Here is a 60,948-nt window from a genome sequence, read left to right as displayed (position 1 = left end):
ATTTAGCACTAATAGAATAGGTTTGTAGGTGTAAATGAATTTTCCACTGTTCAAGTTTGTGTATGAGCTTTTCACTCACTAAACTCGTAAATCTAGTCAGGACTATTTCGGAAACGTTTAGCTAAATTAACTAGCACATTTGTACACAGTGATGAAGGTACGTTGTCATGGAAACAAACACAGATTATTACAGTCGACACACGTTAGATTAACAGGCTCGATTATTTCTTTAAAACCGCTGAAGCTTGTAATTGGTTGTTGTTGTTTTTTAACTGTGACGTCAGAATTGACGCCGAATATGATTGTTTACCTACCTTCATCGTATACCAGTTTTAAAAGGTTGTATCGAACGTTAGGTTACGATTCTTTTCAAAGCGGAAGTGCGGATGGGAAACTCGTCAGTTAAGAAGGAACAGCACTTTTGGAAATCCATCTTGAGGCTGTGATCTTCAGTTAATATCAATATGATGGCACATATGTTAAAGAAGAAATTTGTGTCTGTACTGTGGCTCATGGGAGTTTTCATGGTTTATAATACTATTATACTAGGTACGTCTATTATATATTTTTATTTGGTATATGTAATTTATTTTGTGAGACGTCATGTTGTATTAACAAAATAAAATGTTTATTTAGGCATTCAGTTCGCAATTTAAGGGTCTCATGTTCGAATCCCCCTCACACCGAACATGCTCGCCCTTTTAGCCAAGGATGCGTTATTATGTTACGGTCAATCCCATTATTCGTTGGTAAAAGAGTAGCTCAAGAGCTACTGGTGGGTGGTGATGACTAGTTGCCTTCCATCTTGTCTTACACCGCTAAATTAGGGACGGCTAGCGCAGACAGCTTTGCTCGAAATTCAAAACAAACAATAATTTATCTACATAATTTCAAGAACAACCGTTTTTGAACATATTTCATATAATAAAACTTCATGGCCTAAACATCTTTGAATATTGAATAGGTAGCCAGACCATAAAAATTTTGAAGATAAACCATCAAAAGTAAATTATTTTTTCGAATTATTTACCGGTTGATAGTTGATGATAAAAAAAGCGTCGTTGAAAAGTCGTCCTATTATACCGTCATGCGCAAAACATAACGGTAATATAAAGTTGAAGCTAGAAGTTACGTAAAATTGTTTTTAACCATGTTAAAACCATGTTTCTGAGATAAACTGTAAAATATTGCCGCTAAGAGTTTAAATGCACTAAAATAGTTTAATTTCATTTACATCAAAACAACATTTGATAGTTTCCGATCATGATCTTACATAACAACATTTGACAGTTTCCGATCATGATCTCACATAACAACATTTGACAGTTTCCGATCATAACCTTACATAACAACATTTGACAGCTTCCAATCATGATCTTACATAACAACATTTGACAGTTTCCGATCATGATCTTACATAACAACATTTGACAGTTTCCGATCATGATCTCACATAACAACATTTGACAGTTTCCGATCATGATCTTACATTAAACGTCTGTTAAAATGAATCCCTTCAAGTTATTTCTATTATTTCTTTATTATTCTAAACTCATGAAAGGTTTTAAATAACATTTTGTGTATATTGTTATAAGAACTTCAAATACCGCTGTTCATTTACTGTTTTAAGTTCATAAACGGTTTTAAATAACTTTTTGTATACCTTGTGACGCTCCCCGCTAGTACAGCGGTTTGCCTCCGGATTTATAATGATAAATTCAGGGATTCGATTCCCCTCGGTGGGCTAAGTAGATAGCCCGATGTGGCTTTTTTATAAGAAAAAACACACAAACACATATATTGTGATATTGATACAACTGTTCATTTATTATTTTAAGTTTATGAACGGTTGTAGGTAACTTATTGTGTATATTGTTATATTGATACAACTGTTCATTTATTATTTTAAGCTTATGAACGGTTGTAGGTAACTTATTGTGTATATTGTCATATCGATACAACTGTTCATTTATTATTTTAAGCTTATGAACGGTTGTAGGTAACTCATTGTGTATATTGTTATACTGATACAACTGTTCATTTATTATTTTAAGCTTATGAACGGTTGTAGGTAACTTATTGTGCATATTGTTATAAGAAGTTCAGAGTTAAAGTAAAGACACGTGCTCAATGGTAAAAAACGAACAAAATAGCCGTGCACGTACCAAGATGATATGAAGGACGTTAACGCTAAAACATAGAAAAACTGGGGAAAAAACAACAACAGAGTAATAAGAGTTGTTTAGAATGTTAACAGAGCAATAAGAGTTGTTTAGAATGTTAACAGAGTAATAAGAGTTGTTTAGAATGTTAACAGAGTAATAAGGGTTGTTTAGAATGTTTTAAAAATCATTAAAATTATAGTTAGACATTTTAATAATTTCTAGTCATAACAATAACGTACTTCGGTTTTAGTCAAAAATTGAAATTATGTTTGTTTTTTAAATATGAAAGAATGGGTATAAACAAAAGTTTTAGGTTTAACTGCAACAGAGGTTTTGCAGTATATTTCCTGTTGACTTCTACTTAAATCTGATACAAAGAATGAATAGTTGTCATTCAGCATACATTACTTTGGAAACTACAGTGACTATTAAATGAAAAATGTAAAATTAAGAATATTTATTCAGGATAAAAGTTAATTATTTAGACAAAAGTTTATTCCTGAGATTCTCTTAAGAATGTGATTACAAAAAGCTTTGAAAGTCAAATACTCTATTCAAATCTGTAATCCAAAGATATTTGCTTCACAAAATTAAACTCAAATTATCCAGTTGCTTCTGGTGGGCTTTAACTCTTGGTTTTTATTCAGTTATCGTAATGAAAGATGAATTATATTGTTCTTCCGCTTTTATGTTATTCTCAGTTTTCCACGTGGTTATGAAAATGTTCTAATAATTTTGACATCTTATAAGGTAAATACTTTTGACTTTTTATTCATTTCATTTCTATAAACATTTTCATTTCGTGGAAAATGTAGTTGAGCGATCTGTAAATGCACGTGTGACTGATACTTACATTTCGGAGGAATATATATATTGTGATTACTAATGTATATCTATCTATCTAATCTTTAATTGATGAAGATATGTTTTAGATTTATCTTTAATTTTCTTTACCAATAATTATTTACAATACCAATACATGTTTTCTGTAATCTTCCAGGAGATTAAGTTTGTGCTGTTTTTATTTCCACAGTTCATAGCTGCGGGTTCCCTGGTTCACCTGCCCATGCTAGTGTCAAGTTCACTAAAGAGGTTGTTGTCCCTGGAACAGAGGCTATATACAATTGTGACCAAGGGTTCGAGCTTATAGGGCCTACACGAAGGGTTTGTAAAGAGAACGGGAGTTGGACACCCTTAGGCATCCCTTTCTGCGGTAAGTTTAAAGAACATCCTATGAGTGCAACGATAACTTCCATGTAAAAATAACTTGTAAGTACCAATATGGCCTCATGCATTGCAAGTTCTTTGATAATAGACTTACTTAGAGCTCCAGAAGATATAGAACTAAATGCGTGATTCCAGTTTGGTTTCATCATGAACTTGCATTCGGTCCAGGAACACAAATAATAAAATATTGATTTGGAATTAAATTTACCACTATAATTTTTATTGCTGCGCCATCTAACAATTAGCATCTAAATTTTAAATATTTTTATTATGATTTTAATGGTAGATTAAATAATTTAAAGCCATACCAAAACTTACATAACCGCAGGATTACTATTGAAGCTGCTTCTTAATAATCCATCTAGTTTGATTACTGATAATCAGTTTTCTATGTTTGAGATTTTGTAAAAGTCTTAGCTATTACTAGTATTATAATACCGTGATTCTTACGAGATTCTCTTAGTGAATTCATTTCGTACGTTTCTGTTTACACAACTCGCTAATCTGAAAGCATCTGTAAAGACCCTGCTGAATTTTTATTGGATGTTTACAAGTCACGTGCCACGTGCCTAAAATGCAGGTGCTTTACACTCTTGAGTGCACCAACCATCTCGCTCAGAAGTTATTCACCTTGAAAGAATGATCGTGGCGTTCCACTTGTGTACACACCACGTTCCTTAGAAGCTTAAGGAAGATAGAAATACAACAACTCACATCTGATTGTACATATCCTCTTAGGTCAGAACTTGTACGAGGTAGTTATGTTGAAAGTAACTTCTCAGTCGCTGTAATTAAGCAAACGTCTAAATTAATTGGACCGAATCACGTTCCACCATATTCCTTGGAGAAGCTAGAAATTAATGGTGTTCACATCCAAAACAGTATTTAAATCAAATTCACAATATAAACAAATTCAAAGTTAAGTAGTAGTCATTCGAGAGTAATAACACAGGTAGATTTTCTTTCCTGTCTCGATTCTTCGTTTGATACATATAGTTCATGTACTTGTATTTAGCCAAAGCGTATAGATTTAATTGCCCAAAGTTAAGGGCTATCTGCGTTAGTCGTTCCTAAATTCAAAGCGATTGATCTATTCAATACCATTTGCTGCCAACTAGTTGGATTTGAGTGTAACTCTTATAACGCACTCATGGCCCCATAGTGTGGAGTTTATTTGTTTTAGCAGTTCCTCTTCAGTGGCACAGTGGTGTCTGCGGACTTATACCTCTAGAAACCGGGTTTCAAAACCTGTGGTGGGTACAGCATAAATAACCCATTGACCCTTGTGTAGCTCTGTGCTGAACTCAAAACAAAGAAACGAAGTTTTTGGCGGTGACAAGACGTGGAACACAAACATCTCATATTGACAGTCTGGAAAGCTAAGACATGGTCCGTGTTATATAGCTATGGATGTGGTATGCTCTTTTCGTTTAACATGTGTCCTACAGCCTTTCTTGGTAATGCGTAATATCTAGCTCCGTTACTAAGGTAGGCCTGGCATGGCCAAGCGCGTAAGGCGTGCGACTCGTAATCCGAGGGTCGCGGGTTCGCGCCCGCGTCGCGCTAAACATGTTCGCCCTCCCAGCCGTGGGGGCGTTATAATGGTACGGTCAATCCCACTATTCGTTGGTAAAAGAGTAGCCCAAGAGTTGGCGGTGGGTGGTGATGACTAGCTGCCTTCCCTCTAGTCTTACACTGCTAAATTAGGGACGGCTAGCACAGATAGCCCTCGAGTAGCTTTGTGCGAAATAAAAAAAACAAACAAAACAAACCGTTACTAAGGTCCACCTCATCCCCATCACTGGCGGCTCAATGGTAAGCCTGAGGACTAATAACACCATAATTATGGGTTCGATCCCTGAGATTGACACAACATCGGTAACCTTTGTGTTTGAGAATAAAAACACGTTTGGTAGTAATATTAATTTAGAAACATTCGGAATTTTTTTATCGCTGATTTGAATATATCTTTGTGATACGAATACATTCTACTGGAAAGGTATTTAAATACACTTCCCAAAAAGTTATTTTATTTTAGGGGGCATCATAATACCTACGAGAATACAAGTAACAACAAGATATAGTACTGTTACTGAATGCAAACGTTATTAAATACAACAAAACAAGTTTAGTCGCCTATACGCTAAATCGCAGAGTATTTTTTATAACGATTATCGCATTATTTATTCATTTATTGTATAATTTATTATATAAATTACTTTTGAACGTAAAATCATTTTCTGGATGCTCATATCCTTCATATATAATTTGTATGCATATTTATCAAAACTATTGTGTTCTACTACATTACAAGAATTATTAGTGGTCCATACGAGAACAGTTAATAATATTTTGTTTTTTCAGTTGCTTTAAGTAAGCGATACGTAGTTCATACTAGATAATCGTACATAGTTTGTGTTTTTTTTCTGCTTTGTGGACTAGTGCCCATGATGGAACTAAAAATCCTGACGCTTTCAACAGTGAAAAGTAGGGCACGTGCACTTTTAGTATTGTGCTTCATAACCGTGAAGTTCGGTTAGCCCTGTTTTACATTTTAGGTTTTGAACAATATTATGTCACCTTAAGAAGGAGTTTCCTTGTAACAATAAATTAAGAAGCAAACAAGATAATTAGCAGTTAGTTAGATCTTTTGAAAGGCCCAGCCCATTTTCTCCCTAGTTTAGCAGTGAAAGATTAGAGGGAAGACAGCTAGTCATCACCACCCATCGCCAACTCTTGAGCTACTCATTTACCAACGAATAGCGGATTGATTGTAACATCATAACGTCTCCAAGGTTGAAAGGATTGGTATATTTAGTGCGACGGAGATTCAAACTAGCCCCCTTGAAATTGCGAGTTAAGCGCCTAACCGATTGGCTATGCTGCGTTTGTTTCTTAAATAAATAAATAAATAAAAGCCCGGCATGGTCAAGCGTGTTAAGGCGTGCGACTCGTCATCTGAGGGTCGCGGGTTCGCATCCATGTCGCGCCAAACATGCTCGCCCTTTCAGCCGTGGGTGCGTTATAATGTGACGGTCAATCCCACTATTCGTTGGTAAAAGAGTAGCCCAAGAGTTGGCGGTGGATGGTGATGACTAGCTGCCTTCTCTCTAGTCTTACACTGCTAAATTAGGGACGGCTAGCACAGATAGCTCTCGAGTAGCTTTGTGCGAAATTCAAAAACAAACAAACCTTTCCTAAAACATTAATTATCCGGCAGGTCATGAAATAATTCAGCTCGAGTTCAATCATTCATCCTTTATTTATCACTGAAGAATGATCAATTTAAGGAATTGTCAATTATTTGACTATCACTGCAGTTAAAGGCATTTGTAGAAACGGGAAACAAAAATAGCTTAACGTGCCTTGATTAAGTGAAGAACTGCTTAATATTTTGTCGCTTAAAGAAACTTTTATCATAAACAATTTTTGTTTAAACTAATTGTAAATTACTTCGCTGTTCTATACTTAAAACAGAAAGAAAACACAATAATCGTTACATTGTATCCAATTACATTTGTTGAACAGTTTTCATCTCATCTACTTCCCTTAACCCTTTCACTGCTCCACTCATCATCTGATGTTTCTCTAACTGGAAACTTATCCACTGTGTAGGATTTTTCACGTCCGTTTTTGTTAAATTTGGGACGGTTAGTTACACCCTTGACCTCTTCTTCCTCCTATCAGATTTTCGTTCGTTTACATTTTTTAACTCGATGTATGAGATATTTTTAAATTTCATGTTTAGTTTTGTTTCCTTCTTAGAAGATTTTTGTTTAAAACTTCTATTCTTGATATTGTAGTTTGGTCACTGCAAGATGTCTCCAAAGGCTCTGCCCTAATGATGTTCTGTTCACGTTGCTGAGGGTTTAGTTCATTATGAGGGTTTAGTTTATTAGTTAATTCAAATAGAAGTTTTTCAGTGGTTCGTTCCAAACTTACACAATGCTGGATCTATTTATTTAGTGTCTGTAAAATAAACTTTCGCTTTGCCCTTACAGGAACTGGTCCATATTATGGACTGATGTCATCAATATTAGATAAATACGTACACACAGTTCATGCAGATATACACAAAATCCTGCGATCATTATGCAAATCGTTGTAATATGCATAAATACATTTATTTTAGTACACATAAAATAAACCCGTTTTAAAACAAAATTATAAATATACTGAAGAATTCTGTAATACCTAGTGCTAACTGGCCGTTTTAGTAATATTACTTATATATTTAAAAGCGAGACGTCCTTCTTATTATATTTTATCCATCGTGTGTGATATTTATTGATATTTAGTTGTATCAATGATCTATAGATGTCGCCTCACATGCATATACATAATTGTTAAAAATGTACAAACTCGAAATGCTTGTCATTTACACGGTAGTTGAAGTGACTTATATTAGTATTCTTGTACAAAATATAACCGTGTTATTCACGACCGATACTATGTCAGTACACGAAATAAAAGGGAAATGTAATACCATATTTGGAAATAACAAACAAATCCAACCCATTTTCCCGTCTAATAGCCTCTTGTTTGTTTGTTTTGGAATTTCGCACAAAGCTACACAATGGCTATTTGCGCTTGCCGTCCCTAATTTAGCAGTAAAATACTGGAGAGAAGGCAGCTAGTCATCACCACTCACTACTACTCTTTAGTCCTGAGTTTTTTCAGCCCATCATAACGGATGACACAGAAACGAATAGTGGGATTGACCGAACATTATAACGCCCCCACAGCTAAGAGAGCAAGCATGTTTATGGTGACGAGGATTTGAAACCGCGATCCTCAGGTTAGAACATACTGCTGACGTATTAAAAGGGGGAGGGGCTATTACTTTGGAAAATATAAAGTTTAATGAAAAACTTTTAACTAAATTTTAAATATGTTTCAGATTAAAATTTCTATTTAGTATGGGCTTGGTAAGAACTAGTTGTTAGTTGGTTCGGGTTGTGAATGTTTTAAGATTCATGCATGATATGCAGGGAGTTGCTGTAAAAACGCTCTCCGCACTTTGATGCTGTAGGAGCACAATCAAATCCCAAAATATGGCCAGACAAAATCGGCTTGAAAGTAGATTTTACTGACTAGCTGTCTTCACTATTACCTATCAGTTCAAAATTATGGACGCGAGCTTTTTGAAATAAACAAACGAATTACTTAATCCTTTAATTACAAAATATTGAGAAAAGTATAAATAAGAGGAGGCTAAATTTGTCCCTGAGGAAGAAAGTTCGATTTTTTGAAAACACTCTGGTTATAGAGTATTGTATCTTTGTGTTGAATCCCTGAGGAAAGAAGTTCGATCTTTTGAAAACACTCTGGTTATAGAGTACTTTATTTTTGTGTTGAATTGACTTCTTGAACCTACGTGTTATTCTAACATCATGAATAAAAGCCAATAAATATAAAATTGAACTTTAATATTTCAGCTTGAAAGCTATAACTTATAAAGTAATTAGGGCAGCTACATTGTAACATATCTCAATTTAAGAACTTTAAATCTAAATGATAAACATTCGTATCATAAATATTAACGTCATTCTTTAAGGAAACATTTGACTAGAATGTGACAAAACACATTAAAAGATTATCATATACACAGGTTTTCTGTTGCATAATAACTTGATACCAAAATTGATGTCCCTCATTGGGACAGCGGTAAATCTTCGGATTTGCAACGCTAAAATAAGGGGTTCGATCCCCTTCATTGGACACAGCAGATAGTTCGATGTGGCTCTGCTATACGAAAAACACACACAACAAAACTGACCATCCCTGTGGCACAGCTCTAGAAACCGGGTTTCGATACCCGTGGTGAGCAGAGCACAGATAGCCCTTTGTGTAGTTTTGTGATTAATAACAAACAACAACAATAAACAAACGAACCTACCTCTTACGTTTGTGACTTATGTGTCAAAACCAGCGTACCTCTACTTGTCTACCATAATTAGTAATTACAATAATTAGTGAATACACTGACTAAATATTATAACTGATAGCTATAATTCTAGATTGCACAATGTTAAGAACCGAGAATAGAAGTTTTAGACAAACCAAAGGCCCGGCATGGCCAGGTGGGTTAGGGCGTTCGACTCGTAATTTTAGAGTCGCGTGTTCAAATCCTAGTCGCGCCAAACATGCTCACTCTTTTAGCCGTGTGGGCGTTATAATGTGACGGTCAGTCCCACTGTTCGTTGATGAAAGAGTAGCCCAAGAGTTGGCGGTGGGTGGTGATGACTAGCTGCCTTCCTCTATCCTTACACTGCTAAATTAAGGATAGCTAGCGCTGATAGCCCTTGTGTAGCTTCACGCGAAATTCAAAAACAAACAAACAGACAAACCAAATATTTACAGAAACAAACGTAAGTGTTAATTTGATAGAAAGTGGTTTTTTTTTCCCAGATTCACTAACATAGTTTTTTATTAACTACTTTTCTTATTTATCACTGAATATATATATACTAAAAATGCCAATAATTTGATTTCATTTTTTTATGCTCTTCAGTATTGAACATTGCAGCAGGGAAAGCTCCCATGCAATCGTCTGTAGCAGGTAAAGGAAATCCACAAAAAGCTGTAGATGGCAGAACCAGTGCATTATTTAATGCTGACACGTGTACAATGACGAGAGCGGGAACTGGTGAGGCCGCCTGGTGGTATGTCAATCTTTTAGAGCCTTATGTAGTTCAACTGGTACGAGTGGATTTTGGGACATCGTGTTGTTGTAAGTAGATTCTATTAACAACAATAGCAAAAAGTACTATGAGAAAATTTATATGCAAAAACGGCTCGTTTGGGCTGAGAAAACACTTTTACATAGAAAAGCGAACAACGTTTCGACCTTCTTCGCAAACGAGCCGTTTTTGCATATAAATTTTCTCAACAAGTGGGTTTCTCGTCATCACTGAAAAAGTACTATGGTTGTGCTAATGTTATTTCATATCATTGTTTTTGAATAATATATGTATACGTTAGTGTTACTAAATAAATACAAATCACCGTGAAAAGCCGACGCTCGGAGGATATTAAACTGGCACGTGCACCCCCTTATTTAACTCTGATCCACTCACTCTCAAGCAATTTTAAAATTTACATCATACACTTTTACAAGTCATAGGTTTTTGTTAAATCGCTAAAAAAGGCAACAAAAGCTCCACTGTCCCCCCACTCCACCCACAAGGGAGAGGAGCATGAGCCGAGCCTGTCTGCGGGAGCAAAATTACATGATTGTTGTATTTACTGTTTTAACGATAAAATTGAAAACACTCTTTGGTAACTTGCTCTAAATATATTAATAATAATTGAGAAGATTAGAAGACAACAACAGCAGAAATACATTCAAGATCACACTAATCAAAGTGTAATAAAACAGTCACTGTTTCTTCATGCACATAGGCCCGGTATGGCCAGATGGTTAAGGTACTCCAATCGCGATTTGAGGATTGTATGTTTGACTCCCAGCCACGTCAATTGTACTCACAATTTTAGCCGTCATGGCATTATAACGTTACGGTTAATCACACTATACATTGGTAAAAGAGTAGCCCAAGAGTTGGCGGTGGGTGGTGATGATTAGTTGCCTTTCCTCTAGCCTTACGGCTAGCGCAGATAGCTATTGAGTAACTTTGCGCGAAATTTAAAAAAAATCAAAATTTAGACGCCAGCGCAGATAGCCCTCGTGTAGCTTTGTACGAAATTCCAAACAATCCTTTGCACATGTGTTACAGCAACAGATGTTTGATTCTATTTAGTGAACAAAAAAGAAGAGAAAAGGATATATAAGCTTAGTAAAAAATTATTATTATTTTAGTTTTAAAATTATGCGTCAAAAATATTGTTGTAACGCTGTTCATTTGTTGCGCAAGTTGTTCCAAATTATCTAGTGACAGTGTTCCAAAGTCTAGTTCTGGTTACGATAGGCAAAAACAATTTGTTAACGATAATACATCTAAAGTAAAAATCAACTTACTTGTAGAATTTCACCTGGCTCGGCATGGCGAGGTGGTTAAGGCACTCGACTCGTAATCTGAGGGTCGCGGGTTTGAATCCCCATCACATAAAACATGCTCGCCCTTTCAGCCATTGGGGCGTTATAACGTGACGGTCAATCCCATTATTCGTTGGTGAAATAGTAGCCTACGGCTAGAGAGAAAGCAGCTAGTCATTGCCACCAGCCACCACATCTTTTACAAACGAAGAGTGGGATTAACTTTCAGCCATTGGGGCGTTATAACGTGACGGTCAATCCCATTATTCGTTGGTGAAATAGTAGCCTACGGCTAGAGAGAAAGCAGCTAGTCATTGCCACCAGCCACCACATCTTTTACAAACGAAGAGTGGGATTAACCGTAACATTATAACGTCTCACGATTGAAAGGGCGAGCATGTTTTATGTGATGGGGATTCAAACCCGCGACCCTCAGATTACGAGTCGAGTGCCTTAACCACTTGGTCATGCTGGGCCGGTAAGAACTCTTTTTAGATATAAAAATAGAAAAATTGTATCAGGCTCATTAAATTAAGGAAAAGTTAAATTCTATTAATAATATTATAACTGACAAAACATTGTGAAGAAAGACGGAGAACAGAAAAGGGAAGCATTGGTAAATTACGGAAACATAGTTAGAGGTTACTGGTTTATAGCCTGACTTTAAAAATATAAGAACTTAACACAGAAATATAAGAACTTAACCATAAACAGAAATTTTAAGCGGCTTTGAAAGTTTGTTGGTTTGTTTAATTTTGCTCAAAGTTGCACGAGGGCTATCTGCGCTAGTCGTTCCTAATTTAGTAGTGTGAGACTAGAGGGAAGGCAACTGGTCAACATCACTCACCGCTAACTCTTGGTCTGCTATTTTACCAACGAATAATGAGATTGACCGTCATATTTTAACGCCCCTATGTCTGAAAGGGTAAGCATGTCTGTTATGTCGGGGATTTGAACCCGTGACTCTCAGATTACGAGTCGAACACCCTAATCACGTGGCCATTTGAATGTCTAAGGCGTGTACAATGAAGATACATCTATATCAAATTTATTGAAGCAATAATACAAAACAACAGCTGATAACATCTGGCAACAAAACCAGATTTCACTACCAGAAAAAAAATGTAGTTATTTCTCTATAAATTGATTATGTTAATTCTAAAAGTCACATTGAAAATTGTCTATCACCTCTAGGTTTAGGTTATACATTAAAAATAGCTTTTAAAATGATATTACTTTTATTACAAAATATCGAATTGACTTGTTACACGTTTTATGTATGTTCTCAGTTTCACGCTGAAGGAATCAACAATAATCTCCCATCACCGCATGATTCCATCATCCTTCGTATCGCCGTTCCATTGCAGAACTATCTTACTGGAAACGCTAATTATGCTTATAGCTCATTGCACCTAGATCATTTGGAAAGAATTCTAAATGGGAGTGTAAGAAGTGAATCTTCAGTGACATCCTAGACATCCCATTTTCTGTAGTTGTCAAGCACTTGTTCAGTCATCACAACAGAAAAGTTTGGCAACAAGTTTGATTGATTTCCAGGCAGCAAATTATTTCTCATTGAATACTGTTTCAAAATTCAACACCAATCAGCACTTCCTGAATCTGTGATCCAACAAAGATACCTCCTTTCATGTTTGCTTCACTGATTGTTGGAAGCTTGTCAAACAGAAACAATTACTGTCTTTGTTCATTTATTTTACAGAATGTTTCCTGAATCCCAGTTTAATATAAAATAGGATCAGAAGGATATTTTAAAGATTCAGAAGAGGTTGATACTCAATATTCTTTTTTACTGGTATGTAATTCTCTCTCATTATTTTTCAATGGTCATCCTTTCTTTTTCAAATGATTGTTATCACTTCGGCTATCCCAGAGACACAAAAATCAACAACATTTGATGCACCTATTATGCAGGCATATCAGGAATGCAATAACTATGTTGATCATTCTTGGTGGCCTCCAGTATAATCTGCATGCTTTGATAAGTTTCTTTTGTTCTCACATATTACTGTTCACATTGTGTAAATGCACAACTTTTAGAATAACTTTAGACAAATCATAAAAGGTTTACATTCTTTCTTTAATGTATCAACAATTGTACAGGAACACAAAGTATCTTGTATGTTGCAGTAAGAGACAAGACTCTAATGGCAACTTTGGTAAACTGAAACTCTTGTCCCTAGAGCTAATAAAATCCATTGCTGTAAACGAAAACCATGAAGTTCGACATGCTGCTTTGGTAGAGATAAGTCACAAATCAGATTATTTAGTCCTTCTTGTGTGATCAGATGAGGTAGTTTATATTCAGGAGCCACAGGAATAGAATTTTTAGATGAAGAGGATGAAGATAATTCATTGTCTCTTCACAGGATAACTCTTCTGTTTTCTAATTTGCTGGTGGATGTGACACTGGAATACTGTCTGCATGAGGGTTTTATTACAGATGCGATATCTGGATATCTGATGTGTTGTTCAGTTTCGTCTGAACATTCAGAAATATTAGTCTCGCAAAAATAACAGTCATTTAGATTGTTATAGGAACTGCAAGTGACACACCTACTTTCGTCTTATTCAACCACTGTATCAAGCCAAATGTATTACACATGTGAAGCCCAGTGTTTATCTTGCTCATCAATTTTACACCCAAAGTAATGACAGTGATATACCTTTACCTTGTGTGCGTGATATTTTTTCATCGTAATATATTTTCCACAAACTTAGTAGAAACTGTTTCAATGATTTTTGAACCTTCTAGCTTTACTTGATCTGGAGGCAAACGTTTTTCTACAAAATCATTAAAAGATAAAAAACAACAACAACAAAGTGTTGGAGAATTTGTTCTAATTACTGGTACACCGCAAAGAAGAATATCAGATTACGTTTTGGTTGTGCAGGGTGCGAGGCGAAGTGACCAACAGAGTGAGGAAGAGGCAATTTAGAAAGAGGAGATTGACTCTGCTCCTTTTTAAGTTGCTGTTGTTTTGAATTAAGCACAAAGCTGCGCAATAGGCTATCTGTACTCTGACCACTACGGGTATCGAAACCCGGTAGACATATCGCTGAGCCACTGGGGAACGCTCTTTTTTTTTTTTTTAAGCTCGGTCAAGGAAATTCTTTAATTTTCTAAGAAACTGAGCACGTGACGATTTCGTGATTTCTGGGTGGAAAAAATGAGCGTGGGAGTGAAGAAAAGTGGTACAATTCGCTAGACTTACGCTGAAAACAAATAACATATATAGTCAATATATTTGGAATTTCACACTTAACCATAAGTCAGTGTTTGAAGTCATCAAAAATTTATGCCTTTTATTCATTAAAATATCCAAGTATGTTTATCTTCATTGTATAAATCTATTGTACTGAGTTGATTGCATGATATTTCACACAGTGTTGACAAAATATTGAGAAATGACAATAACTCAAAATATAGAACCGATGGAAAATTTTTACAATGTGTTTCAAACCAGCATCATCAAATTATCCCGAATCATATGAATTTCCTCCAATAGTCACAATTTTGTTGTTCAGTTTAACTGAAACATTGAACGTTAAATCACTGAATAATCTGAAAGTGGCGCAGAATCTGTTGTCAGTCCGCCCGGCATGTTCAGACGTGCGACTCGTAATCTGAGGATCGCGGGTTCAAATCTCGGTCGCACTAAACATGCTCGCCCTTTCAGCTGTAGGAGCGTTATAATGTGACGGTCAATCCCACGATTCGTTGGTAAAAGAGTAGCCCAAGAGTTGGCGGTGGGTGGTGATGACTAGCTGCCTTCCCTCTAGTCTTACACTATTAAATTAGTGACGGCTAGCACAGATAGCCCTCGAGTGGCTTTGCGCGAAATTCAAACAAACAAACAAACTGTTGTAACTGCAAAACGTTTAGATCAACGTTTGACTGTTTTTGGTCACAATGTCGCAAATCAAAAACTGTGCATATTAATATATATCTTGTCGCAAAGGTTTTAAGATATTCTGTTGGTAATTATAATTTTGTATGAGCTGTCAAATAATTGTGAACGTCATCTGTTTCATTAAAAATATTTTCAACCATCTAAAAATACTATCAGAAACTACTTTAATGAGGTATAAAACATGCTTAAACATTTTTTAGCCTGTTATATAACTTTATTTATTTATTTATATTTATTTTTAGCAAACAACAGACAAGCGACTGTAGTGGTTCGTGTTGGAAACAATCGTCCTGATTTCAGTCTCAACCCGATTTGTAACAAGTTTACTGGCACTTTAAGTATGTGCATTTCTACGTTTATACGAATTTGATTAAAGGGAACAGTTGGGTATCACAAGAGAGAAATATATTACAAAGTATCACCAGATATTTAATTTAGTGACTTAAATTACATTCAGTTAAACTGACATTTCACTACACGTGTATGATGCACGTGTCACTTATGGTTGTCTCTAGAACTGGAGAACATTTATGAAAGTTTCTACTCCATCTCAATTAATGTGTATTTTTATTAAAGGAAAGTCACATCGGGCTATCTGATGTGGGCATCGAGGAGAATCGAACTCCTGATTGCAGCATTGTAAATCCATAGAATTACCACTGTCCCAGGGAGAGACTCCGCTCAAAGAGACATACTATGTAATTTTTACGAAGACACCTTCGTTTGTGTTTTTATTATAGCAAAGTCACATCGGGCTATCTGCTGTGTTCACCGAGGGGAATCGAACCTCTAGTTTTAGTGTCGTAAATCCGAAGACTTACTGCTATCCCACCGGGGGACGAAGGAACTTCTACAAATATGATCCCACTGTATACACATACCATGCAATTTTTATAAAGGATTTGTTTGTTTTTTTTTTTGGAATTTCGCACAAAGCTACTCGAGGGCTATCTGTGCTAGCCGTCCCTAATTTAGCAGTGTAAGACTAGAGGGAAGGCAGCTAGTCATCACCACTCGCCGCCAGCTCTTGGGCTACTCTTTTACCAACGAATAGTGGGATTGACCGTAGAATTATAACGCCCCTACGGCTGAAAGGACGATCATGTTTGATGCGACCGGGATTCGCACTCGCGACCCTCGGATTACGAGTCTAACGCCTTAACACACTTGGCCGTGCCGGGCAGGGTTTAAAAATTTCAGTCTCGTCACACGTCTATTCTTGCCGTTAAATTCTGGCAATAAAAATGAAACATCATCTGGTTCGTGAATTGTTGTAGTGAATATACTTATTCGAAGCACCCTATTTTCAATGCACATCTATGGTTAACATATGTCACAAGAGCAATCCTTTTCCAGTCTCATTTTTCGAAATTGCATACGTTTATATTGAATAATGTTAATTTTCACCTTCGAAGACGCAGAAAATACTTGTCATATCCAGAATGATCAGTTATTCGAATAATCTTTCGCAGTGTGATACGCCCATGAAAACTAGTACAAATCCGGTCACACCTTACAGAAAATCCTTATGTTTCCATTATAGAAAAAAACAAAATAACTATAAAAAGGAAACCTTTGAAGTGATCCAGAAGTTGGATCGGGATCAAACTTAGGGATGGATGTTCCATACTGACTTTTCATCTTATGTGAAAGTTTCGTGTACATTTGTCTATTATTTTTCGAGTAATGCGCAAGGAAACACAGACTCGACTGCAGTACCCTCGAATAGCGAGGATAATAATTCTAACTTAGTAAGAGAATTATGCTAAAACTCGTCTGCAGTAAAAGGTTACTTTGTTACAGTTTCTAGGTATGTAATAGGCTTCCGCCGGTGGAGTAGCAGTTTGCAGATCTACAACGCCAAAATCCGAGATTTGATTTTCAGCGGTGGACACAACAAATAATACAACGTGGCTTTGCTCCAAAAAACAGAAAAATAAACAATAATAATAGGCCCAAGCGATACGCTGAAAGTCGTTTCTTACTCTATGAAAAAAATATTGTGAAATAACAAGTTTGAAAATTATGGAGTACACATGCCATAAGCTTAATTATAAAGTTCTCTCACAGCAAAAATAATAACATCAGAAAACATAAGCCTATCCTTTTTCAACGCCTTCTCATTCAACACTATAGGATATTTAATTTGTGTAATGGTCAATGACCCTAAAGTAACAGTGTGTGTGTTTTCTTATAGCAAAACCACATCGAGCTATCTGCTGAGTCCACCGAGGGTAACAAAGTAACAGAACATTTAAAGTAAAAAGGGATTACCTCAAAACATTTCTCACAATACTCCAAAATAATAATGTTTTTTTTTAATCTTGTACCCATTTTCTAAGAAAAAAGAAAAGCTTTTACTAATTTTTTATCTCTAATATAGATAATGAAGGTGTAATGACTTCGATTATGTTTTTAATTTGTTTTCAAGGTTTGACCAAGTGTAGCAATTTAGATACTAATAACAAAACGTATATTTTTAATTTTTAGAAGAAGGACACCACCTATATCTCCCCTGTTCGACTGCAATGACTGGGACTTTTGTAAGCATTCACTTAGAGATCCCTTTTGGTTATCCTCTTTCAGTTTGTGAAGTGTTTGTGTACACTGATCAAGGTAAACTACATTTATATAATTAATGGTATAAACATATATATATGTGTGTGTGTGTGTTTAATTTTACAACACTATGCAACAAAAGTTTTACTTTTTCTTGTTCCTGGCAGAAAGTGTTATTTCCCAATTGCTTATGTTTAAAGTAAATGGGAAAGACCCATTTTTCTCTTCAAACTTTGCTTTTGTGACCAGGGTAATGAAATTTTCAAACTTACCCATTTTCCAGAACATTTCAGGTAGATTAGTGATAAGTAGCTGAAAATAACTTTCTAGAATGTTGAATAACTTACAAGAATTTTCTGGAACGTTGTAGAACTTCACTCGTCAAAAGTATCCGGCCTGTGCGAGACAATTGGAATTTCCTGTAACCTGAATGAGTGGCGCCTCTTCATTGAGCTTATCCAGAAGCCTCAAGCTGTGCTGCTCCATAACAGAAATAAGTATCCGTCTCTTCCTCTGGCTCATTCGGTGCACCTCAAAGAGGAATACAACAGTGTCAAGACCTTGCTAGAAGTCTTGAAGTATGATAAGTATGGCTGGAAGGTTATCAGAGACTTCAAAATGGTGGCATTCCTGATGGGTCTCCAAGAAGGCTTTACCAGGTTTACCTGTTATCTTTGCCTTTAGGACAGCAGGGACACTGCAGCGCACTACAATAGGAAGAACTGGCCACAACGGACCGAGTTCTCTGTGGGGAGGCACAATTTAAGTGTGAGCAACTAATAGACCTTCAGAAGGTGTTGTTCCGACCATTGCACATAAAATTGGGTCTTATGAAACAATTCGTCACAGCTCTTGATAAGGAGTCTGCAGCCTTCAAGTACCTTCGAGACTTCTTCCATAAGCTGTCTGAGGCAAAGGTCAAAGCTGGTGTCATCGTTGGACCATAAATAAAGAAGATCCTGGAGTGCACAGAATTCCCCAAGAAGCTCAGTAGGAAGGAGAAAAAAGCTTAGGACAGCTTTGTCGCAGTGGTTTGGAGCTTCTTGGGCAATCACAAGACCAAACATTATTTGGGACTGGTTGAGGCTCTGGTGAAAAACTACGGCAAAATGGGCTGCAGGATGGCCCCGAAAGTCCATATCCTTAACGCCCATCTTGATAAATTCGAGGAAAACATGGGAGAACACTCAGAGGACCTAGACGAGCGCTTCCACAAAGATATACTGGACTTTGAACGCCGTTACCAAGGAGTGTGTAACAAAAGCATAATTGGAGATTGTATTTGGGGACTGATACATGAAAGTGATTTACATTATAGTCGCAAATCTTGAAAAACTACTCACTTCTAAACATTTTTTTTCATTTTATGTGTAGCTTTAGTATAAATACATGTAAATCTTGATTCATATGTTGTTTTATTCAGACCTTATGTAAATGAAAATGTGCAAATTTTCCCGTTTTTGCATAGAAAATATGTTAATTTCTAAATTTCATTATCCAGGTCACAAAAGCAAAGTTTGAAGGAAATAATGGCTATTTTCTGTACTTTTACAATATAAGCAATTAAGAAATAACACATACTATTCAAGAACAAAATTTGTGTTAGGTATTGTGATTTTTGTATGTAACCAGCTGTAAAACTAAGTACAAAGCCCATATTAAAGACATAGAAAGTTCAGGACAATTTTCGTAAAATCAAATCAGTATTATTTATTAATTTAAGTTTGAGCAATACACAGAATAAGCGTTAAATAGATAATATGAAAAATATGATATCTAGTATATATAGTAAATTTAAATTTTGTTGTACAGAGTACAAAGCTACACAATGGGCGATCTGTGCTCTGCTTACTATGGATACCGTAACCCTGTTTCTAGCATTGTAAGTTCTCAGACATACAGAAAGGAGGGAGGATGTAGGGTATTGACAACGATTTTATTTGTTAAATGGACCAGAAATATGATGTAAGAAAATTTTAAGGAAAAATACAAATAACAGGATGATACATAAAACAATTGAAATCGCTGTTGTCATAGTGACGTTTCTCTATGAGATACCAAGTTTCTGATTATTATTTTTCTCTTAGTTGAGTAGGTGGTCAGTTGGACCCATTTGCTACTCCCCTTGTCTGGGTTTGTTAAGTACCGATTCTTTTTGGGTTTCCAAGTGGAGTATTACGAATTTCTTGAAGTTAGTATTACTTTCCATTATTTTTGTATTGTTAGCAGCACAACCTGAACTATGTATCAAGACAGAAAGCTTGATACTTCATAAATCCTGCGTAGTAGACCAGTTCGGAGAAAAGTAAATTCCTATTTAAACGTTCACTGTATTACTTCGTAGGAAGAATGATGACGATTTCTTTATTCAGGAAGAGAAGAAAATGAAATGATATCTCATTAAAGACGAAATATGATATGTCGTAGCATACATAACACGATAAATCACGTTTTCCAAGAGTCAAAACCTGAACTAGCGATTCTTAACATACCCCCTTTTCTTTGTTATCCTCTTCCAGTCTGAGTGACATTTCTTAACTTCGAAAAACGCCCTGGCACGGCAGAAGGTTATTAAAGTTACTCGTGAAGTTATTTCCTGTCTTGAATTTCAATGAGGATATTCTTATGTTGTGAAAAGGACTTTTACTATCTTTCATTTGTTTTCGTTACTGGTTCTTTCTTCTTCCAGCAGTGTAAACATAAGGAATTGTGTAGATCAAAAATATTTTAAATTTCTCATCCTTATTATCGACCAGTTAAAAGTCTAGTCTCCCAAGACCATCCATTTATTTCAAGGCTGTTCTATAATATTTTTGCCCACCCTTTCATTATCTGAATTTATTACTTATTTTAAACAATATTAAAAAACGAAAAATCGTGATATACGAAGCACGTTATACACACCCATATTTTTTGTATAAGAATTGTATATACATCCCGGATTGTTGGGAAAGGTTGTTCGTTCGTGATATGAAGAAGGGGTAACGGGCTATGATTGGTAGAAGTTATCTTTGACACATGCGTGTTTACCATGCTTTTTTTAATATGTAATCTCTATATTATATGTCTATGCTAATTCCCACAGATTCTAACTGCACCAAACGTTATGTTGTACGGAGTATCTGAGATCTGATTTTTACCAATTATCCCATCAGTGAATGTGTATCACCTGCCCATTCATGGCTGTCTCTCGAAGAATATTTTAAGCAGGACCATGTTAGATGGGTGTCTAGAGGTTCATTGTGGAAGTATTTGCCCCCATTGAAAAGGACAGTGGATCAATGGGTGATGAAATGGATAGTTTTTATGCTGAAAACTAATGAACACGTTTGCTTGTACGTGCTGTTAGTGCTCTGTGTGAAATCAAGCCTTAATGTGGGTAGTTGAAGAAGACCGTTGTTAAACAATTATTTTGTATTTTATCTAGCTGTGTAGCATCAATACTCTTAATGGTAATGTAATATCAAGGAGATAAGATGTGTAGACCTTAAGGAGGTGATGTTCTTCAGATCTATTTCCTGCAGAAGCTTTCAGGAAGTTGATGCTTCTAATTATCGTAGTGTTGATATGGACGATGAAATTCAGTTGTGTATTAAAGGTGTTTCTCAAACAGAGAGCTTGCTGGGGCTAACACTACCACAAAATGTGCGTTAGCCTTCTCAGTAACTCTGCATTCAATGTAAACAATAATTTACATTAAGGAATTCAATTAAGCTAGACAAATAAATCGAGAGAGACTGTTGTCACCTTACTCCCCAGGTACTTCAGTTTTTCTTCCAGTATTTCAGAGGGATGATGGTGACCACACAGGATGGTGACAGTTGTCCTTATCAGTGGATCCATGGCTTTGGAAGGACTTATCCTTTGTCATTGCACCATTTGCCCCACCCCTCTTCTGCTGATGAATAGCTGTATCTTACATTCAATTTCACCTTTGTTGGAGTCTCTGACATGCACCAAAATTGTTTCAGCAAAGGTTAGCACACAACATCTTGTTGGACCATGAAGATGAACTGATGTAGATGTTGAAGAGAACTAGTGAAAGTAAGTGGTGATCTTTAATTCTTAAAGCAGATTAGTGATGATGATAAACCAGTATGATTGGCAGAATTCTTACCTAATGATTCATTTTCTGGTAATTAATACAGTTACATATGTTATACTGATGCCTATTATGATCATTTGGTTTACAAAAATGGGAAAGTGGACCTGTAGGCATCATTTAAACCTAAAACTATTGTCATGGTGTTCTGAACAGCTCCAAAACCTTACCATATCTCAGCTGAAAATTCATTAAGTTGATCAAAGTTTCTTTTTCACTGTGATAACCACCGAATGATAATGGTAGTTGTGGTTCCACCTGATAAGCAAGCCTTCTAACTAAGCCTTCTCTTGGATTTTGCCAATGATGTTTTATAGGATGATAATTTGATGTATAAAAAACACTTTTAATTGAGAATCAGTGAACACAACCTTAACATCTGACAAGAAAGATATGCATTTCCATCTTATGTTTGAGCACATACAAGTGATTTTAATTGATGAATAACTATGGCTCACAAACATCCCAAATGATGTTATTTAAGCTAGTAACTGATGGACAAGCATTTTATTTTACTTTTGAGTTTCTTCACAGTCATCATGAGTTCATGTGTTAATGTATTAATGTTACCTAATGAATTATATCCTGTTATATCAACAATGCTTATCAGACTCAAACCCTAGGTAACTCATGAGGTACTAACATTATTAGAAGTTGGACAATAAAAACAATGAAACAGTGACTTGGGATAGAAGATGAGAAAGAAATATTTATATGTTATGGCATTCAGAATAAAATAATGAAAAAAATATTGAGGTTGATTCATTTAGTGAAAACAGTTGCAAATAATTTGTTTCATTTAAAGAGGATAAGTAATAATAATTCCAAAGAGAAAGGCTCCTCTAGCAAAGATAACAATTCTCAGATGAATAAAAGTAAAAACTAGGTCTTAAAAGCAATTATTCTCTTATCCAAAATCTTCATGGTTTGAAATATTTTCATAAGTCATAGCTCAGGCTGCTATCTTTAAGTATTGATATAACAGATAGAAGTGAAGATATTCTTGGGTGATCAGAAATGATTTCTTGAGGTTATTATAGTGAGGGCCTCAAGCAAACTACTGATATTTGTTCAATGGTAGTACATAAATGATAATAATTTAAACCTTTTTGAGAAGAGGACAGCAACCTTTTTTTGAATGTGTTTCACCTCCAAGGTTGATAAAAACATGATTCTACAAGATTAATGCCATCACCTAAACTTATTAGTTCAAGGAAATAATTTATTAACAGTGAAAAGGTTGCCTGGACTTGTCTCGCCACCAGTTAAATTAGTTGTCTGGTCAAGAAAATATAAAAATGTACTTTTATAACGATATTTATTTAAATAATGTTTCACAAATCAAATCCTTAATACTCTATTTGAGATGCACTTTAGTTTCTAATACATTGATTTCCAAACATGGGATAATCAACTCTTTTTTCATTTTCTTGAGAGAGAGAGTCAGTCATTTTTTTTAGTTTTTAAAACATAAAAAACACCAAAACGTTAATGAAAACTATATTTTAAATATTTAATGTAGAAAAGCTATTTATCTAAAACTTAAAGATAATTGACAGCAGTTGGAAATGATTAACGTGAAGTTTCTATGGGCAGGCATGTATACACAGTAACTCGATATGCTGTAAGAATTTACTTTTGTCTTACCTACAGGTAGGGGTACCTATATTGCACTTACAATTTTTTTCATTGTGATCTGTTTAAACTTTTTTTATATATTTAATTAAATTATTTTATTATTACAATAAATTTATGTTCATAATTTTCTCATAAAATATATTTATCTAATGTCTTACCAAGATATATAAGATGTTAAAAACTGCTGGTAGATGAGTTAATCATTTCTCATAAACAGTTAAAAAATGTTCTGTTCAGAGAATAGTGTGAAAATAAATTTTTGTAAAATAATTTTTGTGGAGTTGCTTTTTCTACGTAGCGCATGCTTTGTTTTTTAATTCAAACTTACAGTATTTTTTGTTTTGTACATGAAATATGATGAAAGTACTTTGTTATACATTTTCACCAAATATGCAGAGGAGAAATGTTTAATTTAAAATTTAATATTTTAATATTAAGTGAATAATGATTTTCTTTTTGAATTCTGAGCAAAGCTACACCAGGGATATCTGTGCTAGCTGTCCCTAATTTAGCAGTGTAAGACTAGAGGGAAGGCAGCTAGTCATCACCACCCACCGCCAACTCTTGGGCTACTCTTTTACCAACAAATAGTGGGATTGACCCCAACATTATAACACCTCCATGTCTGGTGCGACCAGGATTCGAAGTGTATAATGAAAAAACAGTATTAAAGTTGTGTTCAGCCATTATGATCACATTGTTATATAATAACTAATAATCTTAGGCACATAAGAAAAAATGTATATAAAATATTTTTACCTTCAGTGAAAAATTTTTTTAATAAAAAGATGTTTCTGTTTTGACTCTTTAGCCTTATCTATTGAGAGATGTCCTTACTTCAGAAATGAGCCACATGGAAACATTGCTACCTACAATGGAAAGTGTTACATTTTCTACAGTAACTATCGAATGACTTTTCAAGAAGCTAAACAATTCTGTTCTATACGTAAAGGGTCTCTTATAGATGAAACCAGCCCATCCCTTCAGGGCTTTCTTAGCTGGGAACTATACAAACAACATAAAAATGACCCAAACAATCACTATTGGCTTGGAGCAGTTCGCGATCCCACAGATCATAATAACTGGAAGTGGATCAGTGGTTTGTATTCAGAAATATTTTGTTAAGTTTTAATATTTACTTGCATTCGTATGAAGATTTATATTTAAGTTTGTAAATTAATGATCACTTTACAGCAAAGCATTTTTGTGAAATAATATAAAATTTAAAGATCATCGCATACATTGCACTTAACTCTAATACGTCTTAGTTAATTATCAAAGATTATCATGTAACCCGTATAATTCAAATTAAACATTTTGAGGAATAAAAAGACAGAACTTACACACATATGGAGTGTAATAAATAATTTTATCTCTTTGCTTTGTATTATAATTCATTTTCTTTCAGTAAACCTTTTTAATTTTTAAACCTAACTATTTGCAGTAGCAAATAAAAGTTGAAAGATTGTGTTCTGCATATAAGTTGGAATTGTGAGTAATTTTTAAAGATAGATTTATTTCATTGTAAAAAAAAATTGTTTTGTTACTTACATTTTAATCTTTCCATCAGGGAAAGATGTAACCATCTCCTTCTGGAATTCACAAGAAACAAATGAAAACTGTTCTCTGTTTGATGGTACAAAGGGTTGGCTGTGGTCCAACACAAATTGTAATCATAATTTGAATGTGATTTGCCAGTATAGTGAGTCTTTTTGTTTTGTCTACCCGTTACTTATTTTCCAAATCTAGTAACAACAGTGTTTACATATACAATTCTATAATTACTATCTAAATTTTCATGAACTACAAATTGGTTTAATTTGAAGTGCATTTCACAAATTATTATTTGTGTTTAGGTTATCAGCTGTTGCTTAACTACAACCTCAGATTTTCACAGATTTAAATTCTTTAAGGCACTTTTAATAATATTGTGAAGTTAGCCTGTTGGTTTAAAAAAAGGAGAGTATGAAAACAAAATATTGGTGTAATGTTATTCAATTTTTCTAATTTACTAGATATGTAATAATCTATAGTAATAAGAAATCCATTTATAAATCATGTTTCTTAAATCGTGTGTTTTATAAGTTTCAAAATTAACAGGAAAGAGGAAGACTTAAAATGCACAAAAGAAATTTTTAATTATTAAATATTAATGTTTAATTATAGTAAATTTATATTATCTCAGAAAGTAGTATAAAAGGTTACAACAGTTTAATATTCGATTTCATGTAACCATCTATCTATTCATGTGACCATCTACCTATTCTTGTAACCATCTACCTGTTCATGTAACCATCTACCAAATGGAAGAATAATTGTCCAAAATATTCTAAGCTGACAGAAGCTCAAGGGACACTACTAATAATTACAACTAACAATATTATTAACAGCATGGTTAGTTAGTTTATAAAATAATGCATTCTAATCTTTATAGGTAGAAACAGAACAAAAGTATATTTAACTAGCTATACTATTGGTGAAGTTGATTTTCAGTTTTACTCTGAGTAGAGCTTACTCTAGATTGGAAGATGTTATTATAAATTAAGTATTTATTATATGAATATTTTATATTTAAGGTCCTTGTATTCTCTATAGGACCAACTACCTGTGCAAAACCTGCAAGACCTACCAACTCAACAATATTAGCAAGAGATTTTGAAATAGGATCAGTTATAGAATACACATGTTTAACTGGTCATATTCTTGTAGGACCTAAAGTCAGGACCTGTCTTCCAAATGGTGTCTTCAGTGAATATCCACCAAAATGTACCTGTAGGTTGAATTTTTAATAGGTGCAATGTTTCTCCAAGGAGCAATTTACCAATTATTGTAACTGGAAACAGAATAAGTAAAGAATATTTAGTTAGACAAAACTGATCAGTTTGTAGTGTTTTGTAAATATCAATTATTAATTTAATGTCCTTATCAGTTTTTAATATGATTTGATCATCAGTTCATAATATTATGTAAATTTCATAATTTCTGTGAAAGCTTAACTTTAAATATACAGTATTACCAGTGTGTGGTGTTTAAAGTATTAACTTAGAATATATAGTACTGGGTTATCAATCACTTGGTGTTTAAAACAGTAACATACAGTATTTCCAATGAAGTAATTAATCAGAAATGGTATATCTTCTGGTGCATTTAGTTTTTATGGCATTGATTATAAAATACTCTTGTTTCAACCATAAAATTATCATTGTAATCAATATGGACCCCATACACTGTTTAACCATATTTTTCTAAATCTTTGTGTCCAAAATTGCTTGTGTTCTTATCAAGGTTCACATAGCTTTCATAATAATGTATAAGTATACCAAAAGCATTAAACAAAATGCCATAAGTTTTGTTTTATTAATCCCATTAGTGATTACTGTAGTTTTATAAGTACCTAATGCAGTAAATGAATGATCTCATCCAGTTTTATTAAGAGGCATTTTTAATACCTCAAACTTTTTGGTATAATTTTTGTAGGGGACTCACCTGTTCTGATAAACTATAGAAACTTGTAAGTTTTTCATGCATTACTGTGAAGGCCTGTTGGTGCAGTACCCTGACTGCAGTGACATTAAATACACCACTGATTTCATTAGGGCCATTTCTGTGCACTTAATAATATAGGGAGAAAAAAAAATTACTCATTACTTGTTACCTGGATTCTGATGATGGTGAATGGTATAAAACAGTTTGGTAACTTGAGTATTGAGTACAAATTCATGAATTAGCATTTATGAAAATGCTTGTTTATTTTATGTCAAACCTCCACACAAGTTATAGAACTTATTATAAAGGATCATTCTGTCAAGTAAGGTGCCTTAATAAGGGCTTGAATATATATACACTTGCTCATTAAATGGATCTGATGTCAGTACTTTATAAATCATAATAACAGTACTTAGGTTTCCAAGCAGACAATTTTAAATCATGAATAATACGGTATTTGTTCACTCACTACAAGACTAATTTTCAATCTTCATTTAAGACGCTAAATCCTAAATTCAGTACGACAAAAACATCATTCAGCAACATGAGGCCTACAACATAGTTCATTTGTATTTTGAAAATATCAGTGGAATTGTAAAACACCAGACAATCTAATGACCAAATATGGAACACCAATGGATAGATTTACCATCCATTTGCTCATGTTCCCCATAAGTGTGGAAAACCAAATTATCCATCTGCTTAAGGTGACGTAAGATTTCAGGATATTTTATATTTGCCTTAATCAAGGGTTTGAACAAAAGAATCTCATCTCACATAGCTTCTCTGGGGTCAACACTTTACCAATTGAACTAGCTTCAGTAAAACCCTAAGCAGATTTCCATAAAAATCATACAAACTTTTGAGCCTAAGTTTGTTTTACATATAAGAAGATGTTTGAAATATACTTTGTAAGGTTCAAGAGAAAATGAAATGAATTCTTGTTTAATTTCTGTGAAACCTTAAAATTCCTAGTGGATATTGAAGATAGTTTTTCACTAAAGTGTATTCTAGTACATGGATTATTGTACATATGTGTATACATATATGAAGTTGGATATACAGTGTATGTTTGTGTGTATACATATATGAAGTCTGTCTACACAGCACTTTTGCTTAGTGCATAACACTATCAGTAATTATAATACCAATTAGCACCTAACTATGAAATGCACTCAACACAAATTAAAATACTAAGTTGACTACGTTCGAGCTGGATGCTTTTGGTTACAAGCTTCACAACATCAACTGACATCAACATGAAGAAGAAGAAAACTTTCAATGCCAAGATCCTTGTGGTTTGTCTGACCTCATTCATGTCTTTCCAACAAAACAACTATGTTAAACATAATCCTTGCAGTCAATATTTAACAAGCCCTCAAAGTGAAACAATTTTATGTACAGGGTTAAAGAGAACATTTATTTGTTGTTTTTTTCCCACATACACTGACCTAAAGACAAAAGATGGAAGACTTTCAAAGTGTCATCTTGTACACTTGTATTTTTACAACAGACATTTGCCATCCATTCCAATACACTCATCACAAATACTCTGCCTAAAATGTTCATCAAAGGAAATCAAAGTTGTTTTTAAAATTTCTTGTTAGTCCTAGCTACAAATAATAGAGTTTTAAAGCATGTTTCTAGACTACAAATATTTACTATTATTGCAGTTATTAGTACTATAAATCACAAAAGCACCATAGTACAAAACATCACAATAATTTTAGAACAGGTCAGCATAATATTTTTAATGTACTTGTAATGTAACACTTTATGAATTTTCTATTAAGGTATCAAATTTCAAAGCTAAGATAAACACAAGCTGTTTTGAATGTTTTACAGACTTACAATGTGGACCCCCTGCTACTATTTCCAATGGAGGCTATGAATTGGTCAATGGAACTCGTAATTATCTCAGTGGGGTTCAGTACTTCTGTAATAAAGGTTATGTCCTTGTGGGACCTGCATTCTTGGTTTGTGATGTAGATGAACGTTGGAATGGCCCCCCTCCTCGCTGTGAACGTGAGTTTTCATTAAAATCTGTTACTGAGATATAATTTCATCAAAAAATTAATCAAAATCATAAGTTTATTTATCACACATTATTTATCTCACTTATAGAATTGTATATACCATCACATCTAAACAGCATTTCTACACTTATTTACCTATTTATTACATAAAACTATAGCTAATATTTGATATACAGGGTGGCCCGTAAGTTCCTACCCATCCATATATTTTACGTATCCAGTGTATCTGTGTGCTGTCCCTCATTCTCACTGCATAATATTATGCGACGCCATGTTCTGCGAGACATTTTCCTCAACATAGCAGGGGTTATTGTTCCAAATGCCACGGTAACAGCTGCCTTCAACTCATTATTATTATTATTATTGAATATAACATATAGATGGGTAGGGATTTACGGGCCACCCTGTAGTTACATACAACACAGTTTGTTGCTAAATAACATTACACTTTGTTTCAGTGATGTAGCTCACTGATAAATAACACTATAGTAAAATTTTTCTCATTGTATCGTAGTAACACTAAATATATACATGTTAAAATACTGTAAAGTATGGCAATATTCAGTATTTTAATTACCCAAGCAACACAGTAGTACAGACTGATACTGGTTTTTACCATAATACCTTTTTTACATCTTAAAATAAATAATGGTACACCTCACTTCTTATCAACTTAAATATAGTTTCCTATACCTTTATAAAATGATGATGCAGGTTACAAAATGTATTCTCTTGTAGATATTTCAGAGCTTAAGAAAATGGCAGTTCTAGCCTTATGATGCACAATATTATTTTTAGATATATAAGACTGTTTAACTTCAATGCAAGGGTTATGATTTAGTTATTTTTAGAAGCGATATTTAATGTTAAGTTGTTTATTTAACTATTTGTGAATCACACACTGTGTAGTTCAAGTGTTGTGAATTAGCAGTTGTTTACAATAATAAGATTATTGCATCATGTTGCTAAAAATTCCTGAGTTTGTCATTGGTTTAACTGAGTTTCACTGCATCAGAATATCTAGGACTGTGTGGAATGTTCTCTAGACTTTTGTTGGAATATAAATATGCATCAAATATCATTATTTAGTTCTAGTTCTAGACTGTGTGATCACGAGTTTTGTGATGAAAATGTACAGCGACAATTTTTAAAGTGAAATTATTACAGACTATATTGTAATAACAGAGTAGAGAAGAAAATTTGTCTTGTCAATTTTGTTCTAATGTAGCTGAACCGCTTGTATGAACTTTGATGAAAAAGAAACAACTACTTAAAGCTTTGGGTTCAACTCTGATAACCAATAGTGTAATAAACAATTGTAGATAAGTTTGATTTATTTTTAATATGTTATTTTAAAATAAACAGACTGTGTTTCTGTTCGTTATAGTTGAAATATATTGCTAAGAAGTCACAGGTAACTAATGTAAAGAATCTGGCCTTATGAAACCTGACAGTGACTGTTATATTATTATTTATATGATGTTGTAGTGCTTTTTCCTTCTTATGGGTTCTTTTCTCTCATTCATTTTTTGCTTTGTTAACATGCTTTGTATGTTAAGTACACTGTATAAACATTGATTTGTATACATTTAGGCTCTGATTTTCCCATTTCTACTCAAACTTTATCACTTGTTTCTACAATATTTCAGACTATTCCCTTAGGTCCATTTACAACACTAGATGGCAGGACAGTTGCTTTTAAACAAATACCATAAGATTAGAATAGAAACACTGAAAAACTTTTCTTTGTAACAATAACAGCTACTTGTCAATAAATGATAAAGAATAATAAAAGTAAAATTAATTAAAATTACTTAACAAGTATATAATTCAAAGAAAATAAAAATTGGCTTTTTTATTAGATACGTAAAGAAAAATTAGGTTTAATCATCATACATTTATTACCTCAACCATCAAAGGTAGTAGAGGTTATATTTTCACTTGTGTGTGTGTGTGTTTATGTGTATGCTTGTAAGCAAAATTTCTGAAATGGTTGAATGGGTTTAAACTACGACCCTGGTTAGAAGGTCAAGGAAAAGAAAATTAAAAAAAAACAACACTTGATCTATTAGCAAGGAGATTGATTTTTCACACTATTTTTGCCCTGTAATTCAGTCAAAAATGTTCGGATTTTGATAACATTCGGTGGATATATGTGGAACATTATTTCATATTGTTCTGCTGTAAATTGTGACCACTGACAACAGTGGATGTATGGATACATTTTCATGTTTTTTTTAAGGGCCAAATATGATCTACACTGCTTGACAGAGGTTTGCTTTCTACTGAGTGTCCCTCTAGTGTGTACTTTTAATTTTAAACTTGCATATTATTATCATGCTTTGTAGAAAATGTAACTGTGTTATAAATTTCACATGAATTTTAAATTAGATTATTGGTTGCCAAAAGTCTAAAGTTATTAAACATTAATGCCACATTTTCAGTGAAACTTACGTATAAAAATGTGATTTCCGTCCTAGCCGTTACATGTAGCAGACCTGCAAATATTGATCATGGAATCTATAGAATGACAACCAGAACAACAACATTTGGCACCATTGTGGAGTACATTTGTAATCCTGGTTACAGTCTCATTGGTCAACCTCAGCTGAAATGCGATTCAAGTGGTCACTGGGATGGAGAAGTTCCTGTCTGTAGAAGTAAGTAATTAAACATAAATATGTTAGCAAAACACTTGCCTGGCATGGCCAGGTGGTTAGGGAGCTCGATTTGTAATCCAGTGGTCGTGGGTTCGGATTCCTCTCACCAAACATGCTCACCCTTTCAGCCATGGGGGCATTATATGTTACAGTCAATCCCACTATTTGTTGGTAAAAGAGCAGCCCAAGAGATGACGATAGGTGGTGACAACTAGCTGTTTTCCCTCTAGTCTTATACTACTAAATTAGGGACAGCTAACACAGATAGCCCTGCTGTAGCTTTGTGCAAAATAAAGAAACAAAGCACTGACAATATTTCGTACAGTCACTGAAGCAATTTTATAAATTATAAACCAATGTTGATTCAAAACAAAATAAAGGATTTAGTAAATTTTAATATTTAATACAGAAAGCTCTTAAAATATGAAAAAACCTTTCTCTTTTGTAAAAATATTCACTAAACCTAAATAAATTCATATGTCATGAATAAAAGAAATCAACTTCAAAATAAGTTTAATTTTGCTTTCTAAAGGGCTTTGTTATTATCTGTAATATTTAATTTTTATTTGATTATCTTTCATTATAAAATTTACAAAAAGAACTTTCGACAAGTAACATGACAAGTTGTATACGTGTAGTTTTTAAAAAAAAAATTGAAGAATTTGTTCAAGTACAGTTTACTAAACATATTCCCTTAGTTTTATCCAAAACACTTTTTAATATTCACATACAGTATATAATATAAATTTTGCTCTTGACGTTATCCCAAGTCGTGTAAGAAATAGCAAGAGGTTCATTGTAAACACTGTTGCAAAAACATGTAAATTATATATTAGAATCTTTATTACAGACACTACGTGAAAATTAGTAAGACTTTTGATCAAAACTTCATCCTGAACACTTAAAATCACAGAACCTAACTTGCAGTATGCATTATGAATTTAAAATTGGATTTTGTTTTACTGAAATATTTTGCAAGATCTAATATAAACATTGTCCTAAATGTTGTTCCATAACAGGGATAAAACATAGTACACATTTGTTTCATTACATGAAACAGTATTAGTTTTATGATAAATGTTTTTCTCTAAAATTAGTGTGTAAGATGCATACTTAATTTTTATGTTACAAATGCTCAAATTACATATTACTATATTGCTGTATGATATTTCTTATAGAATGTTTGCTAATTTCAGTTTGCTCTAGATATCTTATATCAGATAGATTTCAAATATTAGTCTTTTGATGCATAAAAAAAAACTATAAAAAAACACATTTGGACGTACGTGTGCATGTGTACATAATTATGTACAAGTTTTAGTTTTGTGCATGCATAGATGATAAATGCATCATAGTCTTGAACTATAAAAGGTGTTTATAGAATAGACTCTTTGAATGTTCCTTGTTGATAATTTTATGATACTTGTATTTTGTAAACTACCAAAAATAGTTTATTAACTTTGTAGTTTGTTTTGATAATCTAAATCAGTTATTAATAATTCTAAATGTTATTGATCAAAATTAATGTGTTTTAATATGAAATTCTGCTTTTTTCCAAAAGAACCACAAGTCTTCTTACTATCATCATCAAAAGCAAGCATAGCACATCCAACTACATTAAGGAAAATAAGGCCAGTGGATCCAGAAAATCCTGCTATTCCACATATTAAACAATCTCATCTTCTACCAAGATCTTCTCTTACAAATAGGTTTAAATCTGACTCGGTATATATTAGATGGAAGGGCTCTAATCGACACCCCATAACCACACCTTCTTCTTCCTTCATAAATCCAATGATATCACTTCAACACAACCTATACTCACAACACCCAGACAAACATATAACATACACAACAAGTGAACCATCCAGTTCAAGTCTTCCTGATGTGAACGTTAGCTCACATAATAGTACAATGCAGGTTATGTCAAATGTTCGAACGGTATCACCAGTTCATACTGCCAACAGTGATGAAAATCACCTAGGGAAGAAACAGAAAGAATCTCTTGCCATGTCTGCAAGACTTAATATGGGTATGTTTATTGAATGTTTGTTAAATGTGTAGGCAAACCAATCATTATCAGATGTTAGTTTGTAATACTGGGAGCTGCGATGATAAAAGTATGCGTTAAAGTTCTTGTATAAGAAAGATCAAACTTATACCTTTACAATATATTATTGCAAAAGCATCACTACTTTTAATGTTCTTAAATAACAAAACCAAAGTTGATTCATGATGTTAAAAGGTTATTTTATGAATTATAAACCTCAAAGTATTTTTTGATATCCTTTAGAGCATATATTTGTGTTCTGCACCTATCACTTGCTGCTATAAGGTATTCAGTACCAAATATTTTAATTTAAAATATGTATCAGACAGTTATATCTCTACTGCCTAACTTTTTACTATTCCAAGAGTTACGATAATTTGTTTTACTTAAAGTAATATTAGTAATAATAGTTTGTAAATAATAGAAATTTTAATTTGTTAAAAATGTCTGTGAACTCACTACTCAAGATTTCAGAATTTTCAGGACAAAAGGCCCTTAAGCGGTACTGATTAACTTTGTTTTAGGGTGGAATTGTTTATTGCTTAGGGTGCTCTGTCTATTGAAATAATAATAATAAAAAAGTAACTGACATAAGTTATAAAGCTAAATTTTGTGAAACAAAATTTTATTTTACTCCTGGCTTCTAGTCAACATGTTGTAACAATTGACTGGAAAGTTACATAAGCCATATTAACATCAAGTTTATAAAAAAATAATGTTTGCAAATTGTATCTATATTTTACTTGGCAGAATAAAGGAAAAAAAACTGGACAACAAAAGTTTGCACAGAATCAAACAGTTTATTTATCGAGACAAAATGTCAACAACATTGAGTAAGAAGATGTACACAAGGTTCTGTAATGTTTCACTTTGACTTGACTTAATGCTGGGAAGATTATACTGTGACATCTATAAGTTATATATATATCTATAAGTTACCACTAGGGAAAACTGGTGTCAGCCTTATAATATATACATACATACTGAAATTGAGTGTGGTCAGCTAGAAGTCGGGACAGCACTATAACATAACTCAAAATTCATAACTAAACTAAATGATAGAAGTAATAATAAAGGAATAGTAAACAAAACTGTAACACAATAAGAATAGAATTCGCTACTTTTAAAGCATAATAATTCTGTTGTGTTATATATACGTTTATGAGTTGTTTTTTTATACAGATATTATAATTTTTTTTAAGGGGTATCATTGCACTTGGGGTGTTTGGTGGCTTTGTTTTCCTTGCAGCTGTCATCACAATTATTGTCATAGTTGTTCGAGGGTGAGCTTTTAATATTTCTGTTTTATTATCTTATTATTCAGGTAACTGTCCTTTGTTTTTCACGTTACTTAGTAACTGAAGTTTTCTCTCCACAGTACGGTAGTATATTTATTGTGGAAGACTTATAAAAAGTCATTTCAAGCTGAATAATTTATTAAATATGAAGAAATCCTCATTCAATCAAGTTAGAGGTTCAAATAATAATAATAATGTGAAGACTGTTTTTTTTTAAAGCTATAAACATGTGAAATAGTGTTGTTAATGTGTAAATGTAACTGTTATGCTTAACATCATATAAAATAATATTTTTATTTCCCAAAGCTCTTCCTCCATGGAGAAAATTCGAAAACAACAGTTTTGGAGTTCAGCCTCTTCGCATCCTTCACAGAATGTTGATTTTCTAAGTTATTATCAGTAACTTATTCCTGCTTTTTTCTTTTAAACCTCCCTCAAAAAACTTTCTTCTTTAGATAGCATAACCTGTGAAATAGAATCTTACATTTAAATTCAACATAGAAGTGAAACTTATTAAAACCTGTAAAACTGTGATGGAATTTATGTTATGTTATTAGTCTCTGATTTTACCAAGTGTACTTCATTTCAAAATTCTAAAACAGAATAACTGTATCAGTAACAGTAAATTATATGTTTTTTGTTGTTGTTGTTGTTTTTCCAGTCACAGTTATTTCTAACCTCTGCATGTTTTCCATATTTATTTTGTATTTTACTGTTGGTTACCTGGAAGCAATGAACTGTTCAATAAAAGAGTTTGCTGCACACATGATATAATGAGGAGGTAATATACTGTAACTACTGTCTTAATTTCATTTTTAGGAAATTATTAATTAATCTTGCACAAATATTATAGTTTTGAATCAGTGAGTTTCAGCTGGGTGAAGTATGTTTGCATACTCTAACAGTTAAACTGCAAGTTACATGGCTGTCGCATGGAAAGTATAAGTTTATATCTAATTTATCTTGTTATAACTGTAATTTTACTTTCTTTCATTTCATGTGTTAAATAAATGAACCTGATAAGTACATGTGTGGAACAAGTAAGAACTTTAAATACTCTTTTTATATAGTAATATTGTAATTTTTAGAAGTTGCCAAGATGCAATTTTTATTGCTATAAATTTTATTTTTGACTGTTTTTTTACTTGAGAACTGACATTTGTTTTCAAGCCTGTTATTATAAACCTGATAAAAATGTATTAACTACCATTGTTATTTTCTACAAATGCACCATAAGTCTGAAAACAAATTCCAAATAACATTAAAAATATACTTCTGTGAACTTATGGTACTAACAATATTTGTCATGAATGTGCATGCATAAGAGGATTTTTGGTGTGAAACAAGGGGTAATTGGTTTTCTCCCAAATCTCAGATTTTCGTCATTTAACACCATTGCAAACTCTGCAAATGATATATCATCCAGTTACTTGACAAACAAGTTTTGAGTAACTTCAAGGCTGTGACAATAAAAGAAGTGCTATTTAATGATTCTGAGAAATATGAAATTTTCATCATTGATATAGTGGCTCCACTCTCTCTTCCTGGAGATAAAAGAATATGTAACAAATACAGACCTTCATATTGTTCTTATCGACACACAGCCATTTCACTGTGAACTTTACAACACTGAAGTATAATTAAATTATGACCATTTTTTTCAAGGTGTTTATTTTTATATACATTGAATTGATAATACTACTGTTTAGAAAGACCAAATTAATAAATAATAATTATTATTTACTGTTGTGTTGCCTTATATTAGGTAAAGCCTTACTTTTGCTTGCATAAGGATTATTTATTACATGGAACATTTATGAACAGAAAAGTGAATCCGAGTTGTTCCTAAGATATTCATAGTAGAATTATTGATTTTTTTTAATGATCTTAAAATGTTTTCAAAAATGCATCAGTTTATTTATAACTCATGGATTAACTTTTGGGGGCCAAAAGAGTAGCATGACTCTGTTTCATGATATTACTTATTATAGTCTTGCAATTCAAGCATGTAATGTCAAGGATACATGTTGGAACTTAAATGTAAATCTTAACAAAGAGGTATTTGATAGAACATGAGCAATTTGTGTAAACATCATTTTTTTTAAAGTTATTGGACATCAAATGTTTTGAATTTTTCTCTGAAATTCCGTTTGGATTCTGTGTAGAGTCTTTGATGTCAAATAAGTTACTAATTCAGCTCTAAATATTCATTTGTTATTTGAACAAGAAAATTCTTGTTTTTGAAAATGGATAGGCTTAGAGTATAACTGATTTGTACACTTTAACACTGAGCTGCTTTAACTGTTTGTAGTTCTAATGGTATAAAATACTCCGTGTATTTTTAAACTTTTATAATAAATTAAAATTATTTCTTAAACACAGTCATTCTAATTATAATACTTGATATTTTGTTTTATTCTTATTATATAAAAATTCATAGAACCTTTTGATGGTGGGTTATTTTTCATTATGTGATAAAAGGAATAATGGAAAGCCCATTGCATTCAACAATAACAAAAATATTACAAGCTTAATACATAATAAAGCTCACTCATAGGGCTAATTTTTTATTTAAACTAGAATAAACTATTAGAGATATTGATCTAATCTTTGACAGTTTTTCATTATATGGGTAGATGAGCACATGTGAATTTTTTCAAGGCATTCTGTGGGGGTACACTGACCAAATGAATCCCACAGACTTCAAAAATGGTTTCAAATCAAGTTTATTTCTCTTAGGATTTGCATAGTGAAGCTGTAAAATCACCTGAAAACCCAAAATCGTACAAAACATTGGTTTATTTAATAAGCCATAGCTCTAAGACGTAATAAGATACAAAGCTGAATTTTGTTTTCAAATTTCCTATAACATATCAGTTGATAAATCAGCAATTGTTGTAATTAAAAGTCTGTTAGATCTCCTGTAAAAAAAATTTAGTTGCATGCAACTTTTTATGATTTAGCTAAAAATAGCCCTACTTCAGGCCACAGTTTGACCATGTCACTAGTTATTCAGCCTTTTCAGATTTTTACCATATATTATTACATCTCTGAATATGATCTACAAAAAAAATCAAGGTGTTCAACCTACTTTTTGAGTTATAATTTTTTATATATCTTCTGACCATGCGTTTTTACTTAAAAAAGATATTTTCTCATCCCAAACGAGCCGTTTTTATATATATATTTTTCTCTACAAGTGGGTTTTCTCGACATCACTGATTATTTTCAACAAGTCACGTATTTTATCCATCACTCCAATCCCAGCATGGCCAGGTGGTTAAGGCACTCGACTCGTAATCCGAGGGTCGCGAGTTCGAATCCCCGGCACACCAAACATGCTCGCCCTTTCAGCTGTGGAGGCGTTTTAATGTGATAGTCAATCCCACTATTCGTTGGTAAAAGAGTAGCCCAAGAGTTGACAGTAGGTGGTGACGACTAGCTGCCTTCCCTCTTGTCTTATACTGCTGAATTAAGGATGGCTAGCGCAGGTAGCCCTCGTGTAGCTTTGCGCGAAATTAAAAACAAAAAACCTCCACTCCAAAACAAATCTAGAAAACGTTGTTATAAATTATACCAAACTTGGCTGTGGAATAATAACAGTAATATTTGCGAGCTAAAAATACATACATTCTACAATCGGACATTCACAGGTGGGCACAAGCTTATAGACTATATATATATACATTGATGAAAGATGTTTTATGTGAAATTCATATCAAAAACTGTCATACATTCTAAAAATGAACCTGAACAATAATGTAGTTTTTTTTTTAGTTTAAAAATAAAATATTGAACGTGACTTATGTGCTTGTAGAAACGTAACACTGAATATTCTGTGTACATTGTTATTTTTTAAAGACAAGTAAATGTATTTTACGAACTATCTTCCTAAGAAATATATAGTAATAGAATTTAATAAAAACTAAAGAAAAAATTATGAAAATTGTTTAAAATGCGAGTATTATTTTATGGTCTCTGCTTCTAGTTCTATTGTTCTACCAAAGATCCCTGATTTTATGAAAGTATTTATACAATATACCAATAATAATAATAACGTGCTGAATTTTCATATTTTCCGAGGTTAGTTTGTGAATCCAAGGGTCCATGGTCACCACAAATACATATACATTTATATATCGTGCTGTGACTTGGGGACCATAGGTGCGAGCCCAACATGATTAGGGCGGTTGTGGGTTCGAATCTCCGTCCCACCATACATACCCTCCCTTCCAGCCGTGGGGTCTTTATAATGTAACGGCTAATCCCACTATTCATTGTTAAAAAAATAGTCTAAGAGTTGGTGATGAGTGGTGATGACTAGCTGTCTTTTCTCTAGTTTTTCACTGCGAAATTAGGGACTGCTAGTGCATATAGCCCTCGTACAGCCTTACACGAAATTTAAACCGTCGATACGTCGTAAGAATGACGATTAAGTTTCACTATTTGATAACTAACTTATAAAACTATTTCACTAACTTATAAAAAGACTATCCAAGATAATCAGTTAATTCTAGTATCTGATTTGTTGTTGTTGCGATAGTTGTGTAATGTTTCGTCAAACAGCGCCACGATAGGTTAAATGTTATACAGAAGTTAATTACATTACATTAAATTAATTTTGGTGCTTCACCATATCAAGTTACACCATACTACAAGAACGTGCAGCTGGACAACAGCTTTGTAGCATAGTTTTCATCACAATAGGTCCTATCGTTGAGCCATATTTAAAGCACACCTCTCTTCCCCGTGCTTTCTGTAAATATTTGATGAATATAGGTTTACCAAATATCACACAGCAAGCCATTAAATATTGTGTTTGGCAATTTGACCAGTATGTCTTCATATGGAAGTAATATAAATATCAATTTCTTTTCTCGGTTACTTTATGTATGTGACGTTCGAACGGAAGATATGACTGGATCCACAATCTGTTGGCCAAGCTTTCAAACAAAAGTGTTTTTTTTTCGTTTCTTTTTTTTTCCAATTGCCTTGGCACGTGCCGTGTTCTGGATTGTCTGAAGAGGGTTGTGCTATGTACTTACTGAATTCAGAGTGTTAAGTTTACATAAGGGAAAACATTTCGCTGTAGTTGTGAAACTAACGACTTTGAGCTGACCACACGACAGGAACCATTCACAGTTTCTTTACAATAGAAGACAAATCCTTTCAGTTGTCTCTTTTTTATTTTTCACTTAGAGCCACAAATAATTATTTCATAGATTATCTCACATAAGCATCATTAGGTAACAGCATTTAGAAATTACTCTGCACTTTTCTATTGTTACAACCACTGTACTTTGTTCCAAGCAACCGAAAAGCTTGAATTACATTTTGTTAGATAGATATGACTGTTTCAGTTTAAGTTAATGCGAATGATATGATTTAGATAATTTATATAGCGCAAGTGTTAGATTTATTTATTGAAGTAATATTTAATCACGTGTTTATTTACTTAACTGTTTACGGATCGCCCCTCGCTAGCACAGCGGTAAGTCTCCAGATTTACAACGCTAAAATCAGGGGTTCGATTCCCCTGGTGGGCTCTGCAGATAGCCCAATGTTGCTTTGCTAAAAAGAAAACACACACACAAAAAAAACACGATTCATGTACGTGGTGAGTGGAACAAAAAAAAAACACGTTTACGGATCACACACCCATCTGATGTAGATTCATGTACGTGGTGAGTGGATTTCCCAGGGAAGGTTCTGTACATTCAATTTACCTCTTCTGGGATCTGAACGTCTACCAACATGTTTCCCGTGCGTGGCGACCCGTGAAGGAGAGGAGAGGACCTTGGCGGTTGAAGGATTTAACCCTAACAAACCACTCTGACCTTGAATTCCTGTAGACGGATGGACTTGGTGTGGCCCTCCATGGTCAATCGGCTGGTCCTCTTGGAGTAGGGTTAAACAAGTACCAGTGTTGGACGTTTATAGCATATTTTGTGAATATCGTGTCTGATGCTGGCGTTTGGGTATAGTTATCACAAAACCCTGGCGTTGCTACAATGTCTTTGTTTGACATTGCAGTGCGCCCCTCTTAGGACTCCATGGTGGGTGGGGACAGTGGGCGCTGAAGTGTTCTAACTTTATTATGGATACCCCATTCATGAAGAATACCCTGAATTTCTCAAGAGGAGTCATTATTGAGAGGGACTTGAAGAACACTTCCGATTCAGAAACCTCGCTGGTTTTTCCAGCCAAGGCATTTCTGCAACGCGCTGAATTTCCACTCACAAAGATGGAATTATACTGACTACTAATGTTCTGATTTTTTACCTTTAAATCACCATGGCTGTCACATCCAAGGGCCCGGCGTGGCCAAGCGTGTTAAGGCGTTCGACTCGTAATCCGAGGGTTGCGGGTTCGAATCCCAGTAGCACCAAACATGCTCGCCCTCCCAGCCGTGGAGGAGTTATAATGTGACGATCAATTCCACTATTTGTTGGTAAAAGAGTAGCACAAGAGTTGGCGGTGGGTGGTGATGACTAGCTGCCTTCCCTCTAGTCTTACGCTGCTAAATTAGGGACGGCTAGCGCAGATAGCCATCGAGTAGCTTTGCGCGAAATTAAAAAAAACAACACAAAAACACGCCACAATCGAGACAAATTATCTGAATCGTATGGTACGGCCATACATTCCCAAACTTCTCAGATGCTTTCAACAGTTTGGTCGCTCAAAGACATTATGTCGTGGTTCTTTAACATGTGCTCATTGTGATGGCAAAGACCATGACGGTTATGAATGCAAACTGGAACCACTCTGTGTTAACTGTGGTGGTTCATTATCCTTTTACTCTCATTCTTGCTCTAAGAGGGATGAGGAGAAAAAGGTAACATGTTTGAAGACTATAAACAATATCTTCTACCTAGAGTCTTGGAAGTTATAGTCCCTTACTCCATTTCAGACGTATGCTGCTCACTCCAATCCACTTCTACAGTGAGAGTGCAAACAGATATCTCCGTGCCTCCTACAAAGTCATTTACAAAGCATCTGAAGAATCCTTTCTTCTCCATGGCTAAAATAATTGACGAGTCTACGTCTACTACCATCTCTGTTCCTGCCACTCATGATGGCTGCCTGGGACCACTTTATTTGACTTTGGGTTCGGGCGTTTCCTCGGGTCCATCTTCTTCTTCAATCCCGAGATACAAAACATTTATTCATTCACGCCTTCAGTCGCTGAACTCTTCGTCCAAAGGTAAAGACCTACCGACTTGACCCAGGGTAGGATCCATGGAATTTGATAGACTTCCTTCTACTAAAGAAAAAACTTAGTTGAGAACAGAAGGGTTCTCTGCTCAATGCTCCTCCACCTGAACAAAAATGGCCATTTTGATACGGTGGACCTTCGAGGTTTTTGTTTGAATACAGATGACATTAAGAACTTGGTTGATTCTTATCATTTTGTCTATTTCTACTTACAGGAAATATTTCTGAAACCTGCTGATGCAGTCAACTTTCGGCAGTTTTCTTTGCCACTTTATACAACCAGGAGGCCACAGCCATCTGTGTTTTCTTAGGTTGTACCATCACTATTTGTTCTCTCTACCTTTCTCTTGGAGATACGTAGGATCAATCAAACCTTGGTGCTCTTATTGAACATTTACTGCGTCTCATTTTGATCCTAAGTGATTTTATTGGAAATAATCTACTTTGGGGTGGTGCTGATATTGATGGAAGGGGCCGTTCTGTCGAGTGTATGCTCTCAGATTATAACCTTTCTCTCTTCAATACTGGTTCTTATACTTATTTTCATTCAACTAGTCAATCTTTTACTGCTACTGAACTCTCTATCTGCTCCCCTTCACTTTCCTCTTACTTTTTTGGAGGGTTGACAGTGACCCATGAAGCAGTGATCATTTTCCAGTCATTTAGAGAAATACTGACTGTGGTCGATACCAACTGACTCGCATGCTTTGGTGGAAGGTGGACAAGACCAATTGGCCCTCTTTCACTGCTATCTCGTAACTTGATCATGCTGCCGTCTGTAATCCATCAATAGACGACTGCATAGCAGCAGTGACTGACTGTATTATCCAGACAGCTGCTCAGTGTATTCCTAAAACTGCGACACCTTTTCCTCGGTATCCTTGTTCGTTGTAGAATCCTACCTGCTATATGGCATGAAAGGCGAAAAAATGGACCTGGATTACCTTTTTAGGTATTCCACACTTTTAAACCACATCGTCTTTCAGTAGGCCCGTGCAAATTCTCGGCAAGTAAGATATAAAAGCTAGAAGGAATCTTGGATCAAGTACACAACTACCATCTCTTCTTCCACCACTTCCAAAGTCATATGGACAAGATTGAGAAGGTCAATTGGCAGTATACTCCTACCCCTTGTTTGCTCTCCAATGGCCAGGAAGTTGCTAATGCCGAGAGCATCATCATATTATCGGCGAAGGCTTTTCTCGTGCATCTAGCACTTCTGTTTCATTCCCCGCCTTTTTAGCCATCAAGACTCAGAAAGTACAATTAGCTCTTCCCTTTTGGCTGATCATCTCTATGATTACAATCACCCATTTACACTGGTAGAACTCGAACTTCCTCTTCACTGGTCTGGCAGTACATCAGTCAGACATCATGATATTCAGTATGAAATGTGGTGCCATCTCTCTCCTACATCTCTTGCTATTTTTCTGGTTAGTTTTAACCTGATCTGGCAGGAGAATGCTTTTCTTGATGCTCGGCACCAGGCAATTATCCTCCCTTTTTCTAAGCCTGAGAAGGATTCCATAATGCCTTTAACCTATCATCCAGTGCTTTTTAGAACTGTCTTTGTAAGATAGTAGAGAGGATGGTTAAAGTTCATCTTGTTTGGTTCCTCAAATCAAACACCTTCTTCTCACCCATCCATGTGGGTTTCGATGACAGCTCTCCACCATGGACCACTTGATAACGACTTGAAACGCCAACCAGGAAACCCTTTCTGAAGCAACATCTTATTTCTTTTTACTTTGAGAAGGCTTATAATACTACGTGGAGGTATAGCGTTTTGCGAGAACTCCACTCATATGGAATGCATGGCTATTTGCCAATTTTTATCAACAAAATTTTAACGGACCAGCAATTCCATGCTTGTGTGGGTTTGACACTTTCTTGTTCTTTCTCACAGGAATACGGAGTCCCTCAGGGCTGTCTTGAGTGTCGAGCTTTTCATTATAAAAGTTAATGCCATCATTGGCAACTCCCTACAGTTGCAAGCAGTCCCTATTTCGACGAGTTCCACATCTTGTGTCAATGATCAGCATTAGGTTTACTGAGGGCAGTCTGCAGCTTTTAAGTGAGAAAAGGTAAAACCGTTTGCATGCACGTCTGTCATCAACAGGGTATTCACTCCTATTTCGAGCTCTGTTTTGGTGAAATTGTGTTTCTTGTGGTCTCCGAGACAAAGTTCTTGGGGCTTATATTTTATTGTAAGCTGACTTTTATTCCACTCATCAAGCAGCTACGCATCAGGTGTACAAGGGCACTGATATGTAAATATCCTCCGTGCCCTCTCTTCAACCTCTTGGGGAGTGAATCGATGTTCCTTGCTAATGATCTATTGTCCCATCATTTGAATGAAACTGGACCATGAGTCTCTGGTCTATGGCTCTGCCAGAACCTCAGTCTTGAAGTTGTTGGACCCCGTTCACAATCTTTCTTAGGCTTCCGCTCTACTCTACACAGAGCATTTCTGCGCTTCTCCACTCTGGATCAAGTACACTGAGTCTCATAAACCTCCTCTAAACTTCTAACATTTGCAACTGTGTTTATTATATACTTCAAAACATCAATTCTTACCACAGCATCCCATCTGAGGTTGTGTTTTCCTTCCTCAGTGGGCCATACTTTTCTCAGAATAGATGGTCTGCCATTGTTCCTTTTGGCTTTTGTATCCAGACATAGCTGGATGAATTGGGTCTGTCATTGAATGACGTTGCTGTTTCCACTGGTCGATCCCTTCCACTGTAGCTTATTACCATCCCTAAATGTGATCTTTCTTTGAGTCATATGAAGAAGCGGATACTCCCGATTAAAAGTAACATCTTCCATTTGCCAAACATTTTTGAACCATTCTTTCATTTCCATTCATATGGATGGTTCGAAATCAGATGACTCTTTGGGCTCTTTCAATGTTTGTTGTAGTTTAGTGGTTGCACACAGAATCCCCTCTACAGTTTCTGTGTTCACTGCCAAATTATATGCTATCTCTCTTGTCCCGGATCACATAGAAACTATGCGGTACACGAACTCTACTATTTATACTATCTCACCTAGCTCTCTACTGGCCTTGTAATCGCTTCATGCTAGTTCTCATCCTGTTCTCATTGGTATTTGCGAGAACGAGCTTGCAGCCATCAACTGTGGTCCTGTATTCAAGGTTCGGCTCCGCGCCAGTTGACAGTTGACTTGAAGTGAGCAACGTGATAACAAGCTCTTCCAAATAAAACCCTCTGTTGGACTTTGTCTATCTTGTTTTTGTGAAGATGGGAAGGAGGAAGTTGTCCTAACTCGGCTATGGATTTGTCACAGTTTTTAACTCATCGTTTTCTAGGATTGATGCACCCAGACTGATGATATGTGTGACACTCTAGTCACAATAGCTTACATGCTACTGTCTTGCTGTCCTTACGACCGTGAATGATGGCACTGTTTTAGATATGTTTTTACAATAGGTTTAACCCTGATGTTGACAGTGTCATTGACGATAGGGACACTGTCCACCTTTTAAATGTTTTTTTTCTTAATTTTTAAGAGCAATTGACATTTTTAGTACGACATTGGGCCACTGTTTTTACTTTAACTTAACTCATTTTTATAGTTGTAATAATTTTGCTGTTATTTTATTTCTTTTGCCAGTTGTTTAGCACAAATAGTGTAATTGCTTTGCACCTTAAAACGCCAAACAACAACGAATAATACGTTTTGTACTTTAATAGTTATGAAATAACGATTTTTATATTTTTCCGTCATGTTACTAGAATGCGCTGAGTTTTTTTTTCGTTGTTTTAACTGAATATTATTGTCATCTATTAATGTGAAGGACGTTCTAGAACTATGTTGGGGTATAAATACGTGTCAAAACATTTAATTTGAAAGATAAATCACGACTGGGTGACTGTGAGCCATTAAGAATTTATACTGACGGTTTTTAAAGTGATATTATCGCAGATTGTATTGTAGTAACAGAGTATAAAAAGAATAATTCGTCTTGTCAGTTATGTTCTAAAGTAATTGAACCAGTCTGTATGGACTTTTACGAAAGAAAAACAATTGTTTAAAAGTGTGGATACAACTATAATAATCCACAGTGTAACAAAGATTTGTATACATGTATGACTTGGTTTTAATATAACACTTTAAAACAAGTGAGCCTTGTTCTCTTTGTTTACTGTATAAATTTATCGTCATAAGATCACACACACCTACTGTAATGAATACGATCAATAAAAGCATCCAACCTAACAAAACTGGTACATATTTTTATAGCCGCAAATCACCCTTGTCCATTCTTTCCTTCACAGTTTAATCTTCTTTCCCAGAAACACAAGCTTGATGTTGATTTTTCGTTTGTATTGGTGGGTGGGAATGATTTATTAACGTCATGTATCATTTTTTTTTCAGGACCTGCTCCTTTATAAAGAAAGTCATTAGGCCAACACACATAAATAAAAACACGCAGGCTCTTAAAGCAACTATACAACAGCTGCAGAATTCATTACATCTTCAATTCTACGCTGTTCATTGCGCAACTGTTTAACTTTCATGGATATCTAAACAATGCATCGTACGTGATAACCATTTTTCTGGTATCTGACATTCTACAACAGCTAAGGGCAGGTCCAACAGAAACACATATTAAATGTAGTATCTTTGATGCACATTGATTTACTGATGCCCTCATCAACATGTATTATATTCATCATGTTTTGCACGTACTCTGCATAATAGAAACATTGTCAAATAACATCAGACCACTTATCATATTGCCGTAAAGAATTTTCAAGTACAAATATATACTGGCACTATTTGAGATAGAAAAATCAAAACGTGTATTAACGCGATTTCATGATTCACTTTTACAGTGTTGTAATATGATATCGGACTATTCACCGTGGGTTCTCCAAGTACATCTAAAAACTCAAGAACAATCAGACATACCTTCAACCTTGCGCTTGTTTTTTTATTTCTGTTTGAAGTTTCTGAAGACTTCAAGCAAGTATTTCTCTTGCAAAGTAGCATACTTTGGCACTGTTTTAGTTACTGGACAACACTTCTTTACAAACTGTTCTAAATGTCCACCACTTACACATAAACTTTGAAAAGTGTTTCCAAAAATGAGAGAGATGAACTCTAACACAATCTACAATTGTAGAGAGCTATTAGGTTGAGGAATAATTCGTGAGCGTTTTTAAATAAATTCATTCAAGCATTACATGCAAGACTATACAATACTTCAATGCATGAACACATTACACCCAAAACATTTATTATGATACTTTATTTCATGTAATACCTAGGTATATAGTATGCATTGTTTTAAACGAAATTGCAAGAAATTAAATGCGAAAAGCAGATGGTGTCGAAAATGCTCGATTTTGTCCACTTGAAATTACATTTAATGAGCTGAAAATGAAAGCAAAACTTAAAGACATATGAAAATCAAACACACCATCTATTAGAGCAAAATATTATCTACCAAATGACATGAAATATTTTGCGAAAGCGTTTCATTTATGAATATATTTTTTAACTTGAAAAAACGCTCTCGAATTATTCCTCAACCCAATACAATTAATGAGAATAATATAGATTATTATTTTGGTTTTACAATTTACAAGAATACTGGAGCTGAGAAAGCACCTGGTGTAGGCATGGCCAGGTAGTTAGAGCACTCGACTCGTAATCTGATAGCCGCGGGTTCGAATCCTCGTCATACCAACCTGCCCATCCTTTTAGCCGTGGGGGCGTTATAATGTGAAGGTAATTCTCACTATTCGTTGGTAAAAGAGTAACCCAACAGTTGGCGGTGGGTGGTGATGACTAGCTACCTTCCCTCTACTCTTACACTGCTAAATTAGTGACGGCTAGCACAATTTATTTATTATTTGTTTGCTAACATAAATGGTGATCTAGGATTAATTGAAATTAATTAAGTTGTTTTTTTTAAGTAATAACCCTTTGCAATTTGGTGGTATTTTGAGATATTTCGTGTTCTCTTTCTCAGTTAAACGAATAATGTATTTGGTTCAGAACTGTTTATATTTCCCTGGTAGTCGTAATTGTCAACAATTCTGTAGGTCATGCATCTATCAGTCTTCAAAAAATAAATCAATGGAAAATCACAACAATTCTTATTCATACAGATACCAAACAACTGGCAACTGTAGGTTCATCTGATTTAGTTTTGCATTAATGTTAATGAGGATATTTATGACATTGTTTTGTTTCAGCATGAAGCTATATTCTGTCTACCAGGGAGAATCGACCCTCGTGCAGCTTTTTGTGTTATAAGTTCGTAAAGTTATCGCTGAACCACTGAGACTGGTTTAGGGATAGTAAATATAGCCACTACGATAGCGGAATCTGAAGTGAACTCTAATTTCAAATGTGACACGCCACCTGTACTTTTCATATTCGTGTCTCATTTTCGAAAAATGGACTCAAAGCAGGAGCGGAGATGTTTTCATGATTACAAAATAAAATATTCGCTAAAAGCAACTCAAGGGCTAACAAACCATAAACTTGATTTTTTTTTCTTTTAGACTAAAGTCTTATTGACCTATATGATTTGTCCACTGCGGGGAATTTCACCCCTTGATTTTTATGGTGCAAGTCTGTAAACTTACAACTGTTCCACCGGACACTTCTCTTAAATACTAAGTAAACTAGTAATTGTTTTCATTTTAACTAGGAAGGTAGCTAGTCAATACCATCCACCACAAACTTTCGGGCTACTCTTTGCTAATGAGCAGTGGAATTGACCGTAACGTTCTAACACCCCATGGCTAAAAGAGAGCGTGTTCATCGATGGGTATTCGATTCCTTTCCCGCACATTATGAGCCCAGCGCCCTAACGACAAGGTCACGCTATTCTGATACTGAAAGTTTGTTTGTTTGTTTAAAACTACACAGTGGACTATCTGGGCTATCTGCCCACCACGGGTATCGAAAACCGGTTTCCAGCATTGTGAGTTCGCAGACGTGTCGCTATGCCACTGGGGAGCAATATTAAAAGTATCGCATAGGGAAACGTCGAAACCAGTTTTTATATTAATATTTTGTTGAATAATGCATAAGCTTAAATGCTTAAGAACTGTCAGCTGGTAGACGATTGAAAACTTTAAAATTTTCATGAAAGATATAAAAGTTTCTGAACCTGTTCCTTTGGAAATATTTTCTTCTTAACTCAGACACCTTTGTGATGTTATCCCCCCCCAAAAAAAAAATGTGCTGGTATTAAAAAAACAAAATAACTTAGTGGTTCTAAGATGTAAGAAGAACGAACGAATGAGTTAATAATATTTTAAAATTCATTCTCAGAATTAGTTATTTTAATTACCGTGAAGTGATAAAGTTTTATTTAACTTGAGCAGATCGGTTTCTACATCTCCAGTTCGCATAAATTGAATTTATTATACAAAGGAGCCAATATATAATTTCTTGACCACAATCTATATGCAGCACTTCTCACGTTGGTTTGTTCCCCGGTGGTAAGTTAGAGAACTAATAACGCTAAAAATCAGGTTTTGATACCCGTTGTGAGAAAAATCCATTGTGTAGCTTCGTTCTTAATATCAGGAAACGTATCTGGTTTGTTTTCATTATTTTTAAGTACTCGTGTTAAAATTCTCAAGCAAACAACTTGTTTATTTTTATTTTCATCGTTATTTGATACTCGACCAGAGTTGTACTTATTTCTGTGGTTCCCCGCTGACACAGCAGTAGGTCTACGGATTTACAAAGTTAAGATCAGGGGTTTGATTCCCCTTGGTGGACTCAGTATATAGCCCGATATGGCTTTGCTACAAGAAAACACGTACACATTTCTGGTAGTGGAGTTTGTTCAGATCGCCTAATAATTAGCAAAAACAATTTATACACACCCTTACCAGTTGCGAAAGGTTTAATAGTTCAGATTAGCGCAGTTACTAAAAGCAGTCATGATTAAATATTTATAGATTAGCAACACTAATGGTCTAGATCGTATTGTTATGATACGTTTCTGTGTCTCTCGTAGATCTATCCGAAGTTTAACCTTAGACTAAAATCCACAGCATGAAATGACAGAGTCAAGTGTTTACACAAATAAGACAAAATCAAAATCACAAAAGGAATTATTGTAACACAACAGTGTTATCTACAACCGTCTAATGTTCAAAAAGCACCGACAATGTATTAAGACATATTCACTAACGTTGTGGTGTTCTAAGATTCACATTTACTGACGTTGTGGTGTTCTAAGACTCATTGTTACTAACGTTTTGATGGTTTAAAATTCATATTTACTAACGTTGTGGTGTTCTAAGATTCATATTTACTAACGTTATGGTGTTCTGAGATTCCTAATGGATCAAGAACTGTTTTCTACTACTGATACACTCTATAGACACTCGTAAACCCAGTAATTGTTATAAATTGAATAATTATAAATTGTACAAACTTAAGGCATTAGACAGGGGATAAAATCTAGTAAAAATAAATATTTTATTAAATAAAAAACAAAACAAAAACATGATAAAAACTGGTCTAACTGGCTAAAGTGCTGTGATGAATTGTATCTCATAAGTAAGTAGTTAAACATTGGCCAACACTATTGTTTGAAAATCAAGAGTTCAGGCTTCAACATACGGTGGCGATGGATAAAACTAAAGTCCAGCTACACACTAATATTTACTCAAAACTCTTAAAATAAAAATTAAACCGTGTTATCAATTACATATTTTTAACACGTTGTAGTCGAGTGATGTTCTTCATGTTCTCTTAGGTATTATAAGAAACAATACTCTATATAACATTCTGTGTTATACGATGAGCATGTAAAACCTGTGAACTGTGGACAACAGTAATCAAATACCTTCAAAAACATTCCCCATAAACTGACTTTATATAAAACGCATTTATGTTGTTTTCTGGACTATTTTCAATTGCACGGGCTAAAATTCCTTTCTCGAGCACTAAGTCCATTTTATTTCCCCTAACATGTTCGTATACAGAAGAAAACGCACCGTCCTCTCCTTATTTCCCTTCCTTTTAGGGGCTCACAGCCCCACCAGTTAAGAAACGACTCTCTCTCCTAATAGAAAAAAACACCTTCCCTCAAATTCAGCATAGAATAATATACAGACATAGCCCTGGCATTAAATACTTATTTTAGTACAAATATGAAATACCTAAACTTCTACGTTCATAGCTGGTGTATAAATATATCTGTACCAACCGTAAGGTCACGTATATTGGCAAAACAAAACACCACTCAAAATCTACGGTCTGTGAACATTTTAGGAGTTTCTAACAGAGCCGGTCGTTCACTACTTAAACCCAGACACCCATCCACCTGTTCACATTCTCAAACTACAGATTACAATATCTCATTTAACGATTTCTCTGTCATCACTACAGGATCTTCAGACCTCGAACTCTACATTAAAGCAAGTCTACATACAGCTAAAGACAGCCCTATTCGTAACGACTCTCAAAGCTCTTTTAGATCAAACCTTGTTATAAATGTTCACACTAAAGTTCAACTGTTGTGTAATATATTTATAATCCATTATTTTTATATTGTCTTTCAGTTTACCACTTCTGGTAAAAAACCAAGTAAGCTAGTAATTGTGATATTATAGTCATGACGTTAGAAAAACACGTAGGTTCAAGAAGTCTTGACAGAAATAAATAAAAACCATTTTTATGACCATATAACCCTGAAACATTATAGTTCTATTTAATAATCGCTTTCATAACACAATTTTCAGACATCGTTGAAGATCAAATGTATGTATTCCGAAATGTTTGAACCTTCTAAATAAAATGTTTTGTGTTTTATCAACTGTCTTCATCTTTATTAAGATACTTCGTTTTATCCATCATTAATCCATTGCTAGAGAAGAAACATACTTTGTTTGTGTTCATTCCTAAACACAAAACTATGAAATAAGCTAGTTGTGCTATTTTGCCTACCATGGGTTTTCAATCCAAAATTTTGACGTTGTAAGCGCTCAGACTTACCGTTGAGCCTCTGGCAGGAAAAGGAGAGATAAGGCTGAAGAATTGTTTGTTTTTGAATTTCGCACAAAGCTACTCGAGGGCTATCTGTGCTAGCTGTCCCTAATTTAGCAGTGTAAGACTAGAGGGAAGGAAGCTAGTCATCACCACCCACCGCCAACTCTTGGGCTACTCTTTTACCAACGAATAGTGGGATTGACCGTCACATTATAACGCCCCCACGGCTGAAAGGGCGAGCATGTTTGGCGCGACGGGGATGCGAACCCGCGACCCTCAGATTACGAGTCGCACGCCTTAACACGCTTGGCCATGCCGGGCCTATACGAGCGCACTACGATTAGTATTTCTGGCGCATAAAAATATACCTAATAGAAAGAAAGAATAAAATACACATTAATTTACTCTAATCTTGCCTAAAAGAATTTCAAGCGCCCCGGCCATTGAGGATTCCCTTTTGTTCGGTCTGAAATTCATTTTACCCAAAATATTAGTGTTTCTAGCTTGTATAATTTGACTAATGCCATTTTATGAATGTTATATATATATATATATGTACATCATTTTGTAAGCTCGTGTATATATATATATATGTGTGTGTGTACAATATACTAACGCGGATTTCTGCTAGTAGGATATTTTAAACAGAGAAGACGAAAAATTACATTTTCCTTGCTAAGCTCCAGTTTACCTCCATTTGTACAGTGCAACTAGCTAAGCATTTATTTAATGTTCTCCACTGTGCTTTGAGTCTTACCCTACTTAGGCACTACTTCATGTTTGATTGAGTCGAAAATTGAGAAACATATCAAACAGATACATCCAAAAGTTCAGTTAAGTAGATATACTGTATCAACCACTAATACTGAAACTTACAACACCACTAGTATTACCAACCACTAGGAGACTGTAGTGCTAAAACCTAACACCACTAATATTACCAACCACTAGGAAACTGTAGCGCTAAAACCTAACACCAGTGGTATTACCAACCACTAGGAGACTGTAGCGCTAAAACCTAACATCACTAGTATTGCCAACCACTAGGAGACTGTAGCGCTGAAACCTAACACCACTAGTATTACCAACCACTAGGAGACTGTAGCGCTAAAACCTAACACCAGTGGTATTACCAACCACTAGGAGACTGTAGCGCTGAAACCTAACACCACTAGTATTACCAACCACTAGGGGACTGTAGCGCTAAAACCTAACACCAGTGATATTACCAACCACTAGGAGACTGTAGCGCTAAAACCTAACACCACTGGTATTACCAACCACTAGGAGACTGTAGCGCTAAAACCTAACACCACTAGTATTGCCAACCACTAGGAGACTGTAGCGCTAAAACTTAACACCAGTGGTATTACCAACCACTAGGAGACTGTAGGGCTAAAACCTAACACCACTAGTATTACCAACTACTGTTTAAAGGAATGAAATGTTGTGCCAAGTCTAGCTTCTCGCACTAACATTCTCTGCTAGAATATTACAACATTGCTATTCAGTTACGAAAACCAGTTCTTAACCAGAAGATGGGCACAAACTACATCTTCAGTTATGAACAGGAGAAGAGAACAACAGAAGAGATTATGAATTTTGATCGTTTTCTTTCTCGTGTATACGAAATATAATGACATATTCGGATATATTTAATAATAATCGTGTATTACTGCTGACTATCTGAGGTAACCATAGTACGTTTTGTTGATTGCTTCGGAAACTCCGAAGAACTTTAGTAGATAATTTCAAACTCGAGTGGAAGCTGAAACATAGCAGAAATACGAATGTACGTAAAACAGAGTAAATCAGAAAGCTTGAAAACGCTTACCTTGTCAAACATCTTCTCGGAGTTTGTTTTTGCTCTGCTACAGGTAACTGCATTTTATTCTCCGTGTAAAATAGTTCAATTTATGTTTGAAGTTAAGCACAAAGTTACACAATGGGCTATCGGTGCTCTGCTCATGACGAGTACCTAAACCCGGTTTCTAGCGTTGTAAGTCAGCATACATACATCTGTGCCACTGAGAGACGTCGTTCCAATGAAATAAACAGATAATGAAAAACGACTAACACACCTTTGTTGTTGTTTTTTTACATTTAACTATCGTAGGTTTTGGATATAAGAAAAAATTAAGTGGCTATCACCTTAATAACCTTCTGATAGTTTTTTAAAAATCGATAGTTATTTTTATTTAAACTAAATTTACATAAAATATTCGTAGTTTTCTCTGTTGTTTCTGATCGTAAGTATATTAAAATTGTTAATAATGGCTCAAGTATAACGTGCCTCTTTTACACGATCAATGTGTTATATATATATATATATATATGTATACAATACTGTGCAAAAGTGTTAGTACAAGACAATATATTATGTTATTCTTTCCACTTTATGCGGCTGATTCTTCCATGCCATTACAGAATGTAAATTTCAACACTATGATAATACTTCACTGATCACTGTTGACAACTGAATGAGTCAAGGTAGAATACTTATCATTCTTTAGAATTCCCATATATATCAAGGGCATGTCATAAGGGTTCTGCTTGAATGAACATTCTGATCAAATTTAGGGTTAGCAAGGAGCTAACATATAGTACCAGTATATGCTATAAGAAATTAATTTAACAGCACTTCATAAATAAACCTTGATAAAAGAAAAAACAGTTTTAAAACTATATATTGAGTTTTATGATCATGTCATGGCCGAGAAAGCGTACAGAACTGTCAACAGAGCAGAGAATCCACGTAAACGTTTTACGTAATATTAGCTGGACTCTCTGATCAGTTGCTGCAGACTTGAAATGCTTCCGAGACATTGTCTAGTTGACTGTAAGTCGTCAGACCGAGACAGGTAAATCTGGATATAGTAAAGTAAGAAATAGAACACCTAAACTCAATGATACTGATGTTAAGTATCTTCGTTTATGCAGCCTTTAGGACAGAAGGAAAACTGTTACTGATCTCAAGCATGAGATAAACAACCATGTAACAAATGATAGAAATGTGTCCAGGTCTACAGTATCAAGAAAACTCAACGAGATTGAATTATTTCGTCGTGTAGAAGTAAAACCTTTACTTCGATCTCCAAGTATTGTCAAGAGACCGAAAATTGCTGATGATTGGAAAAGAATGTTATGGACGGGTAAGTTCATGTTTGAAAATTTTGGTTCAAAGCATAAGTTTTACGTCCAGTGTAAGAGAGGAGAAAGATACTTACGTCAATGCATAACACCGAACGTAAAGCATGGGAGAGGCAGTGTGATGATTTGGGGGTGTTTTTTTTTTATTCTGCTGAGACAACAGAAGAAATTTGCAAAATAGATGGAATAATAGACCAGCGCAAGTATCATCAGGTACTGATCCGTCATGGTACAATCAGTAGTTTTTATACTGTTGTTAAAGGATTCTACTACCGAGAAGATAATGACCCCAAATACTCGTCTAATCTATGAAGAAATTACTTAGTTAAGAAAGAAGCTGCTGGAGTCAATCAAATGATGAAATGCTCCACACAGAGTCCTGATTTCAACCTAACTAAGCAGATCTGAGATTTGATGGATCTAAAATTTGACAAATCAAAAGTTACTTTCAAAAACCTTTATGGGAGTGCCATAGAGATATTTCGAGTAAAATCCCAAAAAAACATGTTGATTAAATATGTTGCAACGACACATGAAAGACTGTCTGCAGTTATTAAAGCAAAAGATGGACACACACAATATTAACTATTTGCTGATCTAAAGCGTTTCCACTAAGATCTTGTACTAAATATGTTGTTGTTTTGAATTAAACACAAAGCTACGTAATGCGCTTTTTTTGCTCTACCTACCACGGGTATTGAAACCCGGACTTTAGTGTCGAAAGTTCAATAAAGGGCCTGCTAAATATGAAAATGAATACAATTTTGATGTTTCACCTGTCATTAAACTTTCGTTGTTCTTTCAAATAGCCCGAAGTCTAACTTATAAACAGTAAAATACAACCTTTTCTGCTGTCTATAAATATGAATTTTATGCAGTAGTTTTATGTATGTGATAAAATGTTCCATTGAAACCAGCTGCAAATGACAACAACACGTACCCACTTTAATCACAGTAGATTCATATTTTGATATAGATTTAGCTTCCCTTCATTTCTTTATCAACTAATTAATTTACATACGCCAGACGTACAAGTAAAATCTATACACAGTTGCCTACATTCCACATAAAAGCAATAAAACGTCAAGTCTCGGATGGTGTCCACCATATGTATAGACTGTTTCAGTAACTCGTAAAACAAGCACATGCTATGTAACGTAGCAATAACGTGTGTGTCTGAAGCCATCTGTAGGCATGTCGCTCATTGATTTACGAAACAATGAGTGTTCATGCAGCTGTCTTATAGCAGTGAGGTTTATATATAAGATTTTCTCAACCCACTACACAACAAGAAACTAATCGCCTGAAGAATTCCACTTCTCTCTGTTAGACAGTTAAACTATATTTTATTCATACTACAGAAACCATGGTAAAAAGGGCCTTAGCTATATTCCTCTTTCTATTTGTTTGGAAGACAGGGTTGGTCCATGGGGTTCATTTGGGAGATACGTCCGTGAAAGCTAGTTTTCCAGCAACATCTAACAGTTTGAACTTTCCTCGGATGACGATGATTTCAAAGTTGCCAACGATTGATGAATTTACTTTGTGCTTCTGGGTGAAGATAAAAGGACAAATTGATCGGGGGCATTCCGTCTTGTCGTATACATTAAACACAGTAGAACACAGTAACCAATTATTAGTATCAGTGAATCCTAATCCTGCAATTCCAAATATCATAGCAAAAATTGGTTCTTCGAGTCCAATTTCGAGCAATTGTCCAAGTCTCGCTCCTGGCAACTGGAATAAAATTTGTATTGCATGGAGAAGTGTAGATGGAAAGCTAAAGTTTTCTGTTAATGAAGATTTGTGTGATGAAGAAGTGAATAATATAGCGAAAGGATACACAATCCAAAGCGGAGGGACTATTTTTCTGGGACAGGAAAGAGGTACAGATGGTTCTTTTCAGCTGAACAAGAATCTGATTGGAGAGATGACTCAAGTGAAACTTTGGGATGAATATCTAAACAACGAACAGGTTAACCGTATCAGTTCCTGTTTGAGCCGTACTCACAAGAATTGCCATATTTGTCATTCAGAAGACGAAATCGAAGGAAATCTTATCAACTGGCTTCAAACCCCCTTTGAACTCTCAGATGGAGTTGAACTGTCCGGAACTGCTGTCTGCAAATGAGTTTGTTCTCACTTCTTCTGGCAGATGTTAACTTGGTTAACTCGGTTTCGATTTTGGTCAGAAACTCACTTAAGCAAAGCACTAATAACTCGGCTGTGTTTCTTTTAATGCTGCAAATTAGATACAATCAATTAATTTGCAGTAAATATGCATTTATGTATACGCTATTTTGGTTGGTTTGCTCATATGAATTCTATAAATTTATTTGCTTAATAGAAATTATGAAGAAACTATTTTAATGAAATTTTTGTGCTGTTCGTAAGTATTCATATTTGTTCAGTTATTAACATTGATTATTTAAAATATTGTATTAATTGAAGAATATTGATGCACTTTATCAGTAACACTATACAATAAAAGTATTTGAAACACAATTATTTATTCCATATTTTGTATAATAAAATAACGACCTAAAGCCTTAAGTCTACTATATATACGACATAAGAGATTTAAAAGCATGTCCTTGTTCTATGCATTATGCAATAAAAAAGATATCAAAAATATATCTGATATACAGAAAGAAAGGAAAAATTATTATTTTAAGGTGAACTTACTATCTCGCAAAATATTGGTAATAGATAGTTAAGTTTGAAACATATTTTTGTATCCCTCCATTCTAAAAAAAACAACAAAAAACAAAACATGTGAAGTAATTTAGCAGGATATAATTAAAAGTTATGTAGAAAACCAAGATAAACTTTAAACTATGTTCTGAATTATTAAAAATATGTATTTATAAATCTTAAATGAAAACTTCGTTTTAAAGATATTTCGTAAAGTTACGTGGTTTTATATTTCTCTTTTAATTATTGTGGCTTCCTGTTTACAGGAACTATATCATTACGTTGACACGAAGCCTGTTGTGTACTCGGAACGGGCATTATTCTAGATATTTTAAGGCCTTATTTAGTATTTCATTCTGCTTCCCTTATCATTCGATCTGTATTTTCAGTGGTCTAACAAAACGACAGAACTATACAGTAAGCCAAACTAATTTATTATATATTATAACACAAGGGAATATTACGGTAACAATTAGCCATCAACTTGTGTTGTTTTAACATTTTACAATTACGGAAATGTAATTAATTCAGCTGAGGCGAAACCGCTGTAGATGTAATTCCCCAACTGGCTATCGCAGTCTGTTCTGCGCCTCGTTTGTCTGAAGCGAAGTCGAGTAACATTTGCCATTTCTAGAACCAGTAATCACAAGAGCCTGGATCTATTGGACAGCAGCGAAATCGGGTGATCTTTTCACAGGTTTCGATTATGGATTTGTTGCATGGTAATTCTTCTAGATTTTTCTATCATAACGGGTTCAAACACTGTAAACAATTCAATAATCTTCCCGTAAAGAGCTTCCCGTGACTTGCACGTTTGTTTGTTTGTTTTTTTATCTAAATTTCGCGCAAAGCTACGCGAGAGCTATCTGCGCTAGCCATTCCTAATTTAGCAGAGTAAGACTAGAGGGTAGACATCTAGTCATCACCACCCACCTCCAACTCTTTACCAACGAATAGTGGGATTGACCGTCACATTATTACGCTTCCCATGACTGAGTGGGATACCATGTTTTGTGTGACGTGGAATCGAACTCATGACCCTCATATTATGAGTCGAGCGCCCTAACCACCTGACCCTGCCAGGCCCTGACTTCCACGTAGGATAGCATTATGGTTGCGTGGACTCCTGTCAAATTAATACGCATTTCACGTACAACTCCTCAATGCTGTATTTATTTTTTAATAAGGTATATATTTCTCTATATTGATTATTTTGTTAAGTTTAGACGTGATTCTAATATTGTTAAAGCATCCATGTGCGCTGGTGTATTTGCGCCCGAAATGCCTTTTGATTAAAATACCTCAAGAGTTAGCAGTGGGTGCAGCTGACTTCATTCACTATAGTCTATGACTTTAAATTTAGGGATAGCTGCTCCAGACAGTCCTTGTGTAATTTTGGAGGGATATCTGAAACAAACAAAGCAAATCACTTCGACCAACATCTGTTTCACATTTGGGTATTTTGTTTAACCACTCATCCACAGCTCCCAAATGAGAAACAATCGCACTTTTGTCATCTTTTGCTTTCCCTCTTGAGAAGTCTTTGTCATGAAAAAAACGGAGGTTTTTAAATTTCTAGATAGAAATTTGTAAAATTTATTTTTTCTGCAGTAATTTGTTGGCGTTTATATTGTTATTAGTGCTAACCACAGTTTCTTCACTTTTCTTGACGTTTTGCTCAGCAAAAGTCCAGAAAAAGCATGTTTTTCTCATTTTCAAGTCATTTTAGTTTTGGTTTCTTTTTTTTTTCTCTGCATATAAAGAGCAGAAAAACGGCACCTTTTATAAACCACGATTTTCTTAGGCTCACATCTTTTAACCATTTTTAACTTACTGCTGTTTTAATTTAGTTTTATCGACCTTGTACATTTTATAAGATCTGTAAACTTAGCACCTGCTACACGAGCCACCCCAACAGTTTGAACTGACTAATACTAATAATAATATTAAGAGTCATAGGAAATATTTGGGTTGTTTTGCTTAAAAAACCAAAACCAAAATCGTTTGGCACAAATTTCGAGGCCAAGATCGTTGGGTCGGTGGTGTGTTTGTTCTTATAGCAAAGCTTTATCGGGCTATCTGCTGTGTCCACCGAGGAGAATCGAACCTCTAATTTCAACGGTGTAAATCTGTAGCCTTACTGCTGCCCCAGCGAGGGACTGTTGGACCGGCCTCATGTCATGGCTTGAGACTATGAGAGCCAACATGGAGAAGGTGACATGTAAATATAAAGTAAAGGAATTGAATATGCTTGAAATGTTCTGGACGTAAAGATTGTCTTTAGTCACGTGTTTTACATCCGGGTAACCCCGTACCGGCAGCCACATTGTTTAAATATGTATAACCTATTGAAAATATATCTAAGCACCTCAGCAAATCGTTAAGTCCATGCACGTGTATATCATTACTTGATCTTTGATGAACAAAATATGACAAAATAAACAATAATTAAAAAATATTGATAGATAACATTCGTTTTTGCGTAGTCAAAACAAAATCATTAGTGAAGAAAAGTACCTAACGACCAGAAGCAAATAAATATGTTGTACATGTGGTATTGCTTTGAAATCAACAGATTTTATTAAACGGAACTAGAGTCATAAGTATTGGTCATTGCGCTGCAAAAAGTGACAGTTTTGTTAATTGTGGGATTTGAATTGTGTTCTGACTTTTAAAAAGGCATATGGAATGGTATCTTCCAATATAGTGTACTTGTTTCTTACAAGTTCTATAAATCGCTG

The 60,948-nt window shown here is 34.6% G+C and overlaps 2 protein-coding genes across 2 annotated transcripts; both read left to right on the top strand.

Annotated features, from left to right (window-relative positions):
• Positions 1-345: 345 nt before the first annotated feature.
• Positions 346-36,888, top strand: LOC143229897 (uncharacterized). Its single transcript, XM_076462760.1, has 13 exons — positions 346-549; positions 3,199-3,378; positions 9,907-10,125; positions 15,563-15,658; positions 17,811-17,936; positions 24,431-24,718; positions 25,190-25,321; positions 26,215-26,391; positions 28,951-29,130; positions 31,622-31,801; positions 33,363-33,834; positions 35,054-35,134; positions 35,456-36,888. Exons 1-13 carry the CDS (start codon positions 465-467, stop codon positions 35,550-35,552), a joined length of 2,313 nt encoding a protein of 770 aa, XP_076318875.1. The 5' UTR covers positions 346-464; the 3' UTR covers positions 35,553-36,888.
• Positions 36,889-56,879: 19,991 nt separating this feature from the next.
• LOC143228407 (C-reactive protein 1.4-like) lies at positions 56,880-57,644 on the top strand. Its single transcript, XM_076459673.1, has one exon. The coding sequence runs from the start codon at positions 56,880-56,882 to the stop codon at positions 57,642-57,644; it is 765 nt and encodes a 254-aa protein (XP_076315788.1).
• The last annotated feature ends 3,304 nt before the right edge of the window (positions 57,645-60,948 follow it).

This window comes from Tachypleus tridentatus, chromosome 10, assembly GCF_004210375.1.
Source record: "Tachypleus tridentatus isolate NWPU-2018 chromosome 10, ASM421037v1, whole genome shotgun sequence".
Lineage (NCBI taxonomy): Eukaryota > Metazoa > Arthropoda > Merostomata > Xiphosura > Limulidae > Tachypleus > Tachypleus tridentatus.
The sequence above is the reverse complement of the archived record's forward strand: the minus strand, read 5'-3'. Positions and strand labels throughout refer to the sequence as shown.

What these genes read in the sequence shown, in the direction of transcription:
- LOC143229897 (XM_076462760.1), top strand. Translation starts at nt 465, where the DNA reads ATGATGGCACATATGTTAAAGAAGAAATTTGTGTCTGTACTGTGGCTC. An exon ending in CTTAGGCATCCCTTTCTGCG is followed by an intron (nt 3,379 to 9,906) that starts GTAAGTTTAAAG and finishes TATGCTCTTCAG; the next exon opens with TATTGAACATTGCAGCAGGG. An exon ending in CCCCCCTCCTCGCTGTGAAC is followed by an intron (nt 29,131 to 31,621) that starts GTGAGTTTTCAT and finishes TTTCCGTCCTAG; the next exon opens with CCGTTACATGTAGCAGACCT.
- LOC143228407 (XM_076459673.1), top strand. Translation starts at nt 56,880, where the DNA reads ATGGTAAAAAGGGCCTTAGCTATATTCCTCTTTCTATTTGTTTGGAAG.